We start from the raw sequence: 62,041 nt of genomic DNA on the forward strand, positions 1-62,041 counted from the left end.
CATAGAAATATGTGACTCAATTTATGACACCCTTAAGATGCTGGTTTTGACAGCAAGAGACATTCAGGCATGGGAGTATGTGCCTCTTGGTCCTTTTCTGGGCAAAAGTTTTGGTAAGAAATCATTCTCCTTGGCCCTTGCTATGGTGAATTATAACTGAAAATGTCAAAAATTTCCACGCCAATAACTGTAAATAATCTATCTTGATCACATTAACATTCCGAGGAACTTCACTTCCAGACTGCCCAGCAGAAGCTTAGTTTTTTGTTTTTGGATCCTCTACAGGCACGACTCTATCCCCATGGATTGTGACTTTAGATGCTCTGGAACAATTTGCTTTAGATGCTCCACAGCAGGTACATGATAAGCCTGATTTTGACAGCAATACTTGCCTGGTCTTTCCATGCATGTAATTATTTGCACCTGTCTTAATTGCAGAATCCCTCTCCCTTGCCATATCTTGCGGAGAAGAAATCCAAAAACTATGATATTGCCCTGCAGGTGTTTCTCTGCGTTATATAACTCTGCAAAAGATGCTTCATCTTCTCTATCATTCACACACACACACGCACATGCTGATGCGAACTATGATCAACTTTTGTCTCCCCTACCTTCTCATGGTTATGAAACCCTTCCTATTTGCTTAAATAAAAAGAAATTGGTCTTGCTGCCCCCAGGCCTCCATTGTACCAGCTGGACAGAAAGATGCCCATGTCGTTACAAGAAGCAACTTAAGACACCTGTATGAAGTTATCAGCCTTTATAGTTTTTGATGATCTCTTTAACTTGATCACCAGGACTTTTTGTGAAGGCAAATATTTTCTTCCGGTGCAGATATTGGACAATAACTCAGCAACTTGCCCATCAGACTATCAATGGTTGCAATTTAAGGCCTGGCGACCTCCTTGGAACTGGAACTATTAGTGGCCCTGTAAGATTTTATCAATACTGGCCTTGAATGCACTTAAGCTACTTGTTTCTTTGCTGCGACACTTGTGACTTTTGTTCTACTTGTATGCTGCTGTCTTCATTCATATGTAGGAACCTGATTCTTATGGGTGCTTACTAGAGCTATCCTGGAATGGACAAAAACCTTTATCTTTAGGTGGAACTACTCGTACGTTTCTGGAAGACGGAGATGAGGTCATTTTCACCGGCTACTGCAAGGTTAAGTTTCTTGGAATATTTTCTTTTTCTCTGCTGTGTGACTTTATACCCCTTCCAACAATAGATTGTCTGACTCGATTGCAGGGCGATGGCTATAACGTTGGCTTCGGAACGTGCTCCGGGAAAATTCTTCCTTCGCTACCTTGACCTGCTCTGCAGTTTGCTGGTTCTGTTCTCGCCTGTCTCTCCATGCTTTTCTGGCTTATTCTCTCCAAACTTTTTGTTTGCTGCAAAGATATCATTATTGAATTTTTGCATTGCAGGCTTATGGTTTGTGTACCAAATTGTATTTGATGATTGTTGTTGTATGACTATCAATACTGATTATGAAACCGGTTATCATTTACCACTTGAATCGGCAAATAATTCCAATATTATAGATCATATCACAGTGTATTCGAATCTTAAACGTTTAACTTCAGACATTAATTACTCTATCATTAAATCAACACAAGTACACGTGAGTAAGCGGCTTTTTGCCAATAATGTGGTTCACTCGTTTGTGACTTTTGTACTGTTCCAGTTTGAACGAGGCAAAATTTATATCTTCACAAACTTCCGATTTTTTAGACGAGGCAAAATTTATATTTTCTCAAACTTCCGATTTTTTAGGGCTGTATCTTTGTATTGCTCTTTCATTTGCAGTTTTTACAGCATTTTCATATGCATTAAAAACTTGGTCCTTAGTCCTTTTGTTTGTACCATAGATATGGGCCCTTGACATTTTAGATCATTAATAGTTGGGTTATTGGTTTTCTTTATAGATGGGTGAAAATTTTAAGTGTTAATACTAAAAGAATAAACAACTCAATTTTATGGATAAGAGTGAAGATGTATATATAATTAGGGGAGATGGGGGGATATGAATAATTTTTTTATCTTGGGAGTGCAATAACTTATTGTTCATAAATAAAAATGAAAGGATCAAATTTAAAAGAAATTGAAATTATTCGTTCAGGATTTTAATAGATTTCTACAGACTTTTAAAATCTGACTGTATTCGTTCAAGGCTTTTAAAAGTTTATGAAAATCTAGAGATATTCGTTCAAGACTTTTAAAATTCTATAAAAATTAAGAGGTATTCGTTTCAGATTTTTAAAAATCTATGAAAAAGGTATTTAAAAATCTATGGATTTTAAAATTGGATTAATTTTCATTGATTTCATTCAAAAAATACACACGAACAAATCCAACCTCCGACCACGAGATTTTGGAAATCTTCATATTTCAGCGCCGACTGGATTCCAGCGGCCGTGGCTCGAAGAAGCCAGAGGCCGCTGGCACCTAGCGATCGCTGGGACGAGAAGATTGGAAGAAATTTTGAGATTTTGGGGAAGAACTGGTTCTTGCGGCGTGATGGAGGGAAAAAAAAAGAATTATGGCTCTCTGTCCAGCGTCTGAATTAGTATTTATATTGCACGAAGCCAGCGGTCGCTGGAACCCAGCGATTGCTGGGAGCTGTCCCAACGCTCAATTAACTCCAACGAGTGCTGGGATGGTAGATTTCAAATCCGTAAAAATCACGTTAAATTCTTGTTAAAATCCCTACAAAATCCGTTCAAAATCTGTTTAAAATTCTAAAATACATGAAGAATCTGTGTGAAATCTGTAGATTTTTAAAATCTCTTGATTTTAAAATTTTATAGAATTCCTGAACGAATACACCCCCCCTAAAGTTTCTTTTTTTAGGCACAATCATCTTTTTTCCCCCTCTCTTTAAAACCTGGAATATGAGAATTTTGACAAATGATTTTGAAGCCAGAAAATATGAAATACAAATTCAAAAACTAAAATGGTCTAAAAATCTAAAGAAACTGACAAAATATGTGAACTAACGTAAAAATATAGTACTTCAAATTAGTAATTGGCGTCAGATCCAAGACAAGGTTGACTTCCCATTGTTAACGACTAATTTCTCACCTCCAGTTAGTAGCAAATTTGAATTGGAGCTATTATTTTTTTCTGTGGCATTAGTAGTTTTGGTATGTTTTTTTGGAAGGAGTAGTTTTGGTATCTTAATTAACTTTGCAATAATGCATTTAGCATAGTTGCAGTGACTGAATAATAATGCAAGTAAGATAAATCCAAAGATTAGTAAATCTGGTGGGGTCCCGCAAATAACGGGCAGAGGCGCCAAGATAAGCGTCTACATTCCGCAACGTCACTTCACTTCTTCTCTTTACTCTTTGCTCTCTTTGCCCTTTTCGTACTCTGCTCCTCTTAAATGAAGTCCTCCCGCAGGCACCGGTTTTCCTCTTCCGCCGCCGCCACCACTGTTGTTTATACTTTTCAGAATGACAGCTCTGCCCCTGAGCTCGACGGCATCCCAATCGCCTCCGCCCGGCCGACCTCGCAACCAATCCCGATAACCGTTCACCTCCCTGCTCATCCCCAATTCTTAGAATCCTCCGCGGCTGCTAAGATACAGGCGGCCTACAGATCTCACGTGGTCCGCGCTCTTGTCAGGAAGATCTCCGCCGTCAATTCTGAAGCCAATCACTGGCAGAAACTCATCCAACGCCAGGCATGATCTCCAATTCCGTATACTTCCGATTGCAAGTATTTATGCTCACTTAGTACAGATTTTTCGATCGCATTGTGTAGTCTCCACTCATAAAAATATGCTAAATATCTCCTTTTCAACCCATTGCGCGATCAATTTAGCTTGTTTTTCTGTGTTATGATCCTTGGTTGGGATCGTCCAACTTTTGCCTAATTTGATCCCTATCTTGTACACTTCAATGCTTCCAGCAGCAGATACATCAAATCTCTGCTTTTATCTTAGTCAAAAGTTCTGACCCTACAAACATGCTAGATTAAAAAATTGATGCTAATCCGGACCGCGAGCAACTGTTTCCGAACTCTATAGTCAATTAGTCATTCCAGTCAGCAGCCGACATTTTTGGTCACCTTTTGATGATTATATGAATCTGGCAGGAGACAGTTGATGCTGTTCGTACGAGTGCGGTGGAGAAGATCAAGATCAACGAGGCATTGATGGGCCTGTTATTCAGGCTGGATGCAGTGCCTGGTCTTGATCCTAATGTAAGAGAGCTGAGGAGGCATGTGAGTCGCAAGATTGTGGGGTTGCAGGAGATACTGGATGCAGTTTCAGATACTCGAGTTGAGCAGTGGGACGGATATTTGAGGGATTGGGACGAGATTGTTGCAGGGCTTGAAGAGGAGGCTTGCAAAGACATAGGCGGTGGCACAGAAATGGAGAGGTTCTGTGCTGAGAGTTTGGGTTTCCAGTGCCTGCAAAGATTTCTCCGCGACCAGTAACCTTAATTAGGTACTCATACATACTATACTATACATCTAAACTAAATAAGCTTAATAATATTTCTAAATTGTTTGCCCGTCTCAAAATAGGATATGGAAGAAAAGAGGTAACGAAGCTCACATTTCATATGTTCTACTGCAACTGATGTGTGATTCTCATAATTTATGGTTGTCACGTGTACATGTTATGAAGAAAAAATGTATTCATAGAGTGATACAAGATTGAAATGCTTTTGTAAATAGAGAATCCATATGCTAAGTTAGAGGTCTTGAAAAGCCACTGGGTTATATATCAAACTTGTAGCTAATGGAATTTGTTTCTTATTCGTTCCTGTTGGCCGCTCATCATGAGTCTCGGTGAATTGACTCGACTCACTATGGAATATGCATTTTTATTTGTTTGATCCCCCATGCCGTAAATTATGATTCTGCATAATCTCTCTCTCCTAATTTGCTTTGTGAGAATTACATTCGTGCCTAATCGTAATTTACAATGCGTAATACACTTTCTAATGAGATGGTCTCACGAACATAAGACCGTGAGATATGAAATTCATGTTATATAGATGAAGCTCAGCTTACTCGGTAAGACGTTTTAATAATAAAAAATTGATACCTAATAAGAGTACCAAACATCTTCAACTTTATTCTGATGCTATTTTTAGGTACCGAGAAATAGAAATACAATCGAAATTCAAGAGGTACACATTCTATTTGAATGAAACTTGTAAGTTATAACTTGGAAAATTCAAATATTTCATATTATCAAAATGACGTCATTTTAATGAATTATATTTTCAAAATTTGCTAAAACCAAGCCAAACCAAAATAATCCAAAAAGAACCGAAAAAACCAAAAACCTAAGAACGAAAATAAAAAATTAAATAAGAAAAAAATTAAATTAAATTGTATTTAATATCAAAATTTTATAAATATATATATATATATATATTAACTATAATTCAATTTTTGGTTTTGTTCAGTTCTTACAAAATCTAACCGAACCGAACCGAAAAATTGAATTCTTTTGAAAAATCAAACCGGAAAAAATCGAATCATATTTCAAAATTTCGGTTTGGACCTATTCGATTATTCGATTTCGATTACTTTGTTCACCCCTACATCCAGCCCGTTGTTATTCCTAATTTTTTCCGGGCAAATATAACAGCAACAACAAAATGGAGAACTAACGTTTTGCAATTTATCTGATAATTTACATGCATTTAAATAAAAGTAATGTTCACGAAAACGATTTGAACCTACCAAAAAAGATTCATGAGTTGTGAAGAAAAGGATAATAGTTTTACGGCGTGCAAAATGTGCATTAGAATTTAGAGCTATTCGCGTGGTTTGATTAAACAAATGAAAGTTAAAGATGATGTGATTAAACAAATTAGATGTTGGTGTAGTGCGTAAGACTTTCTACTTTTAACCGAGTATTTCTCTCTAACAACTCAAAAATATCTATAAATAATTTTACGTCTGTATTTGCTTCCTAATTAGTTAAAAGGTTGCCTTGAACAACCGATTCATACAAAGTATAATTAAGAGTGAGATTCGGGTCCAATTCACTGTACCATCTTCCCAACTTTAAAAAGAAAAAAATAGAGAAAGATAAGTCAAATCATCACGATGACTTCTCCATTTCTATTGAGTTCCTTTTTTTTTGTTCCTTAATATTTTCCGAGTTAAAAACATGATGAAAACTTAGAAGACTTTAGAAGCGAACAACACAACACAAGGCAGTGAAGTTGAGGTTATAGTAGCAAAATGTAAGTAAAGGAGGCATCAACAGCGAGTCACATTGGAGGGAGAAAAAACTGTACCCGACTCTGCCTTTTGTACCTCAACTTGTACGGTCATCTTGATTTCCATTTTCCGGTGGTGGTGCCGGAGATGGGATTCGTACGGCACCAGATTCGTGGTCCTCCAAGACCAAGAGCAGCAGGAGGAGTTTTACGTGAACGGGTGGAATTCGTATTGGTTGATGCAGCCTGCAGGAGAGCATGCGGGCCCCATCCAAATGGGCTTTGAGCGACGGATCGCCTCCTAATGCTCTTCAGCTCCGCCCTGCCGTCTTTCATCAAACACTCTTCCAGGTTTCTTCTTCTCCTCCTTTCAGGATCGATTTCTTAATACAGAGTGTGGCTCGAGAATTTGTGGTTTATTTTTATGTTGGTTTCAGGCGTTAGACTATGTATTAGTTGAAGCAAGAAGGCAGGGGATAAGAATCATCTTGAGCCTTGTAAACAATTTGAATGCATATGGTGGTAAAGCGCAGTATGTGCGTTGGGCAAAAGAAGCTGGACTCATTGTCTCTTCTTCTACTGACTCTTTTTTCTCTCACCCAATTATCAAAGCTTACTACAAGGCTTATGTGAAGGTACATGCCTATTCTTCTCTCAAAATCTTGTTATCATTTTACCAAGTAAACCTCATTTAAGAAATAAACATGGTTCAATAAGTTAAACATCAAATATGGAAACGCATAACTAGGTGCTATTTTGGAATGCCTAATATTTTATCAACTACTCCTGTAGGCAATATTATCTAGAAAGAATTACTTCACTGGAGTCAAATATTCTGATGAACCATCCATATTTGCTTGGGCACTTATCAATGAGCCTAGATGTGAATCCGTTTCATGCGCCTCTGATCTTCAGGTACGGCAGCCTCTTGTTTTTTTTTTAAAAAAAACTAATATTGGTGCTCTTCCATCTTGGTGGGTATACTTGTTTTCTTTTGCGTGGAAATTTGAGTATAGTAGTTTCTTTTTGAGTTGATTTTGAGTACACTAGCTGGTTAAGCAATGAAGTGTTAGGCATCTTGACCAGCATAGTTAAGCACCTTTTTCCCTCTTCTAATGGCACTTATCCACAGGCTTGGATTACAGAGATGGCTGCTTTTGTGAAAAGTTTGGACCAAAAACATCTAGTAATGGTTGGACTTGAAGGGTTTTATAGCTCAAAATCAAATGAGAACTACGGAGCAAATCCAGGGAACTGGGCAGCGACACTTGGATCAGACTTCGTAAACAATTCTGCTGTCAAAGACTCAAAGACATAGATTTTGTCTCAGTCCATGCATACCCTCACAGCTGGTTTGTAACACACACCACCACTTTTATTTGAGTATTTCTGAACTCATTTAGGATGTAATATTCATTGTATAAATTGTAGGATACCAGAGACAGAATTAGAAGCAAAAGTGAAGTACCTTTCGAGATGGGTAGATGCTCATATAAATGATGCTGAATATGTGTTGAAGAAGCCGGTTCTTTTCACAGAAGTGGGCGCTTTTGAGTATTGAGACGGGAGGAGTATATGACAGAGACATCATATTGAAGACCGTCTACAACAAAATTTACGAGTCTGCAGAGAAAAGAGAAGCGGGTGCTGGAGTTCTAATTTGGCAGTTGTTGGTTGAAGGAGTTGATGAATACAGAGACACATTTTCCTTCGTAGCGTGGAAGTATCCGTCGACCTATAAACTAATATTGGAGCAATCATGCAGGCTGAGGAATGTGTCTTCGGAGGCTTACACGAGGAATGAAGTTCACAAGAAAGATCCATGTTAATAAGGTTGCTCGATTTGGATAAGTCCATATTTTCTCACATCCAAATTAAATGATGTAAAAAATTATATCAGAAGCCAGTTGAAAATTTGAGGTCCTCAAGCAATCTATGTGGCGAAAAAGCACATATAGGTAATGTGTAGATTTGAAGGTCTGCACATTATATGGTTTGAAGGCTGGGAAACAATAATTTCTGTGAATGCTGCTGCAGCGCTGCTGTTGGATATGTATACTTGTACAGCATCGAACTGCCGGCTTTGTAGGGGTGGCAGTTAATCGTACGAAACTGGTAGTTAACCATCCAAAATCGGCAATTTTTGTGATATTTTTTTAATTTTCAAATTCAAATTCAAAATTTTCACCTATTTTTATCTATAAATACTCTCCATCTCCCACCTTCATACTCATTCCAATTGTGTACATATAAATTGTATTCCTGTTTACTTTGAACTCGATAAAAATGCCAAATTTATTATAATAGTTGAGTGTTATAATTTTATTTCATTTATAGTTTTCAATAATTAAATTAAATACAATCTAGTAAATTATTTAATTTCAAAAAATATATATACACAAAACTCAAACTAAATATATATAAAAAAAATTAATAAAAAAAATCGATGATTCAGTCCTTGAATCGGTGATTTTTAACCAGACCCTGAACCATCAGTCCAGGCTCCCCCCCAAAAAAAATCGCGACCTGCCGGTTCAAGCCCAAAATCGACAGTTCCCGGCCCATGGGCAAGTCTAGATTTGACGTTGGTGTCTATTTCTTGAATTTTTGAAGTCAACTATTAGCTATTTAAATAAGACATGAAGTTTCCTTGTAAAAAAGACATAATTTCCATTTCAAATAGAGCTGGATCTCCTAGCAAAGCCGGGGTCAAGAAAGTTATGTAATGTCGTGATGCTTAATTTATCATTAATTATTAGTACTCTATCACTTAGTTACGAGGACTTAACTAATGACTAGTAAGTTATGACACCGCTACCACTACTTGAGTATTGTATAGTCAACTATAGTGTCTGCAAATTAACTTGTCAGTACATGTAACTGTTCCACACGATTCAATTAAAGAAAAATTGTCCCCTTCATATTTCAAACACATGTTTGAAACTCACAATTATGAAATTGAAGAGTTCCAAAATTCCAAAGATGTGAGATTTCATGAGATAACTTCCAAAAATGAGTAATCCTAAACCAAATAAAGATAATATGGTAAGCTCCAATGAGATGAAAATCCAAGAAGAGAGAACACTAGAAAATCAGTTACCTAATTGGAATAAATCCTTATCGACGTCGTAGTCCTGTTAAATTGGGGAAAAGAATTTAGATTATTATGGTTAATCTAATTTGGAATATTTGGCCCCTCATCATTTTGTACATAATTTTTTAATCCACATTAAGCTAAGAAACATGACCGGACCTAGACTCTTTCTTCGAGGCCCATGTTAATTAAATTAGAAGTAAATATAACAATTTTAATATCACAATGTTAATAAAAAGAAAAGTTCAAACATGATAATCTCGTAACAATCAAAGGAGCTCGGCCTATGAGCGTTGACGTGGACAAGGGATAGAAAGCAATAATGGAGAAAGGCGTTGGCGGAAGAGATGTGGAGTCAACGGTAGAGAAGAAGAGATGAGAGAGTTTAATTTGTGAGGGTTTTTAGACTGTGGAGGATATGGATGGGTGGGGCCCAATGCCCTCACTTCTTTCTGCCTAGAAGAAAGCATTCCTAATTAATCTCCTTGTTCGACTTTGAGTACTGAGTAGTAGCATGAAAACAGAAGATCGAGCACTACGTCAAATTAAACACAACTTCACTTTACACACAACTAAATAAAAATAAAAAATCTTCGCCTTTTCCATTTATGTGAATTTATCAATTTTAATAAAGCTAAATTTATATGTTAAAACTAATTATTTACTCTAATTGAGTATAATAAACAATAATAATCAGTACAAAATAAAACACATATTAAAATTTGAAATTGAAAAATGAAGAAAATAAAATAAAATTGAAAGTACTGATGCACGAGAATTGGGACAGTACTTGATCGTTTTTCATTGAATAATCTCAATAGCATCATGACTGGTCTATGCGTTGGAGCAATTAATATTACCAAACAGCTAAGGCGTAATAAAAGTGAGCAAGACCATGACCATTTTCTTTTGAGGGAGAGCTAACAAATGTATAAACCCAACTCATAGCCGACACCGACAGCACAGTATTATGATAGCAAAACCAAAAGCTCGTTTATTATCTTTTTACCATCCGTTCTCTTTGATTGTAAATTTATCATGAAAAAACGAGGGATAACTAAAATTTCACTCTTTAAATCCTTCATTTTTTTTTTCTTATTTCCTACAACCCTTGCTCATTCTTCATTTTCACTACAAATGAGGGATAATATTATCCCTCCATTTTTGGTGTGATAATATTATACTCCCTCCGTCCCAGCTTTTGGTATCCAGTTGAGAACGGCACGAGTTTTAATAAAGTGATTGATGTGTTGTGAGTGGAATAAAGGTCCCACATTTTATGTGAGAGTTAAAATAATTAAAGTGGAGTAAGGGCCCCACCTAGTTTTACCAAAAATAGAAATGGATACCAAAATGTGGGACGGCCAAAAAAGGAAAGTTGGATACTAAAAGTTGGGACGGAGGGAGTATCTCATTTGCAGTAAAAAGGAGGAATGAGTAAGGGTCAAGTAGAAAATGAAAAAAAAAAGGAAAAATTTAAGGGCCTGTTTGATATGGGTTTAAAAACAGGATAAGTTAAATTAATATGGATTTATGTAGTGTTTGATATTATGTGTTACTAATATGGTCAACTCCAGGTTTATCCCAAGACCCTAGCTTATTTTGTGGGATTAACCCACACTAATTATCCCACTTCCACCATGGGATTAACCCACACTAATTATTCCACCCCCTCCATAGGCTACTAATTTAGGTATTTGATATGTTAATCCAACCTATTTCAATGGATACCAAACACTTTTTGGGATTAATTACCAATGATATCAAACACCCATCTGAGATTAGAAATCATGACTAATCAACACTAAATTATCAGGATAATTTATATCCTGATTAATCCAATACTGAAAATCAAACGGGCCCTAAAAGGTGAAATTTTGTTTATCACTTATTTTCTCATGATAAATTATAACTAAAGAGAATGCACCATTAATGCATAAAATAAACTACAAACCGAAAAAAAAGAAAATTAATGATAGTCATAAATTAAAATTGTAAATATTGAACGTGCGTTCCATCAAAGAAACGGACACGAGAGGTGAGCTGGGCTAATGAGGCGGCGAGTCTTGAGAAACTCAAGAAACGCGAGCGACTCGGTGCAGCCCTTGAGATCCGCCCCGGCCGCAATAAACGGCGGGAAGAAGAGCCAGAAACTGGTCGATATCACATAACCCAGCGTCAGCATCCCAGATACAACTCCGGGCAGCCTAAACTTTTCCGGCAGCATTTTCTTGACGACGATCTCCGCCGACAAGGAGAGGCCATGCAGCACGAAGAAGCCCAGCATCTCGCCGGTGGGCCTCACTCTCCCGAAGTTGTACACTACCAGCTCATGCATAAGCCCCGACACCAAGAATGTGGAGAAAACCGCAGGGATCGCGGCCCATCTCCTCCCCGTGAGGGGGGCCGAGGCCCGCCTCACGGGCTGGAAGACGGTGGGGTGCAGAATCTTGGGGACCATGAGGTTCCAGCGTCTTCCCCAGAAATCCTGCAGCGAGGTGGCTAAATAGGGCTCGTTGAACTGCGGCTCCAGCTCCACTCGCGAGAAGGCTTTGGCGACGGCGCCGACGAGGGCGAGGAGCATCTCGAGCATGAAATAAATGTGGATGCAGTAGCAAAACCAGATGAATTTAGGGTGGAGGTGGTCTTTGTTGCCGTAGACTCGGATCAGAAGAGCTAGAGTGGTGATTTTGGTAGCTAAATTGATGCGTGGTTTGTGGGATTGTTGGTCATGTGGAGTGGTTTGGATCTTGATGGGGAAGCAAGCTAAGGGGATGAAGCGGGAGAGCGGGAGGGGAGGGTGGGAGTGAAGGGGGCCGGCAGCGGAGGCGAAGAGGATGAGCTTGAAGCTGGCGAGCCAGGCGATGAAGAAGGAGGTGACGCCGCCGAGGTGGATGGAGGTGAGTTTGAGGGGGAGGATCAAGAATAGGCATGAGATAGGGAGGATGGAGAGGCGCCGGAGACTGCTGGGCACCACTTTTCCTACGCTATGGCAGTACCATAGACATCCCACTACTGTAGTCCATACAAGAATGAAGTTCTTGATTTCTCCTTCCATTCTCTCTCTACTTTGTGTGGTGGTTATTCCATTTAATTTGTTTCCTTTCATTATGTGTGCTTAACTCATATTATAAAGTAAGAAATCATTAGTATTATTTAAAAAATAAATTTTTTCCTCTTGAACAGTACGCGAAACTTATTAAAGTATGGAAGAGGACAGCGTAGACTTCTCTTTTCCTCTTGAATAATACTATTCAAGTTGATTTATTTCCAAGTAACATCATTCTTAATTACTCCTACATTCCATTAAAATATTCCCTTTCATTTTTAATATATATTAAAAATTATACTCCCTCTGTCTTCCAAAAATTTTCTTAATTTCCTTTTTGGGGTCTCCCAAAAAATTGCCTCAATCTACTTATTTTCTATTTTTTTTACATGATCCCTCCATCAACTTTATTAATTACAACCCTTATCAAACACTATTTTTGTACATCACCCCACCATCAGGGGCGGAGGCTAGAGCCCCCCAAATTTGCGTATATATATGCTAGTAACAACTAGACTTACACTAGAGCTAATATGCGTATCACAATTCATAAACATACAAAACCTATCAACTAGTCCTAGATATACGAGTCTCCCACTCAAGGTATTCTAGGCATACGAGTCTCTCTCTCAAGGTATGTAAAACTAGATGTTGAAGTATATGTTGGAATAATATAGCTCAACAGTCATGCGATTCAGCACTTGCATTTTGCCTTGAAAAAATTGGTGCTGAATGCAGTAGCTTCCTCCTCTATTTATAGAGGTCTTGAAGTTTGGACATCAGGGTTATATTGCTGAGAACGTGAGGAGAAGAATGTAGGTGATGGTTAGTGTTTGGAGAGCAAGGTTATGTCGTCGCTATTCACGCGTTTTTTTTGTAGTGTAACATGATTTAATTATCATGTTTTGAGAAGTTTTCCATTTAAGTATGAATTTCCAAGTCTAAGGTTTCAAGAGCATGTAAACTTGTACTTATGGATTGTTTATAATTATGCATATGGATTGTTATACATATATATGTGTTCATATCATGTCATGTTAGTAAGTATATGAATTTAATTTGAAAATTTAATTATGATGAGTATACGAAGGAGTTATGAGATTTTTAAATACGAGGAGAAGTGATTTGGTTGAAGTTCCAAATAAATTATGATGATAGATTATGGTAAGATGAAATACTAATTAATTAGTCTAAGTGTTTGATTCATGTAAGTAATCTACTTAATTGTTGCTACAACACTTAATGAGCATGAGTAGTGTGCTTACTTTTTCTCTATGTTGCACAAGTGGGAGGGGGCGGATGCGGGAGCGATACGATTTGAGTGCGGTGATACGAATTTTAAAAAATTATAGGGTGCGATTCGTGAAGGATACATAGATTATATTTATATACGATATTATATATGACCATTCAAATTGAAAAAAGAAAAGAATTAACATTTATAAATTAAATGTTGCATTGCAAACGAAGAGACAACGTCAATCTATCTCGTATAGAATCTTCATTGTTGACTATTGAGGGATCGAAAAGACACAAATAATTGTAGGGCAATAAATTGAAAAATTGCAAAAAAAACCCAAAAATAATGAAGTTCTTTAAAACAACCCTCAATGCACCCTAAACACACCCGATTCGTGTGGTGGGCGCACGTCGCACACCCGATTCGCGAATCTAATTTTGTTTTTGTTTTTTTTTGGGGGGGGGGGGAGGAGGGGATTCGCCACGTGGCGAATTCCGTGTGAATCCCACGCGAATCACACCCGCACTTGTCCTCAGCGCGTATTCGATACTGCAATGTGCTATTTTTTAGAGAATTTTTCTTGAAGCATTTAACAAGCATGGATAAATTATTTAACTATTTCAGAAGCACTTCATAAGCATGAACGAATTGCTTAACTTTTGCTGGAACATTTAAAGAGCATGAGTGATTTGCTTAAACTGTTATTGGAACATACGACAAGCATGAGTGAATTGCGCAAGTTTTGCAGAAACATTTATGAGCAAGAATGATTTGTTTCAGTATTCCTAAAATATTTTTCTAGCATAATTAAAACAATTAATCTATCCATACATAATATGGATATATATAATACCCTTCAAATTTTCACTAAATCCGCTGAGTTATTTTTAGACATATTCAAGCATTAATTATCTAACTCAAAGGCTAATTTACCCCTCCTAATCTTTGGCAAATATATATGGCAGTGGACGTACGATTTTATTTTACTACTCATTTCCATTGTTTACACAATTATATAAACCGTTGATTTATTCCTTAAAAATCTAACTAACATTAATAGATATGCAACAACTTTTTCGTATATAATTTTTGGATGATGGGAATTATTAATTAATTATACTATTTCTAGGTTAAAACTAATTATTAATTCATAAAAATTTAGACTATAATATATTAGCTTGTTAATTTGGTTACGTGTGTTAATTTGGTTAATTTATAAAAATATAGTATAGTGCAACAAAACTATAATTGATAGTAAACTATAAAGAATAAAAAAATAATACTAGAATTTATGAAATGAGTTTGATGATGATATTTGACTAGTGCATGTTTGCTAAGTTAGAATTTATGAAATGAGTTTGATATCAATTATGTGGCTAAATGGCATGAGCATGAGAGTTATAATTAACGCACATAAATATTAGTATTTGACACTTAAATAATTAATTTCAAGTATAAATAATCGGTGACTGATAAAAAGTCTTAAATTGATTTGAGTTGTTGAGTTGTGAGTTTTGAGTTGACAAGATAAATAAATGGTTGAGTCAAGAGACAACTTCATGCTGTAAGATTCATGTAATAAAATTTCGTGGCTGACACTAATTACGAATAGGTCATGCCAAAAGTTTTGGTGAATACTTTGATATATCATCAAATTAGAAATTTTCGTATAAAACAAAATATTTCATAAAATAATTACTAATGAGAGAGAGAGAGAGAGAGAAATTGTACTAATTAATTAAACAAACATTTGATCACCGATAATTAATGGTGTACAAATTTATCAATGGATCAAAGTCTTGGATCAATTTGATTTTTAGATAAATTCTAATTAAGTATTTTAGAACACATAAATGATACCAGATATATTACTTAATATTCCTACTTCCTCTAAATTTTTATCTCTTTATTATTTTATCATGTTCCTCAAACTCTTACACCTTTATATTTTTAATAAAATTGTTATATTTTTAATAAAATTGTTTCATATGATCTCATAATAAAAGTGAGATTCTTATTCAACTCACAACACATTTAATCATTTATTCTCAAAGGTTTAATCATTTGGAGGATGAATGAGGTATTTTGTTTAATGATGTTTAATAAATAAATAAATACATAATTACCATTTCGTCTATATACATAAGAATATAAATTCACACATTTAAAATATCTTAATTTATTGCATTTCACAATTAAGTAACTTATCATTTTCAAATGTGTAATATAATATTCCCTCCATCCTACCTCACTTGGCATAGTTCTTTTCACGGATATTAAGAAAGGTAAGATTGTAGTGTAAATAGTTCTTTTCACAGTTATTAAGAAGGGTAAGATTGTAGTGTAAAGTAAAGTAAAATATGTGGGCCCATATTTATTATAGTGCAAAATTTATTGCTAAAAAAGGAAACATGCCAAGTCGGGTGGAACGGCTCGAAAAGGAAATTAATTAGGCCAAGTGAAGTGGAACGGAAAAATTAATTTAATTTATGAAGACAAAAAACATAATTTGACTAAGATTAACAAATAATTATAGTTTGAAATATAATATCTTAGGCAACTATGAATACTATGTTGCCCATCAAATAACAATTATTTGTTTGACCACATCCTAACGTTTTTAATATTTTTATTTTGATATATAAAATATTTAAACTGATTTAGATGCGTAATTGTACATTGCAAGCAATTAGATATTTTTTGTCTTCTAAAAAATAATTTGGGCCGATTAACGTTATTCGGGTAGCATGAAGTTTATATTTGACAAATCTAACAAAAAAAAAAAAAAAAATACATTGTCAATTTAAGGCTCAACTATATTTAGATTGACACCATCCAAAAATAAAGTAAATAAATAAGAGTGAAAAAAAGAGATTATAATTTATAATGCAATTTTTGATGCATAAATATACCTTGTGGGGTATTAAAATTCAGATTGAGTTTGAGCGAAATTATCGGTTGTGGGACGATTTAAAATCAATCTTAAATTCATGTATTTTTTTTGGCAAAAGAAGAAGGTCATGATATAAACCAAAAAATTAATAAACTTTAGGTATTTTCCAACAATAACCTCAATATATATAAGTAGTTCTAATGGTGCTCACTTCCCGACTCATCTGTTTTATGCAGATGACAATTTGATTTTCTGCAAAGCTTCGTGCAAAAATGCACGCAAGATTAAGGAGATTTTGGACCTTTACGGTGAGATTTCGGGGCAGATCTGCAATACCTCTAAATCTAATATTTTCTTCTCCAATGGCGTCACCAGCAATATGCGTGTGGGTATCAAACGTGAACTCGGGTTCTCCTTGGGCACGCTTCCGGTTAATTATCTTGGTGAGCCGTTGTTTACTGGTCGCATCCGTGCCTCTTACCTGGCTGCTATTCACGACAAAATTGTGAATAAATTCTCCCGTTGGAAAGGTATGCATCTCTCCATGGCCGGGCGCATTTGCTTGGTTCGGTCGGTGATTCAAAGTTCTGTGACTCATTCCATGATGATTTATCGTTGGCCAAAGTCTTTGATCCATAATCTGGATAAATGTTGTCGCAACTTTATTTGGTCTGGTAGTGTGGATACTAAACCTTCTTGCTCGGTGAACTGGTCGCGAGTTTGTGCTCCTCGTGTTGAAGGGGGTCTTGGAGTTCGTTCCTTCTCTGCTATGAATAGTAGTTTCTTGATGAAGATGGCCTGGAGGATCATTCAAGGTCAGGATTATGGTCCTTCCATTCTTAAAACGCGTTATCTCACCAATTTTGGCTACGCCAAACCCTATTTGGCTTCCTCTCCTTTCTGGACGAGCATAAGGCAGCATGTTGATGATCTAGTGGACAACTCTTACGCGTACATTGGAACGGGTAGAAATACTTACTTTTGGAAGGATGATTGGCTGGGATATAAGTTGTTGGATAGGCTTCGTATTCCTCCTTTTATGCATGACTTTTTGAATCAAGCTGTTGAGGATTATTATTATGATGGTATTTGGCATTTCACAGAGGCGTTTGTTATTAATTATCCGGACGTTGTGGTTGATATTCTTTTACTTCCTATTGGTGATGAAAGAGATGCTAGATTGTGGAAGTCGTCTGTCCAAGGAAATGTCACGGCGGCCTTAGCCTATGATCGGCAAGGACCTCATTTTCCTGAGGTTAGATGGGGACGCTGGATTTGGGAGAAGTTCATTCCGGAGAGGCGTTCTTTGATCTGCTGGCGTATTATTCATAAGCGCCTACCCACGTTCGATGGTTTGATGAGGAGGGGTATGATGGGGCCGAACAGATGTGCGGTTTGTGGCATGGCGGAGGAGAGTATAAACCACCTGTTCTGGGAGTGTAATTCGATTCAGCCTATCTGGAGGGAGTTCGCGAATTGGTTTAACAAAGACTACTCTCATTACATGGATATTCATTGCGTTCTTGTTGCCGCCTGGAACGAGAACTTCAGTTCGCAGGTTCTCTCTTTCTGGAAGGCAGGAATCATCAATTTATTGTGGAAGATATGGAATTGCCGCAATAATATTATCTTCAATGAGATGAATTTTCATCAACAGATCGTCACGGGATTTCTTAAAGTTATGTTTAAGGAAATGGATTTGAACTTTTCAAAGCTTGGGAACACCAACAATTCTTGGTCGGATTATCTTGTTATGCGTAGTATTGGTGTGACGACTAGGGCGGCTCCTCCTCCCACCATGATTGAGGTTCACTGGTGGCCACCTGTTGGTCAATGGATAAAAGTAAATACGGATGGCTCGGCGTTGGGAGCGCCGGGAAATATCGCAGCTGGTGGCGTTTATCGCGATAACTGGGGTTGGGTTCGCGGCTGCTTCCACTACAAAGGTGGTGTTGGATTCGCCTTCGAAGCGGAACTCTTGGCGGTCATGTATGCGATTGCTATTGCTCATAGAAGAGGGTGGACTTTTCTTTGGATTGAAGCTGATTCTTCTTACATTGTTAAGCTCCTTCACTCTCGATCGGAGGCTGTCCCGTGGCGTTACTTGGCTTCTTGGAAAAGCACCCTTCGACTGCTTTTGGATTTCCACATATCTATAGAGAAGGGAATACGGCAGCTGATATCATGGCGAACCAGGCCCGTTCCGAGGGTTGGTGGCCACATGCAATTGAGGAAATTAAACATGCTGTTGCCACGGATATGGCGACACATAGTAGAGTCAGGATAAAACATTGACTTGGGTTTTGTCTTGGCTTTCTGTCGAACACCTGGTGGGCGTGTGTTTTTGGTTAAGTTTTCGTGGGTGGCGTCTTTGCCTCATGTTTTGCGTGTTGGGTTTGGGATCCGGCATTCCTCGGCTGGCGGTTGGGACCGATCTTGATTGTTTTGCTCTTGTTGCTCTTGGTGTTGGGAGGCGTAGGAAGCCTTACTGGGGTCCTTCGCATTTGGGTGAGCTGGATCTTTGGTTGGAAGGCGCTGGAATTATTGTTTGGCTGCTGTTGTCGTTGTTTGCCTGGCGAGTTGCACGGCGGGGGCTGTCAATTCCTGTCTGCTTGCATGGTCTTGGCAGCCGGCTATGGCTAAATGTTTTTTCTATCGCTGTGACTGTTGCCGACTGGTCTTCTCTTCACAATGGCGTGGTCTTGCATCGGTGTTCTGTTCTTCGTTGCTCGCAGGGAGTCTTGTGCGCGAGCTGCTCTTTGAGGTTTGGTAGTTTTGGCGACGGCGTCTCACCGGCCAAAACTAATAGCGTTGGGATGCTTTGCGGTTTTCTTCTGCTGGAGGTGCTAACGGCGACGGCATATAACCGGCTGTTAGTTACCTCTGGTCTTGACGGGCGTGGCGTTTTTGTTGACTTACGGCGACGGCATCTTACCGGCCGTATTGTCTCTTTTTTCTTGCTCTCGGCGACGGCGTCTAACCGGCCGTGCTGCTTTTCTTTTTTCGTTACGTTTTCTCTTCTTGGTTGGCTGTTGGCGACGACGTCTCACCGGCCCTCGGCCTACCATTCCTTTGTTTCGTTTTTTGGTTGGGTTAGAGCCGAGATTGTTTGGGGACGATGGTTAGGCCGGAGTTCCCGAAACTCTCTCTTCCGCTCTTCTCCTTCTGTTCTTTTTCTGTTAGACGGGTACTCTTTTTCCTTTTTACGGTTTTTCCCACTGGGTTTTCCGTAAAAAAGGTTTTAATGAGGCTCGGCCCTTAGTCTGCTTTTCTTGTGCTTTCAAGGGTTTTTTAGGTTCTTTTTCCTTTTCTTTTTTTATATAAAATGCATTTTAATAATATAAGTAGTTCTAATGAGAACTACAATTTTAATGATAACCATTCAAAATGCATCAACTGTAAAAATTAATGTATATGCTATCAACTGTAAAAATTAATGTATATGCTATTAAAATTAATGCACTAAAAAAAATTCGCTTCCTCCAGGATTCGAACTCAGGTGATCCATTCATCCAGAAAGATAATGTATTCACCGTAAATCTTAATGAGCAAAAGATTAAAAATAATTCTTCATTCTTATTTTATTTAGTTGAACCTTTTCCTATATATATATAATACTTCGAACTCACATTTTGATGCATAGACTAACATTTCCCTGAGTTGCATACATAGACTAACATTTATCTAACCGATAAGGAAGAAACTTCGTAGGAGTACTATTTTATTGAAACACAAAAATTGGTTTAACCTTTTCAAAAACGCAAAAACTAACCATTGATTTATAGACACACTACTTTCTTATTTACATCGAATTCGAGGTTGAATCGAGCTTTTAAATTGACCATGAGAGAGTCATATATAGTTTCATGTTGTTTTGTTAGATCAAATCCAGATAAGCATTTTAAAACTATTAATTGAATTTAAATCTATTAAGATTCTTGATTGAAGTTGAAAAAGTTCCACTTTTACATTTCAAAAGAGAAGGAAAAAGTGTGACGACTGACGACTAGATGATTTTTTTTTTATTTTTTTTCATTTATGAGCCACAATTTCGTGACGTGTCTCAACTGCAAACCGCACGACTATTTATTGGAAAATTGTTGGATGAAATTGTGAACTCCTCCAGTACAAATTTAGGTGTTCAAAATTAATGTCGATACACTGTAGAATCTGAATGCTTAGAAAAAAAATAAAAGACTTTTACTACCAATAATTCTCATTAATTTCTGCAACACTACAACATTCCTCATTGACTATATTTCACATAGTTACATCTGTGTGCTTGTAAATTGTGTCCGAAAAGGTCGGCCCATTTTAGCCCAAGTTGGGCCCAAATCCTTAAGGAAATGACCCAAAGCTACATATTCTGCAAGAACTCTATCGTCAACTCTTAGCTCCAACAACTCTGGTAGGGCCAGCAACATAAATGTAGACAAATTAAATACAAATACCAAAAGCCCAATTATAGTTTGGGGCAGTCTCCATTTAGCTTCCATTCTCTTCTTTATTGTGCTTTCTATGACAACACAAATTCCTTGGAAAATGAAGAAAGTTGGGATGCCCCCTCCAAACTTCACACGGCCCATATAGTAAAAAATGACCTCATGCATCACGTCCGACACAACAAATGTGACCACCGCGGCTACGATGGCGGCCCACTTTCGGCCCAATAGCCGGCTCGTGCCGTTTAGGGTTGGATAAAATATGGTGGACTTGAGAGCACCCGCGGCCACGCGGTTCCACCTCCGGCCCCAAAAGTCTTGCAACGAGGTCGAGAGGTAAGGGTGATCGAAGGGCCGGGCGGCCTCGATCCCTAGTACGACTCGACCGATCATCGCGAACGCCACTAGTGACAATTCTAACCCTAGATAAGCATAAATGCATATCAAGAAGGAAGCTAGTTTTTGGGGAAGCATGTGCTTGTTATACCCCACTATTGTCAAGAGATAGAAAATAAACCCCTTTATAGCATAGTGTATGAGGAAACCTAGGTTAATGTTGAGTGTGACACTATTTTGGTTATTTTGTTTGTAGGGCCCATTTTGTTTTGTTGGGCTCGTGGGCTTTTGGAGCTTAATGGGCAAACAATAAATGGTGAGAAAATGTATGAGAGAGAGAGATGGGGTAGAGAGTGGGCCACTGTCAAAAACCAATAGTAGAAGCTTGAATGAGGTTAGCCATGTTACAAAGAAAGCAGTTGGAATACTAAAAATGAGAGCCTTTAAATAGAGAGGAAGAATGTAGAGAAGGCATAGCGCAGGCAAGAACAGCAAGAATCTGATTGTACCTTTTGGGACCAATTTGGTTGTACCATAGCAGTAGCATGACGACATAGCAACTGTGAACCATACCATAATAAAATTGTTCATCTCTTCTTCCATATCTATTTCCATCTCTCTCTCTCTCTCTCTCTCTCTCTCTCTCTCTCTGATTCTGCCTATATTTTTACGAAGCAGAGTGAAGTAAACCTGAGCTATTTGGGATCTAAATTAAAAATATATGTAAAACAAGTCATGCAATGTTTGAGAGCCCTAAATTTCTGTAGGTTGATTGGCTTGATTCAGGTAAGAGTGCTACCTAACCATTGTGTGAATTGCACCCTAAATATTATAAGAATATTTTCAATTTGAATCATGTTTTAATACACTATTTTATTACTAGTTTGTTTTAAAATACGAGATCAAATTGTAACGAAATTAGTCCTCTTTGGTTCTTTCTGTTTAGCCTAAAAGTAGGAAAAGTTAGCTTAGGAGTTCTTCACCAAACTACACGCAACATTAAGTTATCATTTTCATCCGGACAGATTCAAAGTGTGTGATGATTGGAAATGTTGAATTTGAAACATTCAAACTACTCTTGAATTCTTTTTTCTTTAAACTCACCCTAATCTTAGAATAATTCCACACCTTGCACGATGGAACGACCCAATCTTAGTTCATCTATTTATCAAGTTATTTATATAATATTTTATTCAATCGAGGCTTTCACTGATGTATTATTATTTCAATTTTCTAGATCTATATTTTTATCCAAGTAAATGTCTTTATAAATCGTGACATCTATACTATATTAAAAATGGAGTTTTCAATTTGAAATCAATTTTAAATTAATTTCAAAATTGAGTGGCAATTTTGTAGTTATAATAAAATTGAAGGTTTATGTTTAAATTATATATTTTTCTTTTTATTTTTATTTTCTTTAACTTCTTATTTGTTGTTACATTTCTTTTCAAAATTGTGAAATTTGATTAATTATAAAATATTTAATATACATATCAAATTAAAGATCACGATAAGAGCTTTAATATGATATATATTTTATGAAAATATTTGATTTTAAATGTAAAAAATAAATTTGTTTAAATATTAATATTTTATAAATTTCTCTCTCCTCTCTTATCTTTCTTGAATAAATATATTTTAAATTCTTTTAATTAGTATTTTATTTTTAATTTTTTTAACTTGTTTTTTTCATAATATCAAATTTTATAATTGTGAATTCTTTTTTATTTTTTCAATATTCAATTCAAATATATTTAATTAAAATTAATTTTTTTATTATATTTATAAGTATAATAATTGAATTAGTATTATTTTTATATGAATATAAAACAAAAAAATATTTTTCCGTGCATTGCACGGGATGCAAATGCTAGTAATTATTTAAATGTTAATAAAACTGGTCCAAATTCATCCATTTGGAATATCAGTCAATTCCTCTCTTCCCGACAGAGACTACTTATCTCGTCCCATAAGAGTGTGCATAATTATTAATGACACAAATTTTAATAAATATTACTCCGATTAGTGTGTTATTAACGAAATTTTTATTAGTGGAAGAAGGAATCCAAAAAAGAAAAGTGTACATTCTTGTGAGACATCCCAAAATAGCAAAAAATGTATACTCTTATGAGACGGAATATTATTTTCATATATTTTATTTTTGCAAATTCTCTTGTGTGAGATTGGGTGTATGAATGAGATGGGCCAGGTTGGGTTCGGGCGTGGGTCTGGGCACGGGTCGGGAAGGATCTGGGTGCGAGTCACGGGTCTCGGCCGAAAATTCAAAGTAATTACTGTTGTAGTGAAAATTAATTATCGACATGAAAAAAAAAATATTTTAAAATATTACATTTCTTTATATCAACAATTTCTTTTTGTTACAATAATAATTACTTGACCAAAATAAGTACTTCATCGTTGCGCTCTTCGCTTTGCGCCTGCGCCCTCCGCTGCTCTGCCAATCATGATCGGTTGGAAAATATGAATTATTCGAATTAATTATTATTGTGATGAAAATAATCAACATGAAAAAAAAAATATTTTTGAAACATTATCTTTATTTATATCAATATTACTTTTTCTTACAACAATAATTACTTGACCAAAATAAGTACACCGTCGCTGCACCCTTCACACCACGCCTGCACCCTCTGCAGCTCTGCCAACCACCTGCACGGCTGCGTCCCCGCTGCTCTGCCCAGGCTGTGCCTGCGCCCTCTACCCCCGTGCCCGCGCCCGTGGCCACGATTGGGTTGGGTCAGAATGGGTCTTACCTGTACACTCAGTCTCACAGAAGACCAACTCTTTTATTTTTACCCGACATGTAAAACTAACAACTTAGAGTATATATTTCCACCCGGCAAGCCCCTTAACGAGCTATATAGAAGTGAGGATCATTTAAGAACATTTCTTTCATAGTAAGGGCTCTAAAATCGAGGTTTTATAAAATTCCTTTCTATTTTTTTCAATTAATATGCATTTATAGATTAAAACAAATATTGAATTTTAACAAAAAAAAATCATTAAATTTAAATTTCAACTTTACATTACTTAAAAAAAATATTACAATGGTTTTAAAAATTTTACATTATTTGAATTATGGATAGATATATAGGACCAAAGCATACTCAATGTGGTTGATTAAATCTTCTTGGAGGCAAGTGTGCATTCGTTTATCGCGAAGGGTGAAGTCTCGAGCCATATACGCATGAAATTCTAACGAAGCTCCACTTCAAGTTCGAGGTTGAGAAGTGCTACTTGACGCCTCGATGTTCCCCTTGTCTTCCCATTTCGTCGAATATTCTTCTTCATATTCAATTATCATGTTGTGCATAATAATGCACGCAAATATGATATCGCTGAGTTGGACCTCGAATTGCCCAAGGAGTTTGAAGAACTTCAAAAGCTCATTCAATGTCTTTCCTTGCAGCTTATTGCATCAATTTGAACATCATCTTATTCTAGTCCGAAGGGAATGGAAGATTCTTGACGAATATTGATCAATTTGGATGGATGTCGTCAGTTAAGTAGTAGTCCATAGTGTAGTGAGAGTCGTTGGGCTCGAATTGCATCGGTGGAGCAGTTTCCAAAAGAACATCATTAAACAACGACTAAGTAATCCTGATAAAATCGTTGAACACCAATCTCACGATCGCGACGTAGGTTTTCTTCTTCACTTTTTTTTCCGGATCGGAGGGATATTCGGCGCTACATGACTCACTATTTGCAAAACCTCAGTCGCAAGTTGGAACATTTGAATGCCTGGATGAACGTTTGGAGCTTTAACGGCCGGAACCTCATCAGAAGAATAGTTGGAAGATGAAGACATTTTTGGTAAGAGATGTGGAGTATGAGTTGAATTTAATGTGGAAAAATAAATGGAATGAAGGGTATTTATAAAATAATATTGGAATAAAAAAAACAAAAGTAAAGAGCCGTGTGCAAAACTTTATCTGAAAACGATTAAAAAAATCAGTTAAATAATTGTTACAACATTTAAAATATTAAAAAAAAATATTCGGCGGTGCGGTGCACGCGTTTTCTCAAATATCGTCCGTACCCGGCTCGCTTTTGCAAGCTCCACCTCAAGCCATCGGACTCTGCAACGCATGGGGGCCTGCATCAGCCAGTCGACCATGTATCAGACAAGTATATGCTATTTGTTGGAGGTTGATGGATATTGATATTATTGGATCTTTTGATGTTGTTGGATGTTTATGGATATTGTTTGTTGTTTAGTTTGATTTTAATGGAGAGCGAGTGGAAAACAAGTTTTTGTGTACATTATCGTGTACACTGCACGTTTATATACTATTGTTAACTATAGAATAAAAGAGTGTGCTGTTGTTCTTGATTAAACGATAGTGCAGTAGTTATAATCTACAGTACACAATAGTAATCTACCTATGTGTTAAGATATGATTAGACATCGATATATATAATTATTAAAGTATATATTTTCTTAACTAATTATGATTTATATAATCAAAATATTTTCTTAAGCGCATTAGGGTGCGTTTACTTTGATGGATAAATTTATCATGAAAAAATGAAGGATAATAAAATTTTATGTCTTTAAATGTCTCATCTTTTTTTCTCACATTTTATACTAACACTACAAAAAAGCGCCGATTTACCGGCAGGATTTACCGGCGGCAGCCTCACCGCTGGCGATTACCGGCGGCTTTCCGACGGCGGAGCTGCCGATCCGTAGTTTTTGAATATATGGCGTTGATACCGGCGGCAACGTCACCGCCGGTGATCACCGGCGGCATAGCGGCCGGTAAATATTCAGGCCGCCGGGAATTTTTTTTTTAATTTTTTTTTTACTATTTAACAAATAGCGGCGGCAGCTGCCGCCGGTGATTAGCGGCGGCAAGATTGCCGCCGGTAAAAAGAGTGCGGGTCGGGCTTTAGCGGCGGTAATGGGCCGCCGCTAATTTTAAAGCCCAAAATCGGGTGCCCTAACCCTCTCTCCTCCAGAACAGATCCCCCCCTCGCGCCTCCAGTCCCCCCTGCCCTGCCGCTGCCCTGCTGCTGCACCGCCTGTCGCCGTCGCCGGTCGCCGCCGTCGCCTCCGTCAAGGTAAGCCCCTCCTTTCATTCTCTCTCTCTGTCTCTCTCTCTCTCTCACCCTCTCTTCATCTTTCTCCTCCTAATTGCAGGCCAATCCTGCCGTCTCACCGCTCCTGCCACCGCACGGTTCCGCCGTCGACTCCTACGGTACACTTTCGTTTTTAATAGACTTTTATTTATTTGTTTATTTATTTATTATTTATTTGTTTGATTAAAATTAACTTAACTCTAATTACTTTATAGGATGTTTAAAGTATGATTAATTGAAATTAATTTGGTAATTAGATTAATTTTGAATTGATTTAACTATAATTACTTTATAGGATGTTTAAAGTATGATTAATTGAAATTAATTTGGTAATTAGATTAATTATGAATTGATTTAACTATAATTACTTTATAGGATGTTTAAAGTATGATTAATTAAAATTAATTTGTTAATTAGATTAATTTTAAATTGATTTTCTGTTTTGGATGAAATGATATGTTATTATATATTGTGGGATAGATTTAATCAATTTCTTAAGGATCTTCTCCCTTTGGGATAGAAATTGATTATTTCTTAAGGATCTTCTCCCAACAAATGATTGTGTTTGCTTTTATTACCTTTTTTTTTTATTGTTTTATATGTTATTTTATTATTGTTTCGACATTGGGGGGCCGGGTAGACCTAGTATAGGTTTAGTAAATTAGGACCACTATGGTCACTATAGTTGCTGGTAGAGTCGAGCACTTGGTAGTTAGGATAGTGGGGTTATGCTGTCGAAATTTTCTTAGATTCAAGTAATTTATTGTATTTGATTTATTTTTATTTTCAATTAGAATTTGCAAGAATGAGTGATAATCGATCGTGGATGTATGCGAGATACAATGATCGTGCTGCATTTGAAACGGGACTTGAGAGTTTCCTCGAGTTTGCGATAAATCAAACAGCGTATACAGATGGAATTGGTAACATTAGGTGCCCGTGTAGGAAGTGTAAGAATAAAGTCTTTGCATCTGTACCTACAGTCAGAGAACATGTTACTAGGCGTGGATTTGTCCACAATTACACGAACTGGTGTTATCAAGGGGAAGCACCAGTGTATATGCCAGCAGAACATACTATAATGGATGAGGATGATGGGTTGACTTGTCTGCTCGGGGGTATCCAATTAAGAAGACAGTCTTGTTCAAATGTGAATGGTTTGACTTGTCTGCTCGGGGAACTTCTATTGATACAAACTTCAAGTTGGTATCAGTGAACCAGACAAGAAAATATCAGAAGTATGATCCGTTTGTTTTAGCGAGTCAGGCAGTTCAAGTGTTTTACTGTCCCTATCCCAGTACGAACCAAGCAAAGAAAAACTGGTTGTCAGCATGCAAAGTCAACGCAAGATCAAAGGTTGAAGTCTCCACTGCCGCATCTAACTCAACATTAGATCAACCGTTTCAAGAAGAGGTTGTTACTATTACGTCTACCCACACAACTGTGGACATTGACCCACCAATTCTTGTTCATCCCCTCGGTGGAATCGTTGACATTGAAGATGACGATGACCCAGAAGACGACGACCAACCGTTGACATCTGATGACGACGCCAGTAATGATGATGACAATAGTTGAGGTTATTTGGCAATGTATTTGTTTATGCTTGTTATTCATGTGTGATTAGAAACTTCCTGCAATTTACATACTGTCTATACTTATCTTAATCAATTTCTGTGACATGAGTGTTATTTTGATCACTGTATACAGGTTGTGTCTATACTTATTTGAATCAATTTGAAATAGGTACCATGTCTCATCGTAGAGGATTGTTGGGGTTTGGTAGTCGGTCTTCTGGGCCTGAGCAGGAGCGACAGTCCTCCTCAGGCTCTGGGCCGTATATTTCCGCGACTCCAGAGTCTGGTTCCCCTCCACAGAGCGCTGCTGCATCTGGGTCTAGAAGGCCCAAAGGCAAATCAGTGGCGCAGATTAGGGCCGAGTGTGTTAGGCGCGACGGGAGGATCCTCTTTCAGAGGAATACTGTTGGGTAAGTATTTTTATTTAAATCATTATTTGTCTATATCAAGTAATTCTTTAAATTATTTTGATATATTGGTACAGTAAGTTGATCGAGCCCCCGGGGATCTCCACCTGCTGCACGAACTCGTTTAAGAGGATTCCGAACCCAGGCGGGTACACGTGGAAGTTAACTCCGCCAACGGTGCAGGAGTTGTATTTTGAGGAATTCAAGGTAAATGAATTTCTACTATATATAAATTTAGCATTAGATATTGTTAAAATATTATATTAATTTCACCAATATATTCAACAGAAAGAGTTTACTTGGAACCCTGATGATGAGGCTGATGTGAAAAAAATGTGGTTAGAAAAGGCCCGCAAAAGGTACAGTGACAACATGAGCGAGTATAAGAGACAGCTCAAGCAGAAGACCGAGGCAGGGGAGATGATGGAGACACCGCTGGGCATGTCCGACACCTTTTGGACGGGACTCAAGGCATACTGGGATCAAGATGAGGTTAAGGCCGTTTCTAGGCGCGCACGTGAGAACCGATACTCTGAGCCCGATGGAGTTGGTACAGGGATCAGTCGGCACGTTGGAGGGTCTCAGTCGAGTCGTATTCTGCAGCAGAGTCTGGTTAGTAATTATCGATTAAGTATTTATCCAATAAATATAAATATTAATATATATATATATATATATTACCTTATTTTTCTTATATAAATGCATGAACAGCTCGTGGATGGTGAAGTCCCCCCAACTGCATCTAACTACAGCACTTTCCTCCGCCTACACATGTACGCAGATGGAACTTTTGTGTCAGAAAAGGATGCCAACCTTGATGTAAATGTTTAAGTTTGAACAAATATTAGTAATACATAGTAAAATGTATTTATTTTATAATAATTGTGTATTGTTATGTATGAATTAGGCGGAGATTCATCGTGTTGCTGCTGAGACAGGACGAGAGGACCGACTCGATGAGGTCTACTTGGAGCTCGTACATCCCGGTAGGTCACGACTGTACGGCACTGGAAGTGCCGATGTGAGCCAGTTCAGTAGGGGGTCTACCAACAGTACATGCTCTTCCCAGATGTCTCAGCGGATGTATGAGACTCGGATCTCCACACTGGAGGAGCGTCTCCAAAAGGCTGAGGAGGATAGGGCGGCCCAAGAAGCAGCACGTGAGGCCCTTGAGCAGCGGATGAGTCAGTTCGAGGAGATACTGAGGCGGTCGGGTCAGCTACCTTGAGCATCACTTCTATGTATCTATATCATGTTGAACTTTTTTTTTTATGTTATGTTTCTGAACAAACACAATTACACTTGAACTTTGTTTAACATTTGTGTTTTGTTGAACAATTTAATTGTTTTATGTTTTCAAATCGTTTTATTTATTGTGAGTGAATTCAAGGTATGCAAATGGATTCAAAATACATTATAATTACAAAATGAAAATACTTATATTCTATAACGTAGATTGATAAAAAAAAATTAATAACATATTGATTAATAAATAGATATATTGTTTCGACATAAAAATAAAGACATATATGCAAATGAATTCAAAAATACATTAAAACTATCAAATTAAAATACTTATGATTAATAAACTATATTGATAAAAAAAATTAAAAAATAAATAAAAAATAAATAAAAAATAAATATTTATTTGCCATAAAAATACGGGCGGCACGAGACTGGTCCGTAATTAACAACATTACTTGGATATAATCTCCTCATATTCAAATGTTATGAATATATGATATATATTGTATATTGAAATGGCCTTTAAATGATTTAATAGGCAATAGATATATCAATTATACGAGTGTTCTCTACTGGGGACAATTCAAAAGGAACTTCAAGGTTAAACGTGCTTGACTTAGAGCACAACTAAGATGGGTGACCCACTGGGAAGTTCGCCTAAGGTTTGAAATATTGTATAAATACGAAAATATTAGTGGAGATAAATAAATAAATAAAATAAATAAATAAATAAATAATTTAAATAATTATATAATTTAAATAATTAATTCATTACCGGCGGCGCTATGCCGCCGGTAATTGGCGGCGGCACAGGGCCGCCGGTAATCTCCAAACATCGACGACCATCGGTGTGGTGGTGGTGATCACCGGCGGCATTTCTACCGCCGCTGGTTACCGGCGGCATGTAGCCGCCGCTGATTACCGGCGGCAATGACCGCCGGTAAACGTTCGGGAAACCACCTGAGCTTCCCGAGAAACTCCACCGGCGGTAGGGCCGCCGCCAATCTGCGGCGGCTGAGCTGCGCCGCCGGGATTCACATCTCCGACGAGATGAATACCGGCGGTAGGTTGCCGCCGGTAATGCCGCCGGTAAGTGAATCGCCGGTGGCCGTCCCTTTTTTACCGGCGGGAAATGACGCCGGTAATCACTTATTTTTTTGTAGTGTAAAGTGAAGTTCACCATTTTTTCTTCCTTAGTGTGGATTTATACTATTTCATGAGTATTTGATATCATGGCTACTTAATCCTATATTGTGTTTGATATCCATAGGATTATGTTGGATTATATTATCTAATACCAAAACTATCTTCATATAATTTTAAAAATACCATGTGTGTCCACCATTACTTGGACATTTGCATCGATATGCATGAGGAAGGGTAGCGGAATTTTTATCCAACTTCGCAGTATTAAAGTTATCCAAGGGGGGAGGGGCGGGTTATTAGTATGGGTTATTCCCACAAAATAGCATGGAGAAGTGAGATTAAGTAGGAGTTGACCATATTAACTGCACATGATATCAAACATCACACTAATCTGTATTAATTTAATTTATCCTACCTATAAACCCATATCAAACAGGCCCTTAATGGAATATCATAATCCTTGTTTTGATGATACCAAAATTCATAGGCTTTGTTTGTAATAGACTAGAACTGTTCAAACTCAAGTGTTAGAGTTCTTTTCTAGTTTAGTTGCTGTTCTGAAGACTGAAGACTGAAGTTGCCAACTGAAGTATCAGTTGAAGAATTAGTCTTGAACTGATTACTTAATGCATGCCACGTGGAATCAACGGACTGATACTAAAGTCAAGTATCAGTTAAAAGGAAGCCACGTACTCCCAAAAAGTACAGCCGCATTAAATGCAGAGATCTCAGGATCATCCTTTCTCTGCAGAGGTCATTCCTATTTGGTGACTATTTTATCAGAGACGTCGCATCTCCTGCTCTTCAACATAGCCGTTCTCACCAAACAAGGAATCTCGAAGATTGAAGCCTCAGCCCAAGTTCAAATTACTCTCCAATGAAAGAAATCTTGAAGACCTTCTCCACCAACGGATCTATTCAAGACCTCTCCAATAAATAGCGCTCGAGGATCACTTCAATCTTCACCGATTCAACAACATAAGCTGAAACTCTGCCAAAATTGTTTCTCAGCCAAACCTTAATATCTCCAAAGCTTGAAAAGAAGAAGAGAATCCCAAAGCCAAAAATCAGTCACTGCTGATTACATATATTCTCTTAGACCTTAGGCAAACCTCTGTTTTCCCAGAGCCTAGGTCAAAACTAACTCCAAAGAACTTGTTCTTTGAAGTTTAGTTGGCAAGATTTCAAACCTCCCTTCGACCGATAGAATCGAGTGTTTGAGTTGAAAAGGAGTTCAGGAAGGTACTTTGTCTCCGTGAGATCCTAGTGCCAGTTCGTGCTAGGAGTGAGAAATCCAACAAGGTGTGTTGGTACTGAAGATTGGATCTTCAGTTGATTCGGTTGTGTGCACCCGTAAGCACTAGCATCGGTTTGCAGTGCACCCGTAAGCACTTGCAGAGTGAAGTTGTTGGTCTGATCAACCGACCGTGGATGTAGGAAGTGTTTTCCGAACCACGTAAAAATCTCTGTGTTATTTACAGTTTTCAGTTTTACTTTCCTACTTGTGCTATTACCTTTGATAAAGTGAATACTGATTAATTGTAAAGAGAAACTTAAGACTGACAACGTGCTCAACAAAGGCTATTACGAAACAAAAGTATTTCCGCTGCGTATGTTATCAGTCTGACTGATCTATCCTCTGATAGTCAGGAAGATTTATAGCATCTCTGTTTTAACAAACTCGACTGAAGCCTTACGTGTATCAGTTAAGTTTTTGTGACTTAACTGATAACTCATTACTGAAGAGTCTTTCAGTATTAGTCGTCAACCCTGTTTTGGTCAAAACTCTTTTCAATAAGCAGGTGTCATAGTTTGTGTGTAAAGTTTCGTTTTGATCTCTATCTTAAGATCCTTCTGATTTTAAAAATAGCCTATAGGTGTATTCTCCCCCCCCCCCCCAATACACCTATTCGAGACCCTTCGGACCTAACAATTTGTATATCAAAGTAAACACACTTTTAGGGTGTGTTTGCTTTTTATCCCTGTAAATGGAGGGATAATATAATGAGCTATAAACTTATCGCTTAAAGTGGGGAGACTACATTTGTTATATCTTATTTGGTCTGAATGATAATATATCTATCCACTCCTTATAAGGTGGTACAAAATTATACCACCCTCTCTTAGGTATAAAATTATGCATTTCTCAATGGATAAGGGGCCGGCCGAAAAATTATACAATCTGCCCCAATTTTTTTATACATCAAAGCAAACGAAGTATATATAAGGTGGTAAATGTAGCTTATCCCTCCCTTATACTTCAAAGCAAACACAGTCTAAAGAGATACTCCCTCCATCCATTAAAATATGACATAATTTGTCATTTTCGTTCGTCCAGGAAAATATGTCATAATTATTTTTAACAATGATTTGATTAATTTGTGGGTCTCTTTCTCAATTCACTAATTTAATTTTTTTTTTCACTTTTCTTAGTGTCTTCACTCACTAAATAAACAACACAAGTTTTCTTAAAATCTGTGCCATCATTCCTTAGATTATACTCTATCCATCCCCAAAAAATAGTCTCTTTTTGTTATTTTGGGATAGCTTAGGGGCGATGGTTAGGCCGGAGCTCCTGAAGCTTTTCCACTTTTCGTCGCCGTTTTTTGGTCTTGCGGCTTTTTTTTGCTGTTTTTTCTTTAGACGAGTACTCTTTTTCCTTGCTAAGGTTTTTCCTATTGGGTTTTCTTTTGCAAGGTTTTAATGGGGCTCGGCTCTTAGTCTGCTCTCTTGTGCTTTCAAGGATTTTTTTAGGCTTTCTTTTCTCTTTTTAATAAATAAATTACTCCCTCTATCCACCAATTCATGTCCTACTTTCTTTTTAGGTCCGTCTACCAATTCATGTCCTATCCATTTTTAGTAACTATTTATATATTTTTTAATTGGTGGGTTCCAATAAACAATATACTTTTTCTCCACTCGACTAATAAACACTACTACATTTTTTTTCCACTCAACTAATATACACTTCGTGGGTCCTTTTATCCACCCAACTAATAAACAATACACTTTTTCTTAAAACTCGTGTTTCCTCCCCTAGATCATGAATTAGTGGACGGAGGGACTAGTATTTACACTACAAGAAAACACGCTTATAACGTTCGAAATTAATGATCGAAATTTATGACCGTTTCACGACCGATTTTTTTTTTAATTTTTTTTAACGACCGAAAATTCGGTCATTAATTATTTTTTTAATATTTTAATATTTTATTTTTTTAACGACTGAATTTTCAGTCGCTAAAATTTTTATATATATTTTTTTATTTTTTAATGACCGAAATTTCGATCGTTAGTATTTATTATTACTTTTATTTTTTTTAATATAATTTTTTTAAAAAATTTTCTTTAAAGACCGAATTTTTCGATCGTTAATATTATTTTTTAAATTTTTACTTTTTTAATTTTTAACAATTTTTTTATTTTTTAAATATCGAATTTTTTGGTCGTTAAAGTTAGTGTCATTAATTTACTAAGTAGTATTCAATTGTGATTCTAAAAATTATTTTGGAGAAATGTTCCAATCCCTAAAATAATAGGACGATCATATCATGTTGTTGTAGAGATTAATTAATTTGATTCATTTTACCTTTCTAATAGTAAATCAATTCTAAGAAAACACTAATAAATTTATTAATTTCATTTATAATGACCAATTAATGAAAAATTGATCAAAAATTATTTTTCTCTGTTGTGCACGAAATTAGGGTGCATGGGGGTACACGAACACTCAGGGTACACAGTTCGAATTTCGTGCAATTGAAATAAATGTATGATCCATACAATATATGACCTATAATATTAAATTACTTATTCTAGTAACAACAAATCAACCAAAAAACTAGGTTTGAGACATAAAATTGCATTTGTGTATAGTGTCATGTACAAAAAAATATGCAATTTTTTAAATTTAATTTACGTAACTTAACCAAAATAAGATTGGATCTTCCAAAATCAAAGACATTCTGAAACTCTAGCTTCCGATATAAAATCAATTATCCTCTACAGCGTATGAAATTAGGGTACATGAATCCTTAAGATACATAATTAAAGTTTTGTGCAGTTTCATGCATAGTTTTTGTGAATTTTCGTGTACTGTTTTTACTCGAAAATGTCAAATTGGGCATTTTAGTAACAACAAAACAACTAAAAAATTGTGTTTGTGGCATAAAAATGCATTCATGTACAGACCGTGTAATGTCATGTATTCACGAACATTTGATTTAAGAATTTCGTGTCCTGCTGTAACTGAAATAAATGTATGATTCGTATAATATTCGGCCTGAAATATTTAATTACGCATTCTAGTAACAACAAATCAACCAAAAAGTTAGGTTTTGGACATAAAAACGCAATCATGTACAGTTATGTGCATAATTTCGTGTACTAAAAAACATGCATTTATTTTAATTTTATTTACGTACCAAAATGAAGCCAAATCTTCCAGAATAAAAGATATATATATATATATTTTTGAGAACCAGAACAAAAGATATTATGTAACTCCCCATATTTTTTTCGAAATTTCCCCCATTCAAAATACTACTCCCTCCGTCCGCCAAGATTATGTCACTTTCCTTTTATGGCAATGGTCCCACCATGCTCTTTAATATTTTATCCTTACTAACACTCTTTATTTACAAAAAAACCACTCAAAATTCAATCTCAACCACTCATCTCATAAAGTGGTGGGACCATTTCTCCACTACATCAAAATCATCACTAATTTTATTAAATCACGTGCCCAAGCAAATTGCCATAATCTTGGCGGACGGAGGGAGTACATATTTTTAAAGGGTTATTAGCCTGTAAATACATGAACTTTTTATATTTTCTGAAATTTAACATGACTTTTATTTTTAGCCCACAAATACACGAACTTATCATTTTTTCTGATTTTTTACATCGACATGAAAAAACTCTATTTATTGTTGAGGTGGAGGCCGGAATACATGACGTGGACTACGAAATATGCACTTGAATAGAATAATTTGATTCATTATTTTGATTTGAGAGTGAATGACATGGTATCCCGACCTTCACGTTAATAGTAAATTAGAATTTTTTTCATGTCGATGTCAAAAATCAGAAAAAATGCTAAGTTCGTGTATTTGTGGGCTAAAAATAAAAGTCATGTTAAATTTCAGAAAATATAAAAAGTTCATGTATTTACAGGCTAATAACCCTTTTTTAAAATGTCAAATTACAAATGAATGTGTACATATTTTAATTCTAATTATTAAACCTAATTTTAATTAATTCTTACCAACCAATCTGTAGAAAAATAAATATAAAGTAACAATTTAGTGAAAAAAAATCGGAAAAAAAGAAGTTTCTATTAAATGGAAAAAAAATCGGAAAAAATAAATAAAATATATACAACCAAAATAAAATGAAAGTTAATGCTATTAAATAGAAAAAATGGGGAAAAGAAAAAAAAATCTATTTATTCCAACTGTTTTAATTAAGGGTTAATTGTCCATAAAATACTGAACTTTCTTCCAATTCTGATTTTGCACACAAACTTTGAAATGTAGCGTGAAAATTACTAAACTTTAGATTTTATCTGATTTTGCTACTAATCCAAATTATGGCCAAATACCAAACTAGTATGACGTGCAAATATTTGACATGACGTATCTATTGTTAATTTCTTATTAATAAAAAAAGGAACACAAAGCAAATAGCCCAAATTGTCAATAACTTAATATATCTATCAAATCAAATAATAGTATTTTTATTTTAATTTTCAAGTTTAAATCAATTTTTTCTAGTTCACTATTACACAATTGATTGCTCCAATATATAAAATAGAAGTCATTCAAATAGTATAAATATATATAGTTTATAAAAAAAATTAATCTTCAGATAATGAAAATTTAATAAACTTGATTACTTAGATAAATAATTTTTTTATATATTAAGTTATTGATAATTAAAATGTTCTTTGGTTGACGCACCTAAATTCGAAGAATCCCCTTACTATTATCGAATTTATTCAATTAATTGATTCAACTAAAAAAATACTATTATTTGATTTGATATATTAAATTATTGACAATTTGAGTTGTTTGCTTTGTGTTCTTTTTTTATTGATAAGAAATTAAATAAAAAATACTCCCTCCGTCCACCAAAAATATGCCACAATTTCCTTTTTCGTCCGTCCACAAAAAATATGCCACTTCCATTTTTAGTAGTAGGGTCCACACAACTCCACTCACATTTAAAGTGGGACCCTTACTCCACTACCAACTTTACTCACATTTTCTTAAAACCCGTGCCGAAAGCAAAGTGGCATGTTTTTCGTGGACGGAGGGAGTATTATTTTGTCAATTAATTGTCACGCAATAATAAATACGTCACGTCAAAATTGGCACACCATTGCTATTTGGCCGGAATTTGGATTAGTAGCAAAATCAGATAAAATCAAAAGTTTATTAATTATCACGCCACAGTTCAAAGTTTGTGTGCAAAACCAAAATTGAATGAAAGTTCAGTATTTTATGAGCAATTAACCATTTAATTAATTGATACTCTCAGCATTGCTTATGCGGTTATGCCTTATTATTGGTTCATTTTGTTATGAAATTGGCATGGGTTTGATTGAGAAATAAGAATCAAACAAACCATTAATGTCATTCAAAGGTAAAAGCCCAAAGATAAAAAATAATAAAATAAATAAATAAATAAAGGCTTTAAGTAATTGTAAAGTACAGAAAAAAAAATAGAATAAAATTTACTTTTCATTTTATTTTAATACTTCATCTGTCTCACAAAAAAATATATATTTCTATTTTTATATATTATCCCACCATAATCTTTCTACTTTTTATCTCTACTTTTCATAAAGCTATGAAACCTCTTTTCTACTCACAATATATTTTTATCTAATATTTTTTAAAATTTGTGTGACTTCTAAATGTTCATGTTCTTGTTAGAGGAAGGGAGTATTACGTACATTATTTTATGTCAACATCATACGGTTAAATTTAGTACTCCCTACGTCCCACCGAAAGTGGTACACTTCGTTTGAGCACGGAATTTAAGGAGAATAAGATTGTAGTGTAAAGTGTGTAAATGTATCTGGGGCCACATTATTTGTAGTGCAAAATTATTACCAAAAAAGGAAATGCACCACTTTCGGTGGGACGAAGGGAGTATATCTTTTCATTTGAAAATGGCTATTTTTACTATAGAATTATATATAGATATGACTATATAAGTTTTATAGTAGTTATATTTTTGGCTACTCAATTATATTTACATTAAGGAAATACAACCAATCAAAACGATTACATTCTCCATAGCAAAACACTTTTACGTGAAAAACAAGCGTGGAGTGAGAAGTTGTACAATTATCCCGTGCAAGTAAGAAACCACCGATTTGTGGCGTAGTCTTGTTGGAGTAGTACATAAGATGTTGGCAACATGATATCACCATTTCCGAAAACTTATTGAATAGCCAATAGGGTGAACAAATTCAGATATTTAATGGTTTCCTTTTTCTCAGTAATCTTCTACTGTTAGCCTCCGAGAGGATGACCATCTGTGGCAATGTCTCTGACACAGCATCTCATACCTAGTAAACAAGGAGATCGATTAAGCGTAAGCATAAGGGAACATGTCAAATAGTCTCCATATCAGGAACACATAAGCAACTAATAATTCCATCTTTTAAGAATATAAACACGTACACCTGCGGAATAATAATGTCCTTAAACAGTGGAGCTGAACCCAAGCATCAAGAACAACGCATTTTGCTTGTCTAGCTCCATCATTACTTCACTTCCACCATTCTCTTTTTTCTCTCCTATATGGATAATGGATCTCCTTGACAAAAAAGAACATCATACATAGAAAAAGGAGGTTAAGGGGCTGCATGCCCTTCTCAGATCCCCATGCAAAGAAGCCATGAAAAAAAGTTCCTTGCATGCCGGATCTTATTTTATAATCAGAACAAGTTGGGATTTGCAATGGGAATAGTTGTCGGGAATAAGAAAACAAGTTCCTCATCCCTCGAAATATTTTACTTTCTTAATTTATTTTAAATTCCATTATATCGTAAAAATATTTCTCTTTTAAAATGAGAGGCACAAATGATGGAGTCATTATAGATAACCCGATAACAAGGCTTGCTTGATTCAAAGTAAAGTCAGACCTAATAATACGATTTTAATTTTATTGTGTCTGCATCAGCAAACGAGAGACAAGATTTTGACTGGTCTTATAGAAAAAATAGAGAGAGATTGGCGGAAAATGTGGGTCTACGGGTTGACCGTGATAATCATAGCTCGAACAACATCCTTGAGAAAGGCGCCGACGGCCGCTACCTCTGCAAGTCCCCTCTCATCCCCTTTACACCGCAGCATCGGCGGGAAAAACAGCCAGAGCCCCGTAACCAACACGAATGAAGCGGTCAGCACCGTCCCCACCGCCCAAGGCAACCGCCACCGGCCGTTGACCGCCTTCTTCACAACAATCTCCGCCGCCAAACACGAGCCGTGCAGCAGGAAGAAACAAGTGATCTCCCACGTGGGCTTCACGCGCCCGAAATAGTAGAATATCAGCTCGTGCATAAATCCCGATACAGCGAAGGCCGACATGACAGCTGGCAGCGGGGCCCACTTCCTCCCCACGATCCCCGCCGACCACCCCAGCACGGGGAGGTATACCGCGGGCCGCAGTATACGCGTTACCATGAGGTTCCACCGCCGCCCCCAGAAATCCTGCAGCGACGTCGACAGGTACGGCTCGTTGAACTGCGGCTCCAGCTCCGCGCCGAGCAATCCGCGCGCCGTCGCCGCCGCGGTCGCCAGTATCAGCTCCAAGGACAGATACACATGGAAACTGTACAGCACCATTATTACATAGGGATGGATGTGATCTTCGTAATCGTATATCTTAAGCAGTAAACCAAACAAAACTCCCTTAACACCGTAATTTAACAGTGATTTGGGGCCTTTTCCGGAGTCCTTTTTCTTTGCGTCGTCTTGACGGAGTTTGATCGGAAGACAAGCAACAGCAAGAAATCTTAGAAGAGAGAGAGAGGGAGTGGAGAGAGGGCCTTGGTGGAAGGCGAGCAAGAGGAGTTTGAAGGTGGCGAGCCAGGCGAGGAAGAAGGCGGTGGTGCCCACTAGGTGCATGGAGTGGAGCTGGAGAGGGAGGACGAGGAGGAGGCACACCACTGGGAGGAAGGCGGCGAGTCTGGCGGCGGCGCTCCGGAACATCTTGGCGGCGATGTAACAGTAGGTTAGAGAGAGATAAGCCGACAGCCATACCTTGACGAAACTGGTGATTTCTCCTTCCATCCAATATTTTAACACCTTCTTCAACTCTCCCTCCATCTCCATTTGATTTTTTTGGTTGTGTGGATCAAAAACGTGCAATCTTATTTCTAGGATTTGAAAAGGAATAGTTTTATATAATATGCATCCCATGCCAACCGCATGATGACATGTGAACATCCGACTTGTGAGGAAGGTGTTGAAATATATTTTTCTATGGGGCGTTTACTCTTTAGTCTTTATGCATGTTTGATAAGATGCATGCTTGAGTATTTTTATATTGAAGAGTAGGATTTCTCAAATCTCACTATTTTCATGGGATGAGAATCAAACAAAATTAACTTGAATGATAGATTTAATCAAAGGCCTTGAGATATCTCAAAAAGTTTTAATTCATCATAGTAAACAAGGGATTAACCTTATTATTTTTATCTATCAAGATTAATATTTCAAAATAAACACACCCTTATAGTTTAATTTATTGTTGCTTTTAGTTGTATACATTTTTTATTCGATTTACGGGAAAAATATATTTTACGTACTAGTACTAAAATTATGGTAGGTTTGTAATTTGATTTTGCCTTTTTTTTTTCCTTTTTCTATTTTTAATCGGGACTTTTGAGAAAGTTATATTTTGTACTCCCTCCGTCCCACGAATCTTGACACGTTTTCCTTTTTGGGTCGTCCCCCAAGTCTTGACACGTTTCCTTTTTGGGTAATAATTATTACATTCTCTCTCCTACTTTATCACCTTTATTATATTATCTCTCCTACTTTATCACTTTTATTACATTCTCTCTCCTACTTTATCAATTTTATACTTTATTAATTACACACTTAAAATACTAATCTACAACTCCTTAATTCCCGTGTCGAACCCAAACGTGTCAAGATTCGCGGGACGGAGGGAGTAACAAACTTTTGTTTATGCTAAAATTTGTGTCATACATAAATCAGTAATTTTTTTTTGTTGGATAAACAAATATTTAAAGAATCGTTAGTCTTATTTTTGTTGTTTGGTTGGTTCATATACATATACTTTATTTTACAAGAAGAAATTTACATGTGATAGTTTAGAAGTTATAATCGCATTATACTCTCTCAATCTATAAGCATATTAATTTAATCATATTTTAGAGTTTTTCCCGTAGGGTTTTCTCTTAAAAGAGATTTTGATGAGATTTGACCCTTAATTTGTGTTCATGTGCTTTCAATGGTTGCTTGGATTTTTTTCTTTTTTTCTTTTTTTCTTTCTTTTCTTTATAAAACGTAATTTAATAATAATTCGATCATGCGTGCCTAGGTTCCATTTTTATTAGAGCCAAATGTCCAAAGTGGTAACTAATTATTTTATGTTGCAGAGATCATAACACAAGAAAATTTTGCAAATATTTAGAAGGCGAAAATTTTCCCCCTTTAATCTATTGGGTTGATGCAGCTCCCCCACTATTTAATACTGTATACACATGTATACTAGCTGTAAAACACCTATATACTTCCATGGGGAAACTTGTAAGAAAAAGCACTCGTATATATTTTACTTAAACTAGTTGATAATTTTTTCAAGATAACTATGATTTTATCATTAGCATTGGAATAATATAATTTAAAATGTCATGTCATACTAGTTTGCAGATACAATAAGAGGTGTACATAGGTTGGCATTATGAAATACAACCAATCAAAACGATTACATTCTCCATATCAAAACTCTTACAATTATCCCCTGCAACTACCAAACCATCGATTTCTGGTGTAGTTAGTCTTGTTGGAGGCATATCACAACATCAAGATGCCACCATCTCCGAAGCTTCAATAGCCAATAAGGTGAACAAATTCGAAACCAGATACACCATAATACGGCTTCATGCCGATGACAAAATTCAGATATTTAATGATTTCCTTTTTCTCAGTATCTCTAATAATCTTCTACTGCTGCTGCTCATATATCTGCATGTACGCCTCCGAGAGGGCGACCATCTGTGGCAATGTCTCTGACACATGGAGGTCCTGCATCTCATACCTAGTAAACAAGGAGATCGATTAAGCGCAAGCATAAGGGGATACATCTGACTCTCAACTCTAAACTATATTACACCCCAAAAGCCATTCAACTATATACCATAGTTCTTCTGACTTTCGCTGCACAAATACTCTATATGATCCTCCACCTGGTTTACCGTCGTGAACAATATTTGCAATCAAGTCGTACTTCGATCGCAATTTCTCATTATCCTTCGGCGCAGGAAGGGGAATGTAATCTTTCAGTTCCAGATTCTTCACAGGGAAATTAACTGCGCCAAAAAATAGTCCAGATAAAGAAACAAAGTCAAGCAACTAATAGGACATAGTGTTTCAAAGCAAAAAACAACAAACATCTATTTGTAGCTACCTAAGCAGTAATACGCAATTTGGTAACTGTCAGTTACGTGTCGGTCAATATCTAATATCTGCAATCCTATATGTGCCATGGCACAGTGAAATTCCATTTATACACACACATATATTTATAGTACATTCAATTAGGTAACTTCTACACGAGATAGATGTACATCAGAGAATCAAAATGCATGTCCTGTCTACACACTAGAGAGAGAACTCTGCAATTGATCCAGCAATAGCTACTCGACAACAGGTAATAATTACTTACCCAGTGTAGGATTTTTCTCAACAAAAAAGTTGTTTCTTGTAAACCGAAGCATGTGAAGAATAAGATACTGCGGCAATTTCGTCACACGATATCTCATCCTTGCTGTATCAGGCCGAACCACTTCAGTCACAGTTTCACCATCAAACTTCTTGAGTATGTTGAAAAGTGGAACCTAGACATATTCATAAATTCAAGGAAGAGGATATATCAAATTAATGTCCAATAAGACAGTCATGCAGAGTGGTATTTCCCTTAACTTGCCACATTGATTTTAATGTTGCTCAATCCAGAATATGACCAAATATGAAAAGCTAACACCTAGTATAATCCTTATGCTCACCAAAAACTAAAGGCAGCAGCATTCGGACCCCAAAAACTAGTGATCATTGTGAAGGAAACAGCAAGCAATTTCATTAATCGACAATCTAAAAGGAAAAATATCATATGTCTAGCCTTTTTCTGAGGATACTGAAACGATTAAAAAAATGAAGAAAATATTGTGTGTGAGTGTTGGCCTAATGGTAGAGTTATTAATGCCTAAGGCCAAAAGTCTCAAATTCAAGTCTCCTAAAATATTTGTTTCCCCTACCAAAAAAATTGAAGAAAATGTTATCCTAGCATATAAATTCCTAGCTATCCATCCAAAACTTGAACATGTCAAATAGTCTCCATATCGGGAACAAGTATTTAAATCAACAAGTTTGTTAAGGAACAACTAGTAAATTCCAAGTTTTAAGAATATAAACACACCTGCGGAATAATGTTCTTCTCCATAATGTCCTTAAACAGTGGAGGTGGTGGCAAGTCCAACCCAAGCATTAAGAACGGCATTTTGCTTGTCTCCATGATTACTTCACTTCCACCATCATCTCCATTCTCCCCATTCTCTTTTTTCTCTCCTATATGCTTGCTATGGATCTCCTTGACAACCTCCAGCTCACCCTATAGAGACACACATGCACAAAAGATTTAGTGAGAGAACAACAAGAGAAAAAAGAACATATACATAGAAAGAGGGGGAGGGGAGACCTGAAAGCACTGGTGAATGATGCTGCTGCCCTTTTTAGATCTTCTCAGATCCCGATGCAACGTTTGAAGAAGCCATGAAATAAATCTAACAGGATCTGATTGAGCACCTATTCGGTATGTTTTCCCACTAGCCTTCATAACTGCCTGGAGAAATTCATGCGGACTGACCTGAAAAACCTTTCAGCATCAGAATATAAAGGTCAAGAACCAATGAAGAACTTATAATTAGATTTAAGATTCAACCTGTCCTTTAAAGTTCCTTGCATGCCAGATCTTTCGAGTGAGCTCTCCAAATCGGAGAACAAGTTGGGATTTGCAATGGGAATAGTTCTCGGGAATAAGAAAGAAGTTCCTCAAGGGAGTAACACGCATCAAAGATTGAATGGTAACATTGACAAAATCAGTCTCTTTGATATTATTTAACCCCACCTACAAACATTTCAAACAGAAAAGACTGACATAATTAGTATATTTCAGCACACAAGACAAGAAGAATCTTGGAATAGAGACAGCTGTAACACCCAAAGAAAAGGCTCAATCAAAAACCATTCCGGGAAGATAATCAGAACCATCAAGCGCCCTGGACCATTGACGATTCTGGTCAATCTGAATAACACTTTCTCTCGAAAACCTGTACGAACAAAAGATCAAGGGATAAATTCACACAGAACTTAACAGGATGAAGCAAGACATACCTAAAACAATAAAATGACAGCATAAATTGAACAAAAATGCAAATATTACACAATAACAGCCCTGGACACTAAAAAATGTTCCCTCTTCGAGTCTCCATAAGAATCAAGTAGAAGGGTCATTGCAAGGGAAAGTGAAAAAGCTAAAAACATATAATCGAACAAAGAAACAATGGACATGCCTTGGGTTTAGTACATGGCGAATGTCATCCAATGATGGATCAATGACTTCATATCCATCAGGAAGACAGTAAACTTTCTCTGTACAGAGATTAATGTAGACATGGTGGCCAGCTTCAAGACTATGAGTATATGCGTGAGATTTCGGTCCTCTTCCCTGGAAATACTTCCCACACACCAAACATGCGTAGACATTCAAGTTTGAAAGTGATACTGAGCAAAATTTCTCGAAATCAAAATCTAAAACCTGAAATGCAACATGGATTCAGAAATCAAAATGTGCACAAGGAAAGTATTAGCTGTTAAAAAATTGTATTAGCAAGAATGGAGAAGATGAATACAACTTAAATTATGATAAGAGTACGGGTGGATCAAGATAATGACAAATCAATGATTAAGATGTGAGAGAGCACATCATCAGATTTAATGGTTTTAATTAGAAAATACTACTCCCCCTGTCCCCCAATATCTTCCTAAGGGAGGGTGGCACCGTGGCACGGGTTTTAATAAAAGTTAGTAGTGTATTTGATGAGTGGAGAATGGGTCCAACAAAAGTGAAGATTGTAAGAGTAATAGTGAATGCTTAGTAAGATGTTTTGGAGACGGCCCAAAATAGAAAAAGAGAGGAAGATGTTTGAGGGACGGAGGAAGTAGTTTGTATTGGGTACATACCAATGTTTAGATAGCATCTTTTGGTCTTAGACTCTTAGAGGGCGTTTGAGCTTATAAGCTCTTGAGAAGTGTTTGGCAAAATAAACTCCTAAAAATAAGCTCCCCAAAAATAAGCTCTAACGACTTATAAGCTCCCCAAAAAATAAGTTCCACAGCCCCAACTCGTTTTTTCATAATCTTATAAGCAACAATTATTTTCAAAATAATAATTCTGATGTGGTTTGTTAATTCAATTATATATCCTTTCAATTACATTTCCATTCGATATTCCGTATCTAACTAGGATTTTCTCTCTCAAACTCACAATTCTATCCCTAGGTTATAAGCTAAATTATCCAAGCCCTTTAAAAACGTATAAGCTCTTGAGACATTACATATTATAATCTCATGAAACATCTTATAAGTTGTTGGAGCTTAAAAAGTAGTCTCGCACCACAAACTACCAAAGCAAGAGTAGTTGTTAACAATTTCTGTATATTGCATGAGAAGATAGATTTATCATTGATGTGAGGTCATTCAAACAGTATTCTGAATATGTGTGTTAGACTTCTTATACATATCTCATCCACTTAAAAATATAGCAAATAATGAGGCCATAGTGAGCAGTCACTTAAAGCTGATAATACAATGACGAAAACAAAATCAAAACAGAGTATCAGAAAGAACCATCGATTACACCAGCATACAATTAAAAATCGTTGCCGCATAAAAGCAAAAACCATGAAAAATTTGATAAACAATGAACTCGATCTTTGAATAGAGAAATACCTGTCTATTAACAGTATCGAGATACGGGCAGTCCCTTCTTACTTCAATCAACCGATTGCGTCGTCCCTGTCCTGTTTTACTTTCTTCGTCATCATCTTCATCTTCATCTTCAGTATGCCCATTTAGGCCTTCTCTTTTGCCATCATATACATCTCTACCCCTACCACCATCTCTCCTATCCTCCACTTCTTCCTCATCATCTTCGTAAGAAGCCAGCGGAAGGAGCGGGTTTTCGAAGGCAAGCTGCGGCGAAGATTGATCGAGTAGCTTCTGCCTCTTCGGCGCGCCCTCTTCGTTAGCAGCATTCTCGGATTCTTCTCTTGCTGTTTTCATTGCTTCTAGGGTTTCAGATCCTGGCGCAGAGAGAATTTTCCCAAACCGTGAAGTATTACCTTTATTATCTTATGCTGAATACATTACCGACATCTATTAGTAATTACTATCACACCCCATCTCAGTTAATTTGATTAATATTTTATTTTAAATTATTCTAATTAAATTAACCAATTTCGTATAAAATAAATTAGACAAAAAAAAAAACTTAAACCATATAATAATAAGCCAATTAGCAGCCCACAGACCTCGAAATCCTAATGCCATTTCTCACCATTTTGACTAATCTCTCTCCTCTCTCTCTCTCTCGAATCTTCTCACATCCTTTTTGAAAATCCCCTATTCTCTATATCTCTCGATTTTTTTTCACGTGGCTTTGAAAGAAACTCTAATCTCTTTCTTCGTTCTCATACGAAAATTCCTTCGTGCATCAAATAAAGCAATAATATAATTGTAACCATGGTTTAACAGGGAATCCACTGTTCTTTCGTCTGACTTTTCACGTTGTGCAATGCAAAACGATGCAAAACCTTGATTTGAAGCCGAATTTTCATTTTACAGATTAAAACGTGTCGGTGAAATCATCTTCTGGTTGTATTCATCATAGTGAGTCGATTGGTGCTTGGATTTTCAAAAGTGGTGGGAAAAAAAAATTCCCCAACATTCGGGGAAATTCTTATGTTGGGTTTTGATGAACGTGTTGACGCCGAAAATACGTCGGCGAAAGTGGATCTGGGCTCATCTAGTGGAGGGTTACTTGAAGCTGTGTTTATTTTTCGAAATGGCTTAAAAAAAGTTCCCGACGTTTGTCTTGGAGTTGACACCATTTTATTTTAAATATTGTAATAAATTTAATGTCTAGAAATTCATCTCTGAACGCTAGTTGTGATAAGGGGCGCGATGCAGACGATGAACAAAAGCGTGTTATTGATTTATACTCCCTCCGTCCGCCAAAAGTATGACACTTTGATTGAACACGGGATTTAATAAAATTGATGATGATTTTGATGTAGTGGAGAAAAGGTCCCACCACTTTATAAGGTGTGTGGTTGAGATTGAATTTGGGGTGAGTTTTTTCTAAATAAAGAGTGTTTGTAAGGATAAAATATAAAAGTGGATGGTGGGACCATTGCCTTAAAAGGAAAGTGGTATAATCTTTGCGAACGTTGCCATACTTTTGGCGGACGGAGGGAGTATATAGGAGTGATTTTACGTTTTTGTGTAGGAGACTAAGGTATGGTTTTTTGCTTAGTTTTGCTTACGTTGCCATCTGATGCAGTTTAATTTTGAATCTGAATTTTAAATTGGTATTCGGTGTTTGTCTTTGTTGTTGTGTTAAATAACTTATAGTCTAGATTTACCAATTGTTGAATGTTGTGGGTTGTTTGTTTTGATTAAACGTTTTATTATAAATAAAATTTACCTTCAACTCTTAATTTACCTTTGCTTACCACTATTAATTTCATAGTTAATACTATTTGTATTTTTTTGGATAGTATAACTTCTGCATAAATGATGATTTAGTTTGGTAGGTTGTATTTAGTCTAATGTAGAAGTAACAATGTTATAGGTTACTTGTATGATAGTCGGTCAAAGGCTGTAACATGATATAGTTTGAAATTTTCTTTATCTAATATAGAGGTAATCATGTTATATGTATATATAGAAGTCGAAAGTCATTTTTGATTCGTAATCATGCAACATATTACTTCTATAGAATAGGCATATTGCGATAATCATGAAATTATTATAATTATAAGTTTTATAATAAAACTTATGTACACCTATTTATTTAATTAATAGATAGAAATTCAACATAATTAGATATTAGGCACGTCAACACACTGTTAATACAATTTTAAACAAAACATTAAATATTTATTCATTTTATTTAATTTATTAAAATAATGTAAATTGACAATTATTGTTAAATAATTTATTAATATGTACTAAAGAAATAATTATCATAACTGTTAATTTTTTATTCACAAAAGCGGGTACTTAAAAACGTGTATTTAAAATCGTTATTGGACAAAATAAATCAGAAAAACAAAATAAATAAATAAATGCAGATCTCGAAATGCGTGTCACACCATGGTTGAAAATTGTGACTATGGTAAACTCATTTACCACATTAAAAGAAAAGCAAAAATATTACTTTACTCACTTTACACGTGGCACGATCGCAACAAATCTCATGTAGTGCATTTGATGCAGGATGGAACGTCCCGTTCTCATAGCAGACGACAAGCTTGGCGGCGAAGGATGGGTTAATCCTTGCCTCCCCTATCGATGTGTCTAAAAATTATCGCCCCCTCACTGTTCTATTTTCTTATTGTCGTCTCCCGTCGCGATGATCTATGCGAGCAGTGGGCTTCTCGACGGCAAGGTAAATCCCACTCCCTCGTCATCCATCCCCCTCCCTCAGTGGCGATATAATAACTTATGACTGCTTCGCCATAAATGATGGATCCACCACCAATTTAGATGCAATTAAGCCCCCCCCCCCACCACCACCAATTTATGTGCAATTAAGTCATTCCACTCTTTCTTCTTCGCCAAGCTAGCCGGAAATTGCCATGTAACCATGGCGACTGGGCGGGAGAGCAACATCACCATCACCAACGACAACTCCCACAACCGCATCCAAAAGCCTTTCCCGTTGCACCCTACAATTCTCACGACTGCATCTTCTCCTCAAGTTCTCCCACATAATCGATGTTCATCACTTTGGAGTTGAATCTCATGTTTGGTAATAACCCAAAATTTTGAGCATATGATTGCAGATATTCCACGACTTGGAAGTTTGTGGGAAACATATCTTCAATGGTACAAGGCCATGGGAATTAGAGAATTCGAATGTAGCCCTGGCATTCTGGAGCCTGGTGGATTCAATAGTGTGATTCCATAGCCCACCGACGTGATCTTGCTCTTCGAAAACCATCGGAGTGAAGCCTTTGGCCGCCTCGTATTTGTAGGCGAGGAGGCTGTTGATTCCGACGTCAACGATGGCTACGCGTGTCTCCATTGATCAGAGATATTGGGACAATACCGGTCACACTCGTCCGCGAGCGGGAAGAGGCAGAGCATGACCGCAAGGTATTTTCCGATGAGCTTGGCGAAGAAGAAAAGGTGGGAATGGATTAATTGCACCTAAATTGATGGTAGAAGGGCTTAATTGCACCTAAATTGGTGGTGGATCTCACCTACTTGCGAAAAAAAAATTAAAATACTTAACGGAGTTATACAGCCATTTAGTGGAAGGGGTTAATTGTATCAAATTTCGAATATCGGGAGCTTGATTAATCTAATGTCTAGTATACGGGACTGGACGTGATAAGGATGTTTATGTTAGGGGTATATTTGATACTTAACTCTATATAGATTATCATCATTATGACGAGGCTTGGTAATGTCCGCATTATATAGATAAAAGGACGTAACATAGTTGATCTCTATTTATATATAGTTTGTTTATTAAACTCCAACATAAATATTATTTAGATTAGATGGTGTTTGGTTGAGCTTATAAGGTGATAAATGGTACTCCCTCCGTCCTACGAAGCATGACCCAGTTTCCTTTTTGGTTTGTCCCACGAAGCTTGATCTGTTTCTAAAAATGGGAAAAAAATTACCCTTTATTCACCTTTTCACTTTTTTACCTACCACACTTAACACACAAAATACCAATTTCTTAATTTTCGTGCCGAAAATAACTGGGTCATGCTTCATGGAACGGAGGAAGTATATATGAATGAAATTAGATGTGGATGGAATTGATTTATGAATGGAATAATGAATTTAAAACAACTAAGTTATGAAAATTTTAAATTTTAAAATATTTATTGTCTCTCTATTCATTAAAATTTTACAACTTTTTATTTATGTTTATGTATGGAAATATTTATTTAGTTATTATGACGCCTAATATTCTATAACAATACTGCGTAATGCTAATTTTCATTATAGAATAATTTTAAAATTTATTTAATAATTATAATTATCATTACACTTTTTACAAAGTTGATAATTTACATTTTCAAATTCAAAATTTCATTGAGTAATTGATGTGAATTATTTTATTTTATTTTTAAAGTATATTTTATATTTGTTCTATTTTGATTTTATTTAATATTTAATATTTATTTATTTAAATATATTATTAATTTTAATGTTCATCGTGTATCACATGAATAGACATAATAGTACTCGTGTCTAAAAACAAGTAGAACCTTGCTCCTTGTCAATAAAAAGGTGGTCTCCTGTACACCCGGGTGTACCATACACACGGGTTGTACCCGACCCGGATCCTAATCCAGTTGGACTATCCTGATCCATTTTTTCTTGAAATGACATTAACACTAATACTATTTTATTTTACAAATGACATTATTTCGAAAATAACACTAACACTGTTTTATTTTACAAATGACACTAACACTTGACATTCGGGTAGGATAGTCCAGTTGGGTCGAATTCAGGTCAGGATTCGGGTCGGGTATGACCCGGTGATCACTAATTTACTTAGCAACTAAACCGTAACTAAAACGGTGTAATTATAGCACAAATGTAGCAATCGAGTATCGTATCCACAGAGACTGTAAAACGAAATTACTCTATCTATTTCCTAAATAAACTCTCACAGTAAACAAGCAAAACAAAATAGGAAGGTGAATCAAAAACTGAAGTTGACAAAATAAAAAAAAAAAAATCTAAATAACAGAGAAACAATGATAACTAAATCAAATAGAAAGAAAACTCTGACCCTAGGGATGTACTGTTACTAATTAACTACATATATTTAATATATTGATTCAATTACCAATTTAATTCAACCCTTATGAGAGATCACAGATAGGGATGGCAACGGGGCGGGGCGGGGCCGAGTATTGCTTTCCCATCCCCGTACCCGCCTAAGAAATTCATCCCCGGCCCCGCCTCCATACCCGTTTAAATCGGGGCGGGTATTATCCAATGGGGGACGAATACCCGTCGGGTACCCGCAAGATTTAAATTTAAATTAAAGTTAAAATTTGTAAAAATTTTAACTTAATTTTTATTTCAAATTCATTTAAACTTTTATTAAAAATTGCTTTTTTTCCTTATACAATAAAGAAAAAATATAGCAAAGTTAATGAAGTTAAGTCTTGTGTAGGAAATCTTATTTATAAAGCCAACTTTCCTCCTCTATTCTTTACATTTTCAATGTGGGACAAAAGTGGTGAGAAGTGTGGGAGAGTTGAAGAGAAATAATGTCCCACATTGAAAAATGGATGAAAAAGGGTGGATGAATTATGTTATATAAAGAATGAGAAAAATGTTATATATCATAAATTTGAATTTTAATATAATATTAATACTAATATATTTCATTAATAATAAAAAATAATTTAAAATATACTAAATATATATTATTCGGGGCGGGTTCGGGGTGGGGATCTATATACCCGGCCCCGCCCCGAACCCGACTCGGGTTTAACTTTTCATACCCGTCCCCGCCCCGACCCCGAAAGTATTGGCCCCATCCCCGCCCCATTAGGGTCGGCTACCCGCGGGTACCCGAACCCGCGGGTATAATTGCCATCTCTAATCACAGAACTATTCATAAGCTTCTCTAACGAACACCTATGAAAGTAGATTAATTTACCCCCATTCACATTCAAGATTCCAAGGAATAAATTAACTCCCAAACGTACACAAAGAATAGCTCCCTACAGTTTCACCTATCTCATTCAAGTGTCAAGGCTACTACTATAACATGCATTCCTGAATCGGCTGAACAATTATCGCATTCAAGACTCAAACTGAACAGCTAGACATGTAAATTATTGGCCAAATAATTCACAAGAAATTAAGCACCAGGAATCATGAATCACAAGTTGGAAGGCAAATTGATATCAATAAATCAAAAACACATAATTAATCAGCTATGTACAAACCTTAGGTTCAGATTAGCGAATTAGCCAGACATCATAAAATAAAACATAAACATAATTAAAAAGAACGCAATTGTATAAACTAAATTGTATAAAAACCGAATAAGAATGATTGTAGCGGCTTGAATCTTCAATCTTGATCTAAGCCTTGAAAACTGGAAAGCAATAATATTCTAAAGCTAGAAAACTGAAATAATAAGTCTGGGAACCCTAGATAGGTCAAAAGAGGACCTATTTATAGTCTTAGGGTAAAACAAGAGTTTAAAAACCGAAAATAACATTGAAAAACGTAAAAACGCGGAGGCTTCAAAAATGCGCGACCAAAACGGTGGCCCGTTCGGCGGTCGCCGAATTTGGCCTAAAAATCGCCCAAAAATGGCGATCGCCGTTTTTTCTCCTCCTAGCATAATTCCAATCCAGGGATTTCGGTGGCCAACTCGGCGATCGCCGAGTTGGTCGCCGTTTTTGCTCTTCAAAACGCCCAAATTCGGCGGTCAACTCCTTTGACCACCGAAATGCCCCTTTTCGTCCCGACTTCAGAATCTTCTTCTTTTATCGATTTTTGGGCTCGATTCTCTCAAAACTCTTCTCTTTAACATGTTCCTTACACTCCATGCTCCAGTATCACTCATTTCTGCATCCAAACAGTCAAAACTACACCCGACTGTGAAATCATGAAATAATAGTCAATGAACTCCAAATGATAATAAAACGGGCGTAAAATCGACTTAAACCGCAGAACATAAACCATAAAAACCATGCAAAATGAGTGTTTATCACCCGGGTGTACCGTATATCCAGGTGTACGCAAGTTTTTATAGAACTATATAGATGGAGCATGGGATATGTTTTTTTTAATTGTATGACTATAGTTGATTTAGTTTCTACTTCATCCGTCCACGAAAGAACTTCTTATCTTTCCTTTTTGAGACGTCTACAAAAAAATTTCCTACCTATTTTTGGACTACCCCCACCACTTATAATTACTCTTACTTATCACTTTTAACAACTCTCAATATTAATTACTAGTATAGCACTTTTTCATCACTCTCAATACACTCAAGTACCTTTTATTCATTCTCAATACACTTCATAATATTTTTTCTTAAAATCCGTGCCACTCTCTTCTAGAAAGTTCTTTCATGGAGGGAGGGAGTATTTAATGTTTCTAGCTGCCCCACAAGTTGCTTTGCTACAGTTGGAATGGGTCATGTTCAGTTAACATGATTTGAGCCTTAATAAAACAACCAAATTTGAGATGTGAGCTTAAATATTTCAGCCCATTATATGCCATAGAAAAAGAAGCCCAAATAATTCTTCTGTGAGACGGCGTCGTTTCGCCCGTTTCCACTAGCACTTACACACTGTTTCAGGAGCATGATATGATTACGAGCTCAACGCCATGGCGGCGCCGCCACTCCTCCACCGACATTTCTCCTCTTCTCGCTCCACTCCCTTCCCGTGCAGGCGGCCCCATGCTCTTGAACCAAATTTCTTAATCTCACCAAAACCTAGCAAAACATCCATATCCGTTTCCTTCCCCCCTCACTCAATCTCTCTCCAAAACGAGCGCAGAAAGCCCAGGGGCTTTGCCTCCGCCTCACAGGAAAACGATTCCGATCTAGAAACCAACGAAAATCGCGTCGGAGAAGCGCGGAAAGCCATTATTGAGTATCTGGAAAAATTCGGAGCTTCGCGAGAAGACGCGTTATGCATTTCCTCAAATTGCCCTAATTATTTGAACACGCTGATTGACGGCGTAGATGACCTCGACGATTGGAATTCGTTGGCCGCCACCGCCGCCAGTCCGGGGACAAAGAGCGACGGAGGCGCTGTGGAATTCAGGAAGAAAGTATCTCAAATGGCGGAGCAGAAAGGGGATAAGGGCGTTCTCCCCTTCTTGGATAGCATTGGCCTTTCTCTCTCCTCGGCTTCTCGCTTAGCGCGATATCTCTCTTCTTCCAAGTCCAATGCGCTTCCTCGCCTCATTCACAAGGTGTTTGATTGAATCCTGTTTAATATTTTCATCCAGAAAAAAAAGTAGCGATCAAACTTTGTCTTTTTTTTCCTTCCTGATTTTGTGCTCTTGTTAATTACTGTTATTATTATAGGTTAAGTATATGAAGGAAATATTATTTTCTGGCAGTGATGATGGTGAGCTCATTGGGAAAAATGCGCGGCGAATGATGGCGCATCTCTCTATTTCTGTTGATGAGGATTTGCAGCAAACTTTAGCATTTTTTGAAAAGGTTAAAGATCATAGATTGTTTGTGCAGTTGATGTTGAATCTCTATTATGTGAAAAATTTGGTTGCTTTCCTCCATAGTTTGTGTATTTATCTGCCCTTTTACTTGTGTAGATTCAAGCGAGGCGTGGGGGTTTGAATCTTTTGGGTTCGGAGAGTACTTCTTTCCGGTATCTCATTGAATCTTTTCCCCGCCTTCTCGTCCTGCCTCTAGAATCTTGTGTGAAGCCAATCGTGTTGTTTTTTGAAGTGATTGAGGTTCCTAAAGGATGCATAAGAAACATACTATTGTTGTTCCCGCCTGTTCTGACCTATGACATTGACAAAGACATCAAGCCAAGATTGAGGTCCTTTGAGAAGGTACAATCTGCCATGTGCTTCTTTCATGTCTCTTTAAGGGGATGTTTAGCTAAGCCTATCATAAACTCCAACAGCTTATAAGATGTCTCAAGAGCTTAAAAGCTCCTAAACAATTTATAAGCTGTTTTAAGGAGCTAATAAGCTCAGCCAAACACCATCTGAGTTTGCTGTTTGAGTTTGTTCTTGTACGAGCCAATGATGTCCCATGACTTCCGTTCAAAGTGATTTGCAAAGTTCTAAAACCATGGACAACCATGGATGTTGATATTTTTACCATCTGTAAAACTTTAGTGATTCCCATCTCGTTGAGTACGTTGCTGTATTGCTAGTGTAATTTTTATACATTTTATATGGCGGCTCACGATTGGCCATTAATGATATATTTGCCTTGTAGATTGGTGTGAAGGGTAATGATCTTGGGAAGATGCTTGTTAAGTACCCGTGGATTCTTTCTGCTAGCATCCTAGAGAACTTCGAGAAAATCCTTGATTTCTTTGATGAAGAGAAGGTATTGGTGGAGTTCAGATGCTTGATTCTTGCATCTCGTCTTTGGTGTAGAATTGATTTATATCTGATGCTAATAAATTGATACGATGTTTTTATTGAATGCTCATTAGGTTCCAAGAATGTGTTCCTCTCGAGCAATCAAAAAGTGGCCACATATTTTGGGCTGTTCAGTTAATAAGCTGAAGTTGATAGTGGAAGAATTTAATGAAATAGACATTAAAAGTAAGAAGTTAGGTCATGTCATTGCTACAAGTCCTCAGCTATTACTTCGCAAGCCTCAGGATTTTCTTCAGGTCGGTTCCATAAATATTTTTTACATCTTAATTATATTGAAAGATTTCTTTATTGCACTTTGTTTTGCTAGTCTTTGCAAATGGTTTTGATGGCTGTTGCATCTTTATTAGTCAAATGGATTCCTGATCTTGTGTTGCAAACCATTTTTCTCATTTTAAACTTGGGTTAATCATGCTTTGCATCCCCAATTTACAGCGCTTTCCAAAACAGGTCCCCAACTAACATTTTCTATTAAAAAACTTCAACTTTTGGAAAAAAAATTGATTTATTTTCCACCTCACCCACCAAATGATGTTGTTTCAGTTCTGAGTTATGCTCTCTCTCTCCAACTCAGCTCTCTCTGTTCTTGAGTTCTGTTCGTTGAGTTGTGCTCTTTCTCTTTATAGTTCTGCTCTCTCCCTTTTGCTAAGTTATCTCTCTTCTTAGGTGGAATTTTTATTTTATTTTCTTTTCTTCTATTTTTCTGTGAAACAACGTAATTTGGTTGGTGATTTGAAAAAAAATCCACCTCAGAATCCGGACAAGTGACTCATCATTTTGTTGCTAGATTCTATAAAGGGGGACATAAATCAAACTTTTCTGATGTTGGGAGTTTTTAATAGAAAGCATTACAAAATATGATTAACCCTTTAAATTTTGCAATCATATCGCAAAAACATGAAAACATGGTATTTTGGTGATGAGTTTTATTATTTCTTGCAACAAGCAATTTTCTGAAGTCATACAGAGCACTGTTTTTTGCATCATTTCTTTCATTTTGCCCATACACATTCTTTAAACTTTTTCTTCCTGCATTCAGGTGGTATCCTTCTTCAAAGATTTGGGAATGGACGAGGATGCTATTGCTAGGATGCTTAGTCGTTGCCCTGAAATTTTTGCTGCAAGTATAGACAAAACGCTGGAGAAGAAGTTGCAGTTTCTCTCTATCATTGGGATTTCCAAAGCTCACATCCCACGAGTTATCAGAAAATACCCAGAACTCTTTGTTTGTGATGTCGACAGAGCTTTACTCCCTAGGTAAAGAATACAACGATACTTGAACTATTACTACCATACCATAAAAGGAAACAAAAGAAATGAATGCTTAGGATTTGTATCTTCTTGGCAGGATGAGGTACCTAATGGAGATCGGATTATCAAAGAAGGATATCAGCTTCATGGTACGTAGATTCTCTCCTTTACTCGGCTACGGCATTGATGAAGTCTTGAGACCTAAATTCGAGTTCCTAGTGAATGCCATGGAAAGGCCCGTTAGCGACGTGGTTGATTACCCGAGATACTTCAGCTACTCATTGGAGAAGAAGATAAAGCCGAGGTATTGGGTTCTGAAAAGTAGGAATATTGATATTTCATTGAAAGAGATGTTGGGCAAAAATGATTGGGAATTTGCAGTTGAATATATAGGTGAAGGAGAGGTGCTTGTTCCTCCCGCTTGAAAACTTTGTAGAGTTGAAGTTTTTTTGTAGTTTACTAAATGATCACTTAGTCTATGGATCTTTCTCTATTACTTTTCGTGTTTTAGCCTCGAATGTAAAATGATAGGCTAAATTGGTGTATATAGAAGAATGTTATGCTAATTGCTACATACTTTATGTGAGCGCCTTATGTGAGCACCACTTACGTTTAGCCCTCGTTAGCATTATCTTTTTTGTTTTAGACATTTATTTTTATTATAATACTTTATAAATCATTATTAGGATCATTAATTTTATAAATAACATAAAAATTAAAGTCTAGTTTGTTCTTTTTATTAATTATTTGAAGTTAAAGGAAATATGAACAAATTAGACTTTGATTTTTATGTTATTTATAAAATTAATGATTCTAATAATCTATATATATATGAAACACCAGTTTTTGTTCCTGCAAATTTTTCTCTTTCCTTCCACTATGCATTTTTCATATTTTCCCTCTCCTCTCTCTATCACACGTTTTTTTTCACTATTTTTTCATACAATTTTTCTCTCTTCTACTCTCTCTTTCATACTTTAGTGATTTTCTTAAAAAAAAATTAAAATTGATATATGGAAAGATATTCAATATGCATCTTAAGTTAAAAATAATGACAAGATCTTTAATTTGGTATAAAAATCATAAAATATAAATTTGAAACAAATAAGTTATTGTAATTAAAAAATTTATGGTAATTATTTTTCTCTCTCCTATTTCTTTTTCTCTATTCTTTTATATTTTTATCTCTTCCTTTTTTTGCACTATTATTATTGTTGTTATTAATATTATATCAAAATTATTTTATTGTAATTTAATAATTGTTGTTATTATATTTTTTTTCTCTCTCTCTCTCTTTACTACAAAATTTATCTCTTATCTTTCATCTTTTGATAAAAAAATTAATTTAGAATGAATAAGTTATGATAATTTAAAGTTTTAAAATATTAGTATTTTGTTCTTTCCTCTCTACTTTAATGAGTGTTAATTTTCTCTTTAATGACATGTTTACTTTTTTCTATTATATTAATTATTTTTTTTTGTATTTTTAGATAAAAATAAGTAAATATCATGCGTTTGTGTTTACATATATATTTTTAATTATAATAGTTTAAATGTAATAGAGGTAAAGGAATATATATTGGTTCATTTTATAACTCTTTTTTTTAAATAAATTTTTTGTATTAATGTTAATTTAACTTTGTAGATGAAATTAGTATATATATTAAAAAATATAATTTCAAATTTTTTTTTATATTTGTGAATTATTAATTTATTATGATGCATCATACTTTATAATTATAATAAAATATAATGCTAATTTTCATTATCAAATGATTATTATTAACTATTTAATAACTATAATTGTCATTACACTTTATACAAAGTTGAAAATTTACGTTTTTAAATCCAAAATTTTATTGAGTAATTGATGTCGTTTAATTTCGATACTCGCCGTGCATCGCACGGGAGATCGTTCTAGTAATTTATGAAGTATTAGAATAAAAACAAATGTCTAAAACGAAAAAGATAATGCTAACGAGGGTTAAACGTGAGTGGTGCACTGGTGCTCACATAAGGTATGTAGCATAACATTCCTAGGTGTATATATACATAAAATTTACTCACTTTTTGGTATTTAACATGAACTTTATTCATTTTTTGGAATTTAACATAAACTTTAAAACTTATTTATAAATACATGAACTTTAAATTTATTCAATTTTTTTGACTCATTTTTCATTTTTCTCAAATTAAAGCTGATTGAAATGCTTGAATTTTTACGTGGACAATTTGATATTGAGATATAATGATGTCGTTTTTTATTAGAAGAAAATAACTTAAAACTAAAATATAAAAGTGTACAGTAAAAAATTGTCTACAAATTTCATAAATTCAGAAAGTCAATTTTTGTCTTTAAGATTTGAAATTTTCATAAAGTAAATTTAGAATTTCGTTGGGTTCCTAATCATCGGGCGCTTCTACAAATTTGTCAGATGCAAATTGAATAAATTGAATAATTAATTTTGTCAGTTCAGTATTAATTGACATGTTAGCATTAATCTAGTTGGATATAAAAAATGGGCCAAAAATTGAACGATGTGGATTAATTTTTATAGGGAGACATTGTCCACATCAAGATTATGGCACTCCAAATTAGCTTTAATTTGAGAAAAAAAATGAAAAACAAGTCAAAAATTGAATAAGTTTAAAGTTCATGTATTTTTATAACTAAGTTTTAAAATCTATGTTAAATACCAAAAAAATGAGTAAAATTCGTGTATTTATAACTAAGTTTTAAAGTAAATGTTAAATATCAAAAAATGAGTAAAGTTTATGTATTTATACATCAATTACCCAAAATGATAATATTTGTCACGAACATAATTTGTGAGCACTCCTCTCATTTACTCATATGTTCACATTTTTTTCTGTTTTATATATTTATTTTTACTATAATATCTCAAAAAATTGTTCATTCTACTTGTTACTTTCATACTCCCTCCGTCCCACTGTAAGTGAGACCTTTTTTTGGGGCACGGAAATTAAGAAAGATGTATTTTGTGTGTAGGTGAAAAAGTGAAAAGGTGTTTAAAAGGAAAAACGTTTATCCAAAAAGGAAATAGTCTCACTTACAGTGGGACGCCCGAAATAGAAATAGTCTCAGATACAGTGGGACGGAGGGAGTACTTGATTTGTTCATTTTCTCTATAATATTAAATAATACTCTCTCCGTCCCGCTATTCAAGTCTCATTACTTTTCGGCACAGAGATTAAGAAGAAGCAAATTAGATGAATAAGGAGTGTGGTACACATGATTTAATTTGTGATTAAGAACGAACTAATTATTTTTATTTTATTAATATAAAAAAGTCTTATTTTTTTTTATTAATTTTATTTTTAATAATCTGTAATTAAATTAAATGATCACTAAAATTCGAAATCTATAATAAATTAATAATCTGTAATACACCTAAAGCTGCCTAATACATTTCTGCAATTGAAATATGAAATTGAAGACACATCACACATAGCAAAAAAAAAAAAAAATGGCGCCAGAAAATGAAATTGAAGACACATCACACATAGCAAAAAAAAAAAAAAATGGCGCCAGAAAATGAAATTGAAGACACATCACACATAGCAAAAAAAAAAAAAATGGCGCTAGAAAATGAAAATGAAATCTCTTCCATTATGAAATTTGAAAATTTCAAAGTTCCCACATTTTCACTCGTTCAAAAACTACTCCCTTTATAAATAGGGCAGGAACAACTTTTTAGAATCTACACAACTCCTACAAATAAAAAAAAAAACTCCAACATGGCTAGAAGGAAGGATCTTTTTTCCTTTGAGAGGGCTGCCATCATCCAATTTCTTCTTGAAGGAAGCCAAAGTGGAAAACTAGCTAGAGGCAAGATCAATGATGCGGTGCAAAAGTGGAGCTGTTGCCGACGAACGATTAGTCATATTTGGGCAGCTGCAAATAAACAAAGAGAAAGTGGCGAGGTAATTAGTTCATTGAGTAAAAAAAAGCTAAGGCCAATGAGAAAACTTGTAGAACTTGATATGCATTTGATTGCTAGCTTAGAATTGTTAAAAAGATCTACCATTAGAAGGCTAGCATGTGGGATTAAATGCAGTAAAAGCACTGTTGGTAGATGGATAAAATCAGGACTGATCAGACCTCATTCAAGTGCAATAAAACTTGATCTTACTGCTCCAAACAAATTGCTTAGGCTACGGTTTTCCTTAGAAGCTCTAGAATATGACACGATTCTTAGGAGTTTGACATTTAGAAGAATGCACAACACAATCCACATTGATGATGATGAGGACTGAAATATGCACCAGCGCTGTGCTAAACAAGGCTACAGTATTTTCCCTTTTATCTTTATTATTATTATTATTATTATTATTATTATTATTATTATTATTATTATTATTATTATTATTATTATTATTATTATTATTTGGTTCAGTTGGACTTGACAGGGAATTACTACAACAGCGCAGCTCGACTCTCGGTTCGATTAAAGAACGAAGCTCATGTAATAGGGGCTTGGGCCCAATTATTTAGGGCTAGTGGGTTAATGGGCCCTTACTTTTTCCATTTCCTATAAATAGCTCCTTTTAGCTCTCATTTTAGGGGGATAGTCATTTTTTCTCAGCTTACAACTTGTAAATTGTAAAATACTCTCTCAATTATAGTGGAAGACCCCCAAAACCCCCGTGGACGTAGGTCTTCTCGACCGAACCACATAAATTCGGTGTCGTTTACTGCTTTGATTTACCGTATTATTTCTCGTTTCATCAGATGAGAAATGGTTCTACATCACAAAAAGTGCACAGAGGTTCTATTTGACTCCTGAAGAGATAGAACATCACAGGACATGCAAGAACAAGAAGTTCATCACCAAGGTGATGTTCATGTGTGCTGTATGTAGGCCAGTTTTTGGGGCTGATGGTGAATGCTTGTTTGATGGAAAAATTGGAATTTTTCCATTTACTGAATTGGTTCCAGCCAAAAGAAACAGTAAGAATAGGGCTGCAGGTACAATGAGTGGAAACCAATTCAAAGCATTACCAAACAAGTAGTGAAAGATTGCCTAATCTACAAGGTACATAGAGTGGATGAAATCTGCTCTAAATGTAACAATAACATGTACCATGTGCAATTCATTTCAGTTTATGCAATGTAGAAGGGAAATGTATGGATTTTTTTAAAAGTGGCAGAGTTTATGCATGTGTTTGAAGTACTGAATGCTTGTTTTTTAAAATTCAGATTATTCCTGCTATTAAAGCATTGTGGCCAGCAAATGCAAGCAAAACCATCTACATACATCAAGATAATGTTAGGCCTCACATTGAAGACTCAGACCCAGATTTCAGGGCAGTAGCTTCAGCTGATG

The 62,041-nt window shown here is 35.9% G+C and overlaps 9 protein-coding genes across 13 annotated transcripts in view; 5 read left to right on the top strand and 4 right to left on the bottom strand.

Moving 5' to 3' along the window:
* LOC130985847 (fumarylacetoacetase) overlaps positions 1–1,551 on the top strand; it is a 4,065-nt gene extending 2,514 nt beyond the window's left edge. The window contains exons 8-14 of one of the 2 annotated variants that reach the window (XM_057909009.1): positions 54–113; positions 286–356; positions 439–501; positions 678–742; positions 835–931; positions 1,042–1,167; positions 1,252–1,551. In XM_057909009.1, coding sequence (XP_057764992.1) covers positions 54–113; positions 286–356; positions 439–501; positions 678–742; positions 835–931; positions 1,042–1,167; positions 1,252–1,314 — 545 coding nt within the window. In that variant the 3' untranslated portion in view covers positions 1,315–1,551. Of the gene's footprint in view, positions 1–53; positions 114–285; positions 357–438; positions 502–677; positions 743–834; positions 932–1,041 lie in introns of both variants that reach the window. The other variant, XM_057909008.1, reaches the window with a different exon arrangement.
* The window catches only part of LOC130985853 (probable long-chain-alcohol O-fatty-acyltransferase 5), a 266,259-nt gene extending 253,805 nt beyond the window's left edge, over positions 1–12,454 (bottom strand). Inside the window, exon 1 of the mRNA XM_057909017.1 lies at positions 11,219–12,454. Coding sequence (XP_057765000.1) covers positions 11,309–12,400 — 1,092 coding nt within the window. The 5' untranslated portion in view covers positions 12,401–12,454 and the 3' untranslated portion in view covers positions 11,219–11,308. The remainder of the gene's footprint in view (positions 1–11,218) is intronic.
* Positions 3,121–4,853, top strand: LOC130985858 (BAG family molecular chaperone regulator 5, mitochondrial). Of its 2 annotated transcripts, XM_057909022.1 has the most exons (3): positions 3,123–3,691; positions 4,105–4,459; positions 4,540–4,853. In XM_057909022.1, exons 1-2 carry the CDS (start codon positions 3,392–3,394, stop codon positions 4,447–4,449), a joined length of 645 nt encoding a protein of 214 aa, XP_057765005.1. In that variant the 5' UTR covers positions 3,123–3,391; the 3' UTR covers positions 4,450–4,459; positions 4,540–4,853. The 2 variants fall into 2 exon arrangements, with proteins under 2 accessions (XP_057765006.1, XP_057765005.1); XM_057909023.1 differs by having other exon boundaries at positions 3,121–3,691; positions 4,105–4,853.
* Positions 5,016–8,261, top strand: LOC131025499 (mannan endo-1,4-beta-mannosidase 6-like). The gene is given in 10 exon segments (XM_057955294.1): positions 5,016–5,034; positions 6,245–6,356; positions 6,358–6,439; positions 6,441–6,548; positions 6,635–6,832; positions 6,990–7,112; positions 7,330–7,497; positions 7,500–7,549; positions 7,629–7,742; positions 7,744–8,261. Coding segments are annotated over 10 exon segments (1,257 nt in total). The 3' UTR covers positions 8,027–8,261.
* Positions 12,455–20,671: 8,217 nt separating the features above from the next.
* On the bottom strand, positions 20,672–22,023 carry LOC130985869 (acyl-CoA--sterol O-acyltransferase 1-like). The gene has a single exon (XM_057909031.1). The coding sequence runs from the start codon at positions 21,864–21,866 to the stop codon at positions 20,742–20,744; it is 1,125 nt and encodes a 374-aa protein (XP_057765014.1). The 5' UTR covers positions 21,867–22,023; the 3' UTR covers positions 20,672–20,741.
* Positions 22,024–27,162: 5,139 nt separating this feature from the next.
* LOC131025500 (uncharacterized) lies at positions 27,163–29,658 on the top strand. The gene is made up of 7 exons (XM_057955295.1): positions 27,163–27,475; positions 27,751–27,912; positions 28,068–28,344; positions 28,419–28,548; positions 28,630–28,953; positions 29,053–29,160; positions 29,249–29,658. Exons 1-7 carry the CDS (start codon positions 27,163–27,165, stop codon positions 29,567–29,569), a joined length of 1,635 nt encoding a protein of 544 aa, XP_057811278.1. The 3' UTR covers positions 29,570–29,658.
* Positions 29,659–38,842: 9,184 nt separating this feature from the next.
* On the bottom strand, positions 38,843–40,217 carry LOC130985871 (acyl-CoA--sterol O-acyltransferase 1-like). The gene has a single exon (XM_057909034.1). The coding sequence runs from the start codon at positions 40,194–40,196 to the stop codon at positions 38,997–38,999; it is 1,200 nt and encodes a 399-aa protein (XP_057765017.1). The 5' UTR covers positions 40,197–40,217; the 3' UTR covers positions 38,843–38,996.
* A 1,521-nt stretch (positions 40,218–41,738) lies between these two features.
* LOC130985870 (uncharacterized) lies at positions 41,739–46,762 on the bottom strand. 2 transcript variants are annotated; one of them, XM_057909032.1, is made up of 9 exons: positions 46,008–46,762; positions 44,570–44,814; positions 44,242–44,326; positions 43,939–44,124; positions 43,696–43,863; positions 43,417–43,608; positions 42,667–42,838; positions 42,139–42,310; positions 41,739–42,039 (listed from the first exon to the last, which is right to left on the bottom strand). In XM_057909032.1, the coding sequence occupies exons 1-9, from the start codon at positions 46,338–46,340 to the stop codon at positions 41,946–41,948; spliced, it is 1,647 nt and encodes a 548-aa protein (XP_057765015.1). In that variant the 5' UTR covers positions 46,341–46,762; the 3' UTR covers positions 41,739–41,945. The 2 variants fall into 2 exon arrangements, with proteins under 2 accessions (XP_057765015.1, XP_057765016.1); XM_057909033.1 differs by lacking the exon at positions 46,008–46,762 and having other exon boundaries at positions 44,217–44,326; positions 44,570–44,710.
* A 6,781-nt stretch (positions 46,763–53,543) lies between these two features.
* On the top strand, positions 53,544–57,172 carry LOC130985873 (transcription termination factor MTERF6, chloroplastic/mitochondrial). Of its 2 annotated transcripts, none has more exons than XM_057909035.1 (7): positions 53,544–54,272; positions 54,388–54,525; positions 54,636–54,881; positions 55,276–55,389; positions 55,499–55,681; positions 56,482–56,699; positions 56,791–57,172. In XM_057909035.1, the coding sequence occupies exons 1-7, from the start codon at positions 53,679–53,681 to the stop codon at positions 57,116–57,118; spliced, it is 1,821 nt and encodes a 606-aa protein (XP_057765018.1). In that variant the 5' UTR covers positions 53,544–53,678; the 3' UTR covers positions 57,119–57,172. The 2 variants fall into 2 exon arrangements, with proteins under 2 accessions (XP_057765018.1, XP_057765019.1); XM_057909036.1 differs by having other exon boundaries at positions 54,423–54,525.
* The last annotated feature ends 4,869 nt before the right edge of the window (positions 57,173–62,041 follow it).

This window comes from Salvia miltiorrhiza, chromosome 5 (genome assembly GCF_028751815.1).
Source record: "Salvia miltiorrhiza cultivar Shanhuang (shh) chromosome 5, IMPLAD_Smil_shh, whole genome shotgun sequence".
NCBI lineage: Eukaryota > Viridiplantae > Streptophyta > Magnoliopsida > Lamiales > Lamiaceae > Salvia > Salvia miltiorrhiza.

Excerpts from the sequence above, each read along its gene's own strand:
- LOC130985858 (XM_057909023.1), top strand. The coding sequence starts at position 3,392 with ATGAAGTCCTCCCGCAGGCACCGGTTTTCCTCTTCCGCCGCCGCCACC. Across the intron at positions 3,692-4,104 it reads AGAAACTCATCCAACGCCAG|GAGACAGTTGATGCTGTTCG; the intron begins GCATGATCTCCA and ends TGAATCTGGCAG.
- LOC130985869 (XM_057909031.1), bottom strand. The coding sequence starts at position 21,866 with ATGGAAATAGATATGGAAGAAGAGATGAACAATTTTATTATGGTATGG.
- LOC131025500 (XM_057955295.1), top strand. The coding sequence starts at position 27,163 with ATGAGTGATAATCGATCGTGGATGTATGCGAGATACAATGATCGTGCT. Across the intron at positions 27,913-28,067 it reads GACATCTGATGACGACGCCA|GTTGTGTCTATACTTATTTG; the intron begins GTAATGATGATG and ends CACTGTATACAG. Across the intron at positions 29,161-29,248 it reads AAAAGGATGCCAACCTTGAT|GCGGAGATTCATCGTGTTGC; the intron begins GTAAATGTTTAA and ends TGTATGAATTAG.
- LOC130985871 (XM_057909034.1), bottom strand. The coding sequence starts at position 40,196 with ATGTTCACATGTCATCATGCGGTTGGCATGGGATGCATATTATATAAA.
- LOC130985870 (XM_057909032.1), bottom strand. The coding sequence starts at position 46,340 with ATGAAAACAGCAAGAGAAGAATCCGAGAATGCTGCTAACGAAGAGGGC. Across the intron at positions 44,125-44,241 it reads CTGATTATCTTCCCGGAATG|GTGGGGTTAAATAATATCAA; the intron begins GTTTTTGATTGA and ends AAATGTTTGTAG. Across the intron at positions 42,839-43,416 it reads AGAAGAACATTATTCCGCAG|GTTCCACTTTTCAACATACT; the intron begins GTGTGTTTATAT and ends GAATATGTCTAG.
- LOC130985873 (XM_057909035.1), top strand. The coding sequence starts at position 53,679 with ATGGCGGCGCCGCCACTCCTCCACCGACATTTCTCCTCTTCTCGCTCC. Across the intron at positions 54,273-54,387 it reads TTCCTCGCCTCATTCACAAG|GTTAAGTATATGAAGGAAAT; the intron begins GTGTTTGATTGA and ends TTATTATTATAG. Across the intron at positions 54,526-54,635 it reads CTTTAGCATTTTTTGAAAAG|ATTCAAGCGAGGCGTGGGGG; the intron begins GTTAAAGATCAT and ends TTACTTGTGTAG.